General features: G+C 56.3%; 1 protein-coding gene and 1 non-coding gene across 5 annotated transcripts; both read left to right on the forward strand.

Annotated features, from left to right (window-relative positions):
- Window positions 1-7382: 7382 nt before the first annotated feature.
- TRNAS-AGA (transfer RNA serine (anticodon AGA)) lies at window positions 7383-7464 on the forward strand. The gene has a single exon. It is a non-coding gene; the product is annotated as a tRNA-Ser (tRNA).
- Window positions 7465-7963: 499 nt separating this feature from the next.
- Window positions 7964-27276, forward strand: CFAP418 (cilia and flagella associated protein 418). 4 transcript variants are annotated; one of them, XR_013366885.1, is made up of 7 exons: window positions 7970-8153; window positions 13669-13756; window positions 16511-16575; window positions 17109-17174; window positions 21793-21888; window positions 25667-25905; window positions 26051-27276. XR_013366885.1 is itself a non-coding variant. In XM_077876189.1 (6 exons), exons 1-6 carry the CDS (start codon window positions 7999-8001, stop codon window positions 22348-22350), a joined length of 621 nt encoding a protein of 206 aa, XP_077732315.1. In that variant the 5' UTR covers window positions 7964-7998; the 3' UTR covers window positions 22351-22430. The 4 variants fall into 4 exon arrangements, 3 of the variants coding, with proteins under 3 accessions (XP_077732315.1, XP_077732316.1, XP_077732314.1); XM_077876189.1 differs by lacking the exons at window positions 25667-25905; window positions 26051-27276 and adding an exon at window positions 22200-22430 and having other exon boundaries at window positions 7964-8153; XM_077876190.1 differs by lacking the exons at window positions 25667-25905; window positions 26051-27276 and adding an exon at window positions 22437-23156 and having other exon boundaries at window positions 7965-8153.
- The last annotated feature ends 42189 nt before the right edge of the window (window positions 27277-69465 follow it).

Genomic DNA, 69465 nt, shown 5'->3' on the forward strand with positions numbered 1-69465 from the left:
TCAGCCAAGTCCTTATAAATAATTAGAAAATCAAATTAAAGCAAATCCCTCCCCTTGCCTCAGTTGTTTTGTTTTTTTGTTTTTGTTTTTGTTTTTTTGTTTTGTTTTTTCTTTGTTTTTTGTTTTTTTTAGTGGGGAGGGATAACCTTAAGATAAATAATGAAAACATGTAAACCCTAGGATGACACGGTAAGATGAACATGAGTTCTTCCGTTAGACCCAATTTCAAAACCCATGCTGTATGACTGTGGACAAGTGCCTCTCTGTCCCGAGCTCATCAGCTGTGACAATCTAAAAATAAAAATAATAAAAATAATAATAGATTATATAAAGAGCTCCGAATATGGTAGGTGTGTGATAAGCTATATTATCAATATGAGACTACTACCCCCAGCGTGATCATTGCCCTGAGGCACGCTGACACCTCCAGGCCTGGCTGACAAGAGGACACACACCAGTGCAGTGTGGCCCAGCCTCAGAGATCTGACCTGACCGGGGGCTTATTTATAGGAAAAGAGTCCACCAGGCAAAAATCACAGCATTCAAAGGCAAGCTTGGATCTGATCCAGCCTGACACTTATACCCAAGGGGTTGGACGTGGAGGCCTGGAAAGGCAGTAAGAATGCGTGAGCCGTGGAGATACTCATAGTCAAGTGGTGACAGACTTTGATTCCAGAAAGACTCACTCATGTTGAAGCATAACCTTAGCCGTAACCAAAAAAAAAAAAAAAAAAAAACAAGGGGCCCGCATGGGCCAAGAGTTTGTCAGGGTCCTTGTGGTAAGCTAAGAAAGGACCCTTAAAAAAAAAAAAAAAAAAAGATGATCATGTCAAGTCCCTGGAAGCTATGAATGTTACCTTATTTGGAAAAGGGGTCTTTGCAGATGTAACGCAGTTAAGGATCTTGAAATGAGGAGCTCATCCTGGATTAACTGGGAGGGCCCTAGAGGCAATCACATGTCCCTGGAAGCTATGAATGTTACCTTGTTTGGAAAAGGGGTCTTTGCCGATGTAACGCAGTTAAGGATCTTGAAAGGAGGAGCCCTGCGAGGGCCCTAGAGGCGATCACATGTCTCCTTTAATGTCGACACGCAAGAGGAGCACCTGGGTGGCTCAGTCAGTTAGGCAGCGGACTCTTGATCTCAGCTCAGGTCATCATCTCAGGGTCTTTAGATCCAGCCCCACACTGGGTTCCTCACCAGATGTGGAGCCTGTTTAAGATTCTCTACCTCTCCATCGGCCCCCTCCCCTGCCCCCTCTCTTAAAAAAAAATGATGCACAAGAGAAGACACACAGAGGAGAAGGCGACATGAAGACGGAGACAGATTAGCATGATGAGGCCGCAAGCCAGGGAGAGCTAATGGCCACAACAAGTGCAAAGAGGCAAGGAACAGATTATTCCTCGGAACCTTCAGAAGGAGTATGATCTGCCCACAACTAGACTGCAGGCTTCTGGCCTCCATAACTGAGAGTGTTTGTGGTTTTAAGCCACCGAGTTAGTGGCAACTTATGATCAGCAGCCCCAGCAAACTACTGCAGCCCTGGGCAAGGGTCTGGGGTTCGGACGAAGTGTCAGCTCAATCTCAAGGTAGAGGAGAGGTCCATCGCACGAGGCTTCAGGGGCCATCCAGACCCATTCCAGAGCGAACTGTGTTGGAGAACAGGGAACAGGTTCTGGCTTGGCTCAGAGGCTGGTGGGATCCACGATGCAGGTGAGCACTGGGTGTTATGCTATATATTGGCAAATTGAACTCCAATAAAATAAAAAAAATTAAACACTACAAGTGAAAAGAGAGAAAAAAAAAGATATTTTAGTGCCCACGGCCGAGCAGGCAAAAGGAAACCAACGGAGCCATCACCACGGCTCTGCCGATAACGATCAGTATCTAACGGACCCTGCTCACGTGGAGTCTGAGCTCGTTTCAGGGGGGAAAAAACATAAGCCAGAAAATATGCTCCTCCTACTATGGAAGGAATCTGTCCCTTCACTCACATGCCTGGCACGTGCCAGCCCTCAGGGTGCAGAGGCGAGGCCAGGCCTTGCCCCCCCCAGAGCTCATGCTCGGGTATGACCCTCCTCACCGCCCCCCCCCAGCTCAGAGACCTCCCTGCAAGCTCACCAAGACTCATTCTCTGTCAGCCGAGAGCTTCCACGGCTTGAAATGACCACTCTGTGCCCCCGTTAGTAAGAAAGGAGAATCAGGGAAGGAAAGAGCTTACCATTTCTACAGGCTTCAAGTCACAGGTCAGAGAATCAGCCTTAACCATTAGACCCCGGCGAGTATTCCCTGACCCCCCAAAGTACTGTGATAACAGGATTTCGGCTTAGATGTCCTCAGAAGCCACTCTTCTCCATCCCTTCCGAGGCCCTGCAGCAGAAACAGGCACGTGTCGGTTGCAGTCCCCGTCCTTCAAAGAGCCCGGGCCTCATGCGTAACAGGAGGTCTAGACGTAAGCACCGAACTATAGGGGGGTGAGGACGGTACAGCGGCACAATCACAGATAAAGAACGTGAGGGATAAGCGGTTTTTAAAATTTTTTATTGGTATGTCAATGCAGGCATGAACGGGCTCCAAAATGTGGCGATTTCATATTAAACTCGTATCATCGATGTCAAGGCCACCAGAAAGAGGCTTACCCAGAAGAACCGGGATGATAATGAAATGAGACGGTATAACGGTCGCAGTGAAAATCTCTCAATACTCCTAGAGTTTCCATATTGCTCCGATTCTCTTGCCTCGATTGCTCCTTCTGTAGAATGGAAGAGTTTTATACACAATCACTAGAGTCCTTTGCAGCCTGCAAGTATTCCTCCAGCAGCTCACGGCGAGGGAGAGAGCTCCGTTGGCTTTATCCTCAGGGCCTCCCACGAGTTTGTTTTTTGTGGAGGTGGAGAGCTTCTGGATTTTCAGAAATCCAAAAGCATCTTTTTGTAAAGCCACGGGCTGGCTGACATGTGGCGGGGTGACCGAGAAGACCGAGTGGGCTGGTCTGCTTACAACCCCGGCTCCCCCCAAACAGGCAATAGGGCTGCGGGGCCGGGGAGCGGCGGCGGACGGAAGGCTGCTGGGCGAGAACCCCATGGCCAGGCCACGATGCACCTCGGCCCGCCCTCGGGCCTCCCTGTTGCCTTCCGGCCGCCTGCTGTGATCCCTGCTCCCCATCCCACGCAGTTCTCCGACCGAGCCTTCCTTCTTCGTCTCAAGTGAGGATTGAGTTTCCGAAGGTCGAAGACCATGAGGCAAAGATTGATATGAGACAAGGAGGAGGGGGAGAGAGCTGCGCTCACGATGCCTGACGGTCAAGAGGCGCCTCCTGATGCTCAGGCCTCCAAGAGATGCCGGACGACCGGGCCACAGAGGGCTGATGGGCTGGAGCCACTCGCGGTAGCATTTGCCCCCACAGGCCCACCTGTCCGGGGGTTGCTACGCCAAGGCTCAGCAAACACCTATGGGAGGCGAGGCTCAGCAAACTCCTATGCGGGGGCCGAGGCTCAGCAAGCAGCTATGGGGCAAGGCTCAGCAAACACCTATGGGGGCAAAAGCTGGGCCACACACCCGGGGTGTACCTGTGAAGACAGCCTGTGGAGCAAGGGAGTGCAGTTCACCAGGCCCTCAGAGGCCACTCCCCCAACACCCACTTCGAACCCCGCTCCGCCCCACAGACACGTGGGGCCAAATGAAAAATAGCATCCGGGGCCCCGCAGCAGGAGAAGGTCTGGCCGAAGGCGGCAGCTTTCACCCAGGCCGCTGAGGAGAGATGCAGTGAGGCCGGGAGGGCCGAGGAGGGGGCGCCGCCGAACGTGTCTGGGGGTCGGGACACACCCCAGCAGGGTCCCCAGGGTCCCCAGGGCCCCGCGGCTGCCGCGCTATCACCAGGACGCCGTGCTCATTTCTGGCACCTACCAGCGGACACGTTGACAGCAACGGGGCTGATGGAGGAGGAAAGAATCTGTTTTGCAGTAAAAAAAAAAAAAAAAAAAAAAGGCCGCTCCCCGATCTCTCGGGCCATTTGAAATCAGGCCAGAGGAAGACTTGATTTCGGCATTCTTAAGCGCTCTGCGATGATGCTGCAAGTGGGGTCCCCCACGTGCGATGATGTATTTCGGGGCCAGTGTTTTCTCAAGACGTTCCAAGCCTGCAGGCTCCTGATCCTTTTTCAAATTACGAAGATGATAGTGTCCCAGGGAGGGTTGTGATTAGTCTAAACTCTCCGCAGCTGTGAGAGATGAATGCACAAATTCCAATAAAGATTCTGCGTGTTCTGGACTGAATTTACCTACACGACATCGAGGCCTAACTGAGGGGCCACTTAAAAGGCCCGGAGCGGTCTGGGCCTCTTGTGTTTCTTCCACAGCGTGGGCTGCTGGGGGGCCGGCGATTGCTCTGGGAGGGCGCCTCCTCTCCCAGCAGCGGCCCTGCCCGCGGTCTGGGGTGTGTGGGAGGAAAGCAGGGCTGGGAAAGCTAAACCCAAGTACACGGGAATTTAAAGAGGCCTTGCGATTCATTCTGGGAACAGCGGGAGGATCATAAAACACCTTGTAACCCCAGGGGTTGGCCGGAGCCGCGGTCGCAGACCCAGCTGGAGCGCGCCCCCAGCTCCCTGAGAACGGTGCGAGCACGAACCCGGCTCAGAGCTTTCCTCAGCTCCTCGGAAAAGCCAACAGGGCCCTGTTTTCTTATTCCGGACACCTTTTCCCTAAAACACTTCCGTAGAATGCTAAGCGATGCAATAACGCACGGCGTGCTCCTTTTCCCACGTCTGATCATTGTATCACCTGCACACTCTTGGCTCTTCTCCTTTATGAAACACCTGACCCCAGGCACGCCTTCCAAAACCGTGAAAGACTTAGGAGGACAAGGAATTTACGTCACTGTCTACACACATTAACAACTACAGAGACAATAAGTTAGGTTCCTCACTTTGGAAAACAGAAAGGAAATTCCAAAAAAAAAAAAAAAAGGAAATTAATTCCAAAGGAATATATGATGGCTTTTTTTTTTTTGCTTTTTTTTTTTGATCCTCTAATACGATTTGCATTAATGCAGTTGACAGTCCACTGAAGCCCACCTGGCATCGCTCCTGACACCCAGAGGTTCTTAATAGTCCACTATCTATCATTTTACAGCTTATCACACAGCCACACACATACGTGACATGGGACATTTCGCCTCGTAGACACTGAATTTGTTTTCTCTCCCTAAGGCAAACCGGAAAGACACCACCACTCACGTCAAGAGACCCAACCAAGCGTTGAGTGCGCTGCAAGCGAGATTCTCTAAGCCCCGACCCCTGGGTGATCTATCTCTACGTGGGATTTTGTTAAAATGAGGATGGGAGTAGAAGAAGAAGGAAAGAAGCCCCAATACCTTCTAATAGTCACGCAAACAAACCAGAGCTACAAGCATTTCCACTTTTAAGTTTTCAGTCCTTCATGCAAATCCTCTACCACGGGCTGAAAAAGTGTCTCAACTACTAGCCACACCACCTAAGATGTCCTCATTTCTAGAGAAGAATCAAAGCATTCGTTCAGGCCTCTTAGACTGGATGGCAAGTACGCGCTCCTCCCCCTGGAGCCCGCCCCAAGGGCTTATTCCTGTCTCTGCCACAGGCCGGTTCCAAGTACAATCACCTCGCAAGGCACCTTGGAGGGGGGAAAATAAACTTTTGAAAAGTTAAGGAGAAAATCAGATAGGATTCTTACGGCTAAGACAAAGCTGCTGGGAGCATAAAATAACCAGAGCCGCCCTACAGGTCAGAGGAGCGTGGCCTTGCGGGGAACAGTCAAGGTGGGCCCGACAGCGGCACCACGAGCGGCTGCTGAGAGATGCCCAACGGCCTGCCCCAGTGGGGAAGAAGCCAGGTTCCGGAGCATTCGCAGTCTCCCGGCGTAAGATCACCCGGGCCAGCGGATCCCAACGTACCCAAGTGACATCCATGAGTGGGAAGTTAAGAAGACGTTCACCTAACAAGCCCTGGTACATATAGTGTCCCAGACACAACAGCTTGAACTGACCTCGACCCCATACATTATAATAAAATGCGGCCAGGTAGCTAGACCAGGGTGAATTTTGAGTGTTCCTTTTGCTTTTTTTTTTTTTTTTTTTGAATTTTAAAAGAGTTTATTTATTCATGAGAGACACAGAGAGAGGCAGTCCTTTTGCTTTTTAAGGTCATTAGTTCAGTGGTGAGTGTTTGTAACTTAATTCGAGGTCGCCTTTAACAAGGGGCTCCCAAAATCCATAAAAATGTAACCGGTGGGCTGCAGCGGGTGCCCTGGGCCCCGGAGAGACCTTGCGAACACACCGCAGGCCGGGTCAGGGAAGCGGCTGCATTGCTTGGCCTAACTACTGCTGGGGTTTCCGAGGGTGCCGGCCGCTTTGGGGTCTACAGCTCGGAGGCCGGGGCGCAGCATCCCAGGTGGCTAGGGGCATCCCAGGGGAGCATCCCAGGGGGGCATCCCAGGGGGCACCCCAGGGGGCATCTCAGGGGGCCATCCCAGGGGGGCATCTCGGGGGGGGGCATCCCAGGAGGCATCCCAGTGGGCCATCTCGGTGGGGGGGGGCATCCCAGGGGGCCATCCCAGGGGGGGCAACCCCGGGGGGGGGTGACATCCCAGGAGGCACCCCAGGGAGCCATCCCAGGTGGGCATCTCAGGGGGGTACCCCAGGGGGGCATCCCGAGGGGGGCATCCCAAGGGGGGCATCCCAGGGGGAACATCCCAGGACGCACCCCAGGGGGGCACCCCAGGGGAGCATCTCAGGGGGGCATCCCAGGGGGGCACCCCAGGTGGCCATCGCAGGGGGGCATCATCTCAGGGGGCACCTCAGGGGGCACCCCAGGGGCATCCCAGGGGGGCATCTCAGGGGGGGCATCCCAGGAGGCACCCCAGGGGGCCATCCCAGGCGGGCGTCTCAGGGGCCACCCCAGGGGGCTTCCCAGGGGGGCAGCGCGCGCATCCCGCCGCACGCCGCCGGGACTGGGGCCTCGGGAGCTGTGACCCGGGTCGCGGGAGCGTCCGAGCGCCGCGTCCACGGAACGGGGGGTCCCGCGCGCCGCGGCAGGTGCACGGCGGGGCGGGGCTGGCGGCTCGGGGACCTCGGCGACCTCGGGGACCTGGGGGACCCGGGGGACCGCGAGCGCGCTGTGCCCCCGCGCCGGCCCCGCCGAGCAAGCCCGACTGCACCAACCCCGAGTCTTCCGGATGGAGGCGGAGAAGGGCTCGGGCGCTCTCCGGGGCGCTCTCCGGGGCGGCGGGCGGCGGGCGGCGGGCGGCGGGGCCGGGGCTCGGAGCGCGCTCGGGGCTCGGGAGCCTCCCGCCGCCCCGCCCGGACACGTGCCCGCGCCGCTACATAGGCCTCGGCGCCGCAGCCCGCAGCAGCAGTAGTCGTGGCCGAGTGGTTAAGGCGATGGACTAGAAATCCATTGGGGTCTCCCCGCGCAGGTTCGAATCCTGCCGACTACGGGGCGCCGGCGCTCCCCGCGCCTCCCTTCGTTTTCTTGCGGCCGACACTGGCCTCCGCTCGGAGGACTTCGCCGCCGCCCCTCCCGCTCCTTCTTTAAGGGACTCGTGCGCGGCGGGGACGCAGCCCGGGAACCCCCGCGGGGCCGCAGGAGCAGCGCGCCAGGGAGGCCCGGAGCCCGGGACTGCGGTTACGACCTGGGTCCGGGAGGGGGAGACCGGGCGCAGCTCGGCGGCCTGCAGCGCGGGGAAGCACAGCGCCGCGGGCTCCCGCAGCAGCGGACAGCTCGGGCCCCGCGCCCCGGGGACGCCCCGCGCGCCCCCCGCGCCCCCCGCGCCCCGCGCCCCCCGCCGCGCGAGCTCCCCGACACCTCGCACGCCCGGGCCGCCCTGGCACCGAGAGCGCATGCGCGGGCGCGGAGCGGGGGGGGGGGGGGGGGGGGGGAGGGGCGGGGTGCGCTCGGCGTAGCCTCGCGTTGCCCCTGGAAACCGCCCGGCGTCGCCGCGACGCGAAGGGGGAAGACGTCACGGTCCAAGATGGCGGAGGGCCTGGACGAGCTCCTGGACGAGGTCGAGTCCAAGTTTTGCCGACCAGGCCCCCTGAGGCGGGGCGCGGCCGGGCGGCCCCGAGGCTGCGGCGGCGGCGTCCTCGGCACCGAGCGGGACCGGGCCGCGGCGGAGGAGACCCTCAGGTTAACAGGCGGGAGGGGGCGGCCGGCCTCGTAGCGCCCGCTCCACGCCCCGGCCCACTGCCCGCCCGCCCGCGCTCGGGCCCGGTCCCAGCCCCGGTCCCAGCCCCCGGTCCCAGCCCCGGTCCCAGCCCCCGGTCCTAGTCCTGATCCCAGCCCCGGTCCCAGCCCCGGTCCCGGCCCCGGTCCCAACCCCGGGCCCGGGCCCGGTCCTCAGCCCCGGTCCCAGCCCCGGTCCCAGCCCCCGGTCCCTAGTCCTGATCCCAGCCCCGATCCCAGCCCCGGTCCCAGCCCCGATCCCAGCCCCAGATCCTCAGCCCCGATCCCAGCCCCGATCCCCAGCCCCGATCCCAACCCCGGTCCCAGCCTCGATCCCCAGCCTCGATCCCCAGCCCCGGTCCCAGCCCCGATCCCCAGCCCCGATCCCAGCCCCGGTCCCAGCCTCGATCCCCAGCCTCGATCCCCAGCCCCGGTCCCAGCCCCGGTCCCAGCCCCGATCCCAGCCCCGGATCCCAGCCCCGATCCCAGCCCCAGATCCCAGCCCCGGTCCCAGCCTCGATCCCCAGCCTCGATCCCCAGCCCCGGTCCAGCCCCGATCCAGGCCCCGATCCCAGCCCCGGATCCCAGCCCCGGTCCCAGCCTCGATCCCCGGTCCCGGGCCCGGTCCCCAGCCCCGGTCCCAGCCTCGATCTCCAGCCCCGATCCCCAGCCCCGATCCCCAGCCCCGATCCCCAGCCCCGATCCCAGCCCCGGTCCCAGCCCCAATCCCAGCCCCAGATCCTCAGCCCCGATCCCAGCCCCGATCCCCAGCCCCGATCCCAGCCCCGGTCCCAGCCTCGATCCCCAGCCTCGATCCCCAGCCCCGGTCCCAGCCCCGATCCCAGCCCCGATCCCAGCCCGATCCAGGCCCCAATCCCAGCCCCGGATCCCAGCCCCGGATCCCAGCCCCGGTCCCAGCCCCGATCCCAGCCCCGATCCCAGCCCGATCCAGGCCCCAATCCCAGCCCGGATCCCCAGCCCCGATCCCAGCCCCGGTCCCAGCCTCGATCCCCAGCCTCGATCCCCAGCCCCGGTCCCAGCCCCGATCCCAGCCCCAATCCCAGCCCCGGATCCCAGCCCCGGATCCCAGCCCCGATCCCAGCCCCGGATCCCAGCCTCGATCCCCAGCCTCGATCCCCAGCCCCGGTCCAGCCCCGATCCCAGCCCCGATCCAGGCCCCGATCCCAGCCCCGGATCCCAGCCCCGGTCCCAGCCTCGATCCCCAGCTCCGATCCCAGCCCCGGATGCCAGCCCCGATCCAGGCTCCGATCCCAGCCCCCGATCTTCAGCCCCGATCCCAGCCCCCGGTCCCAGCCCCGGTCCCAGCCTCGATCCCCAGCCCCGATCCCAACCCCGATCCCAGCCCCGGATCCCAGCCCCGGATCCCAGCCCCGGTCCCAGCCCCGATCACCAGCCCCGATCACCAGCCCTGATCCCAGCCCGGATCCCAGCCCCGATCACCAGCCCTGATCCCAGCCCGGATCCCAGCCCGATCCCAGCCCCGCCCCCGGGACGTGGAGCCCTATGCGCCCCAACAGGAGGCCGGGGCATCGCCTCCCCCTGCGGCAGCCCTGGCCCAGGAGCTCGCCCGTGTCACCCCGGGGACCCCGAGGTGGTGGGGGCAGAGGTGCGGCCTCGCCCTCCCCGGGCCCCCAGGAGCTCGCCCCGCCCCCACCCCGGGGCACCCCGGGGACCTCGCTCTGACCCGCACTGTCGGCCTCTAGCCTCGTTGGGTTCCCCCCTGCCCCCCAGGCTGAATGATCCTTGGGCCTGTTAGTGGAGAAAACGTTTCCCTTCTATTGGGTCGTTAGCTGTGTTGTTGGCTTTTTTTTAACTCAGAGAATTCAATGAGATTCAGTTGATGATAAATAGCTAATTATTATGCACACCATATTAATCCAACCACCTACCTTCTCCCCGTGACCCCCAGGTAAGGTCCCAGGAGCCCTCAGGCATCCAAATTGAAATTTGAGGAGATTTCCTAAGTATTCTGGGTTTTGACCCAAAAAACTACCTAGCACATCTGTCCATCTCTTTGATAAAATCATAAAGTAATAAGGCTTCCTTTTCCCTCTCATTTTCTCCTCCATCCCAAAAGGTCAGAATTCTTGGCGTCAGAATAAATATTGTCCTTCAAAGTGATGAGTTGGGAGCCTCGGCCGTAACCGTGTTGGAAATGTTTGAAATCACACAGAGGCAGCTTTGGAACAGCCCAAGAAAGCCCTCCCTGTCAATATGTGCGTGCATCTGTGGTTTGGTGTGGTCTAGGTGGTGTGTGCATGGTTGCCCGCACGTATTTACCCGGCAGCGATGGTGCGGGCTTTATCACACGTGGCCTCTCATGGCATTTGTTTATAAAAATTGACCCCTGGAAGATAAAAACATTGAGAAGGTGCTAAAGTTCAGGAACAGGTTCTAAAAATGAGTTGTGTACTGGGCAGCGTTGTAAAAATCAAGTGTAGACCCAACTAAAGGGACTGACTTTGAAGGGTCAGAGGCTTCCTGGACTGAACGTTTATGCAAATATCACCCTCCTTAATTTGTCCGTGACTGTCCCTGTGCTGGAGGTCTCTGTACTCACTCCTGGTACATATGCCATCGTCATCCCACCACCGTGTTACTCTGCGATTTCTTTTCTTTTTATTCATTCCTTAGGCGGATGGAGAGAATTTATCAAAGAGCCTTCATCTTAGGAGAACTGGGGTGCCCAGGGATGGGATGTCTCAGAGCAGGAGGCCCAAAATGGGAAGGGCTGCCAAGGTGGATGCTTTTCAAGAGCAGGCCCCTTTATGCCTCTCCGTAGCCCGTTACTGCACTGCTAACATCCATCCACAATGTTTCTAGCCTCCTGTCCCACCTCACCACATCAGATTGCTCAGTAACACCAGTAACACGTTTATAAATGTTGTAGCAGACCAGTACTGTTGTTGTTCATTTGGTAATGTAGTTATAAAGGTAAATCATGCAAAAAACAGCAGCAAAAGCCCTAAATCTAATACCGGAATACAGTCCCTATCGGGTATGTAATCTCAAACATAAAAATTTTATCCTGAACTAAAATTGGTATTTAAAAATTAGAAACCGATTTATATTATGAATTTATTATAATAACAAGAGACTACCTGCCAATTGTATGGCGAGGTAGCCAGTATCTCTTCCCTCCCTGTTAGGAAGTAAAATACTGAAGTTTCCTCTTAAAATTATAGGCCTGCAAATAATAAAATAAATGAGCATGCTGCATCTGGATAGCAAGAACAACTGCTAGTGCAAGTGGTCCGAAACATTCACGAGTTGTTGAAGTGCTCACAGTGATCAAGAGGGGTGCATGATTAGTTAAAAAAAAAAAAAAAACTGCTATAGGTTGAACTGCAATAGGACTAAAGTGTTTCAGGATGATACAGATGGGAATATTTGTAGATAATATAGCCTCCTAGATAATAGCTACAAATAATAGCCAACATTTATTGAGTCCTTTCTATATGCTAACTGCTTTGTATGTGTTGTTTCATTTACTCTCCCCAACCCTATGAGGTGAATAATACTATTATCCACCTTTCACTGACCAAACTAAGACTTAGTAGAAGAGTTACTTGCCCAAGGTCATATTTCCAAGTCTGCCAGAATATTGTAAATCTAGATTTAAGCTCTTATATATACCTTTCATATTTAATTGTGACTTTCAACTGTTTGTACCTTTTTACATAGAGTATACCTTTTATTTTTGATAAAAACCATATCTTTAATCAAGATTATAATGTAAGAATAAAGTTGGGGGGAACTAATAAATGTTTATTAACCTTTGATTAAGATTATTGTATTATAAGGACACCTGGCGGGCTTAGTTGGAAAAGCATGTGACTCTTGGTCTCAAGGTCGTGAGTTTGAGCCCCACAGTAGGTGACGAGATTACTAAAAAATAAACAAACTTTAAAAAAGAAAAAGATTATTGTGTTATAGCATCAACAGACAAGAGTATTATACAGTCCTTTAAAATTTGTTGTATGAGTTCTCACTGAAATGATGGCATTCTTCTTTTTTTTTTTATTCACTTCTACCTTAAAGCATAGGCAGTTGTATGCATCATGAGATTGTATAACAGACCAGAATATTATGTAAGTTTGGATCTCTAATAGTGTTCATAGGTTTGATAAAGTTTGAGTGTATCTGATTCTCGAAATCGTGAAACTGCGTGAGGGAGGAGAGCCCAAAGAGTATGTTGTGCAAACTAAAGGAGGAGAGAATTTCAAGAGGACAACTTAGCAGCCTGCTCTCCTAGAAGGAATTGAAGGAATTGGTACCCAACAGGTCAGGTGTTTCTGGAAGATTAAAAGAGGATTGGAACTGAAAAGGGCCATTGAATTCAGTGATGTGGGCAGTATTGACCTTTGAGGGAAGAATTTCACTATCGTTGAGGAATATCGAGTCCGGAGACAGGCTATTACACCTGGAAGAAGTTTTAAATAGTTCTCTAGACCTCCTTTTTACAGATAAGAAACCTGAGGTTCAGAGAGGTTAAATAGTTTAAAGAGGCAACACCTAGAGACAGAGGGAACCAACGTAGGGCACGGGCAGCACCGCCCGGTTAGACTCTAAGCAGTAACTACAGCCTATGATCCTGAGGTTAAGGATTTTCAGAGTGAATACGTTTCTAAAGTTAGAGTCTGGCTAAAAAGCTTGTCTTCTAAAACAAGAATCTTTATGGTCTAATGAAGTTATAAAGCTGATGTGAAGCATCTGTGACATACAAGCTCTGAAAAGAGTTGACCTTGTTTAGTGTTAGGTGCCAGGCTGCCCTAGATTCAATTCCAAGCCTCTCCTCCCACTGGGCGTATGACCTTGAGTGAGTTTCTGAAACTCTCAGTCCCTGCTTCTTCATCTATATTGTGAGTATTCAGTAAATGTTAGCTGTTAAATAGAGGTTTTGTGCAGTAACAGTTGGTACCAGTAATCCCGCGCTGGCTTTCCCTGCGCAAGGTGGAAAGGTAGTGGAGATGCTCTGTCAAGCGAATAGTGCTCTTTTATATATATATAGTGATCGTTTTGATTATATAACCTTCAGCTCCTGTAGCGAAGGGATATGGTTATTTAACTTACAATGGAACTTTTAGGGAAAAAATTAGACTCATTAAAATTATCTTTGTTTATAATTCTCAGGCTCTACTTATAATTGTATATATTTTATATTCCTTAAATAAGTGGTTGGTGTAATTTAGAAAAGTGCATGCTCAGCTTTCTCTTAAATATAATGCGGAGCTTTAAATGTCTTAAGTGTGAAGATAGTAAAGTACGAATGTGAATTTTTTTACCTGATAAACTACATCTTTGTCTCAACAATCTTCAACTACGTCCATAGAGGGAAAAAAAATAATTAGCATCACATTTATCCTTCTGTTATCAACTGTAGAAATAAACTATTTAAACAAAAATTCTTCTGATACTGACTTTATCTGTACTTAAACTTCATCTGTTTTCTTTTCAGATCAGCAGAAACATTTGAGAAAGAAGATGATCTTGACAGTCTTATTAATGAAATATTTGAAGAACCCAACTTGGACAAAAAACCCGTTGTAAGTTAAGTATTATAAATGTGCAGTAATTCTTTCATTATTTCAAGACATGTTTAGAATAGTCTGAAAATGTTTAGCATGCACAAGTATCTGTAGTCCTTTGAGTTCTGAAAAATACAATTATTTTAAGGCAATTATTCCACTTAAGAGTTGTAGAAGAAATAAAATATTAAAAACTCTCATTAATATGTTTTGCTGTTCATTTCTCAGCAAGAATGAAAAATTTAAAAAGCTATTTAGAGGAGACAGCTCACGGGTAAAGTTGGTTACTTTAATTCTATATTCTAAGAACATTTTTTAAAAGACCAAAAACAGCTTTTATTATAGAAATGTGTTTAGTATCTCAAATGCAGCGTCATTGCTGTTATCCCATGACCCAGTGGGTAAATTGTTAACATTTTCATGTCTTTAAGTGCTTTTGTACATATCAGCTGTATAAAAAGCTCATAAAACAGTATAATAGCCAGCTGTATATTTACCACCCATAGTGAACATACCTCAATGTCTTGTCATATTTGGATTTTTCTTCTAAAGAAATAAAAATTATAGATCTAGTTTAAGTACTCTCCATTAAAAAATAATAATATAAAAATTGTAAAAATTAAAAAGTACTCTCCAAATCCTACTCTGCTGCCTTCCTTCCCAGAGGTAATCTGTCCTTTCCATCGATACCTTAATATTTTAATTGTACTTATATAATCGTAAACCATTTGAAATGATGTCTGCCGCAGTTTGTTTATCCACTTCCCTGGTGATAGACATCTAGATTGTTTCCAGTTGTTGCTTTTAAAAACTGGTGTTGCATCGGATATCTCCACCTTTTCCCCACATACAGGAGTTTCTCTAGGATGTACAAACCTAAGGAAGGAATTGCTAGGTCATAAGGTGTGCTTACCCTTCAACTTTTCTACCCTTTGCCAAAATGTTTTCCAAAATGATTATATCATTTCTATCCTTCTCACCAGCAGTGGATGAGAAGCTGTATACTTTAATTTTTACCAGTGTGGTGGGTATAAAATATACTTGTGAGATTTTCACCGGACACCAAATGGAAGTTGAAGTTACAGAGACCACAAAGAAAAAAGAAAATCTAAGAAATAAATAGAATATCAAAGAGGTTCTTTTAAAGGGGGCAGATTAAAGCACGATAGACTAAAAATCCCTAGTCGGTGGTGGTGGTAAGTACACGGGTGTGAGCCACTTTTATTTTTGTCAGCCAGACTAAAAATCAGATGACTAATAGCTTAAGATCTTTATTTCTCTAAATTTAGCATTTTCAGTTCATAAGCAGGTGGTAAATTAATAAGCTGAATGATGACCTAGGTGATTAACGTGTCAACACAGTAGTAAGGCTGTTGAATACTCTGCAAACAAGCATGCATCATAAATGCTCTTGAATAGCAACGCTGATTTCATAGTAGAAAAGACCAGAGGCGTTCTTGTTATTCATGGATCATCTGAACAATTCGGTGTGTATGTCTGTATGTGAGGAGAAGGAAGAAGAGGAATACTTTGAGGAGAGGGAAGAATTTCTCTGCCTTGACTTTAAGATACACTAATTTGAAATAATAATTCGTACAGTCACGAAGAGGTAAACTTCCATGCGCTTGTTCTGAGCGCTCCCTTCTTTTAGTTATTATATCCCGTTCTCCAGACTGCAAGGGGGTAAACAACCCAAATAAACTTCTGGAGGAGAGCGGGTCTGTGGGAAACACAGACGGGGTGAGGAAAAGAGGGGTCCGTCCCACCATCCAGACGGGATCGTGCCTCTGGGAGTACCGCTTCCTCCCCCCGCCTCACCCCTTCTGTTGAGTGTCTGAAAGCCCCAGAACAACTGCCACCACGTGTGAGCCTGGATGGTACATGGAACGTGTCTCCCCAAATAAAAAGACTCACGCACGTTATTATTTCTCAGACATACACCAAAAATTTTTCCAGGTCTGTTTAACATCAAATAAAAAGGTTAAGCGAAATAGTAAAATGAAATATTTTTGCCTCCATTAAATTTCTTCACCTACTAGGTAAAATGAAGGCATGTCTCTGCATAGTTTAAATTGCCTTTTCTCCAACTTCCTTCCTTTCCTTGGCGGTGGTCCTAGTATGCGGTTGGTTTATGTTGTTTGGTACCATATACCAGTTAACACTTAATAAATGCTTCCTGATGATGATGGTGTTATGTAACCATATAGGAACTACTGTATGCTTGCGCCTAGGTAGTTCTCCAATTTCCCTTGAATGTCTATTGCTTGATACCATTCCATTTGATCAAAATTAATATTCCTGAAGTTACCCAGGAGTTTGGTTAGTTTATTTTTAGTTCAGGTGAGTACCCTTCACAGCCTTTAAAAATGAGTCTGAGTTAGGTTGTTTTTTTTTTTCCCCCTCCTCAATTGAATTTTTCCAGGATGAAGTTTTAAATAGCAGATCCTTCATATTAAATCACTGGACTTAGTATTAACTGAAGAGTTATAAAGTGACTCTAAATCTTTGCATGCTAATAACGGCAATATATCAGTTTCCTAGACTAAAAGCTAGTGGAGTAATTTATAAATTCCTCGGGGAGGTCTACTTCCCTTTTGCCTTTAAAAGGTCTTGATCATTGTTTCTTTTATTTCAGAAACTTTAAAATCATACAAAATCTTTATTGAAGCCATTTGCAAAGTATTCTCGTTATAAAATAAAGAATATTTTCATGTTAGAATTCTCCATAAGTTACCCTTGGCCTTTTATTGTTTTGTTTTGTTTTTTTAACAGAAATTAAAATCTAAATCTTCAGGTAACCCATCTGTCAGAGCTTCCACTCAAAGCCTTGGTAAGAGGTAAGTTGAGATTGCTTTAGTGAATCACACACGCTAGTGAGCAAACGCTAAGCAAAGTCTAGTAAATTTACCGTTTGAACAACAGTGACGTTGAACAACAAAGCACTGGCTGGCTTTCAGGAGAAAGACCGATAGCAGTATCTTCCCTGTCCTTACGGCCTGTGATCCCTTGGTGTAGAACTTGAATGGAAGATTATTGCTATTGTAAATAATTTTCTGCCATGAAAAAAAAAACTGTGAACAGTTTCTTAAAATTAACGTTCTGTTATATTCTTCAGTGTTTACTTTGTCCCTTGTATTATTTGGCAAACACATTTTTCTGTGACTCATGTTAACTTCTTGAGTGTTCTGAATGTACAGGTTATATCCAATAATGCAGTGATCCTGGAGTAAATGGCCCTCCTTTGAAATAATTGGCCTGCTTGGAAAAATATACAGTTTGATTATAAGAATATAGAGTCAATGAGGTCAAATTAACTTCTCATATTTTTTTTTTGTCGTAATTTTTTTCTTCCGTCTGCTGAACTGTCTAGTTGCAGCCCAGTGTACCTTGGTGGGAGCACTGCCCCGTGTGGCATTGGAACAAATACTTCACAGAGGTAGGATGTCAGAAATTGATTCTGTCTCTCTCGGGGCGCCTGGGTGGCTCCGTCCATTAAGCGTCCGACTCTTGGTTTGGCTCAGGTCATGATCTCAGGGTCAGTGAGACCGATCAAGACCGATCGAGGCCTGCGTTGGGCATCCTTGCCCAGCATGGAGCCTGCTTAAGAGCTCTCCTCCCTCTGCCCCGCCCCACACACAGGCACACACTCTCTCTCAGTCCCTCTCTCAAAAATTAAAAAGATAAAAAATGGCCTCTAAGATGGTCCATTCTGGTTGACTTTCAAAGAGCAAATATTTCATGAAGATTTTCTTTTATGTAGTACTTTCTTACATGTACTTTGAATGGGTTCTAGCATAGAAGCGTCTCACTCCAGATGGAAATTAAGTAGACAACATAATGGCCTATTTTACATGATCCTAGCACGTAATACTGATCCATGAGCATTTGCCAATTTGATCCATCAAACCCCTTCCTACTTTGTGCACAGCTACAGGACGAAAAAACACGTACTGTTTGCACATGTATACATAGGTAAATGTATATATTCATGGGTCTCTTCTCCGTCACCATTACAAAGATACCCTCATCATCCAACCTCTTCCTAACACTGATCTGCACCCACAGAAAGAGAAGCATATACCAGTTCACGTGCACATAAAACATTTTATGTGTGAAATACTTTCTGCTGTCTGGAGCACATTTTTATATATGCTTATTAATTCAGCTCCACGGGGGGGGGGGGAAGCAAGAAGCAAATAGAGCAAGACTTTTTAACCCCATTTTAGAAATGAGGAAATCGAGACACTGGTGTTAAATTCATTGAACACATATTAATTAACCACCTGCTTGCTGGGTCCTACATCATACATAACGTGAAGGGAAAGTGCAGGGTATGATAAGCGTAGATAATTACCACCCCCCCCCAAATATGAAGGGTTAGGGAATGCTTTCCCAAGCAAAGAACATTTCATCAGAGTGCAGGATGAAAAATGAATTAGCAAAGAGGGGAAATCATGAGAGCCAGGGGGCACGCAGTGTTAGATGATCCCTGAGCTGGAGTAGCGGAGGGCAGCCAGGTGAACTGGAGCACAGCCGGTGGGGGGAAGAATGGCTCTTGATGGGGCTGCAGAGGTAGTCGAGGGACGTTTCGTTTGGGGTCCTGTAGTCCTCTGGAGGACCTCAGAAAACGTATGTCATATGCAGAGGAAGCCGTTGGTCGTTTGGGGGGGGTTGTTTTTGGCAGTTGGGATGGCAATCCTGTATGTGTTTCTGAGAAAAGTCATTTTGGCTGCTGAATGGAAAATGGATTGGAATTTGGAGGGGCAAGACAGGAGAGGAGTCAGCAGGCAGTAGTTAGAGAGCTCCAGCAAAGAGACCACGACGGTAGCTGTGACCTGAGTAGTGACAGTGGCTGTAGGGAAAAGGTGTCATGTTTGCACCATTTAGAACATAGAATGGCTTTAAATGGGTTTAAATGGCTACGGGAAGTAAAAGAGAATGTTGTCAAGAACGACTTCCAAGTAATGTGCCTTCCCGAGGTCGCGTAAATTATCTCAAACCTAGGTCTCAAATAGGCAACTTGTTCCTGGTCCCCCGACCTTCCCAGTATACCAGTTAACATGGCCGCGTGGTGTTTGCAAGAGGGGAGAAGCTCAGCTGTTTCTGCTGTTGTGGCTGCTGTTTTTCCCAGCTGTCCAGACGGCGAGGCTTCTTAGACCACTGTGTAGACCGGACAGGAGGGGACGGACACCCCAGACTATTGGGGGCATTCCCATCATGAACACCTTAAAAATGGTAAAGATTGTGTGTATTAACTGGACAAAAGGACAACGCTGTTGGTGCCACCTTCGTATTTGCTCTCCCTCCACATTTTGGAAGAATCCTGACAACTTCCCTTTCACTAGAATCGTGCCCTTTTTTAGATATCCTCTTGTTAGGTAGGTACGGGAGAGAAATATATTTAAGCCCTGAATATGAGCACTGACTTCCATGCCCAGGGCATAAAGGAAATGGAGTCTGTTCTGCCTATTTTCTATGTGTTTTATTTGTTTGATTTCTAGGTAAAGCTCTGGTTTGGGAGTGCTGCTGAATGATTTTAGGGTGTGAGGCCTTGAGTCCTTTACGCAGTTGGGGGGAAGGAGAAAGGGTAGTAGGTAGTAGCAGGAAGCGTGGTGGCATTAATAAGGTATAGATAAAATCAAGGTGTTACTTTCAAGCCATATCGAATTTTACTCTGCTGTTTTGAACTACTTGTAAGACTGGATTATTCCACGCACTGCTACTAATTATGATCTAATAGAGTGAATCGTAGCAGCAGAATGATTTCTTAGCTGCAAGTTAGTTTTATTTTTCTCACAGGGCAGTGTTTGTAGGAAAATGTAGTAGTGTGACTAGATTTGAATAAACTACTAAATTTTAAATTAAATTAAAAAGCTGTATTTAACATTATGGTTGAGATTTTACACATACAAAACATCAGGAAATTCGAAATTATAGTTCCCACACCAGCAGTAATTTAGCCAAATTGCACATATGTATTAAGGCATTAAAGTTAACACTCTGTGCAATCATGTAATAAACTACATATGCATAAGAAAGCAAGTTACGGCAGCTTTGGGAACCATCATTTTGCATTTCCTGAGTCGTGCATTCAAAATCCAAGTTCAAATGTGTACAAATGTAATTGTGTTGGATTTCCATATGTACAAATACAACTCTATAAATTGCTGAGTCTGAGATAAAATATGGAGTTGTTTATGAAATTTGTATAGATTTTGAGTGTTTAGTTATTTTTAATAATGATTTTTAAAATAAAAAGCATCTGTTTTCAAAGAACTCTTCAGGCCAAAAAATAATTGCAATTTTGAAGTTAACCATATCTGAATGTTAGAGGGAAATAAGTGAAAAAAGTTCTCATGATGGGGTGTTTTAGTTATGTTTTTATTGAAGAATTGAATGCTTATTTCTTAAAAATTAAATTTGAGAATGAATAAAGAGAAAGATAATAATGTTTTCTCTTCTCCTTTCCCACTACCCCTGAGGTAGCCAGTGTTGGCTGCATAGTATATAACCTTCCACATTTGCCTCCATGTTCTCACAAACTTACAAACACCTGTACAGGAAATTTTTTTGGTTGTTTTTATAAAAATAGGCTTATGCTATATATGCTGGCTGGGTACCTTGCTTCGGACATCCCTCTAAGTCACTAGATGAATCTAATTCTCTTTACCAGCTGTCTAATAATCCGTAGCATAAACAGACTGCATATTATTCAGTCTTTTCCCTTTTTAATAGGTATCCAAGTGACATCCTGGTTTTTTGCCACTTCAGCAATTCTGCAGTGCAGTAAAAATTCTTGAGATAAAGGCTTCTAGACTGATGTTTTTCTTTATATGTAATAGGTTCCAAAAAAAATGGGGTTGCTGGAGCAACAGCTAGGGATTATTTTAATTTCAAAATAGTGCTAACCTAAGGTTTTTCCCAAAAGGTTATAGGAATTCACATAGCCACCAGGAATGTCTGAGAGTGCTAATTTTTGTTGACTTAATTGGTTAAAACATTTATTTTATGGTTGCTTTAAATTTTCATTATATTTTGACCATTTAATAACCAGTGTGGCAGGCACGGTTATAAGCACCTTACCAGTGTCAACTCATTAGATCCTCAGAAGAATTCTATGAGGCATATAATTTTACAGATGGGGAAACTGAGTCACAAAGAAGTTACCTGACTATAGTTACACAGCTAGTAAATAGTGGAATCACATCTGAACCTAGGCAGTCGGTCTGCACAGTCTGTGCTCTTAACGGCTATTCCGTGATGCCTGTATTAGAGCAATTGAATATATTTTAAGTTTTGTTCTCATTTGTAAGCACTCTTGGTGTATAGTATGAGTATTTGACTGTGTGTTGAAAACATTTTCTCCCACTCTGTCACTGGTCTTTTCGCTTTGTTTTTGGTACGTTCAAACCTCTTATCGAAGGGCCTGAGTTGCTCCGTCGGTTCAGCATCTGACTCTTGGTTTCAGCTCAGGTCAAGATCTCATGGGTTGTGCAGCAGAGCCCCACATCAGGCTCGGTGCTCAGTGGGGAGTCTGCTGGAAGATTTTTCTGCCCCCCTCCCCGTCTACGTGTGCATATGTGCAGGCGCATGCTCACTCACTCACGCACCCACTTTCTCTCTCTCTGTGTGTGATAGAGGCACCCCTGAAAATTTCCGTGGGAAGGGAAGCAATTTAAGTGCCTTAAGTGGAGATCTCCCTCAGACCCAATTTGAAAACCACTGAACTAAAAGATGTGCACATCCCTTTTGTTCTGTATCTGTACAATATGCAGGTGCGCACATGCATGTATAGAAAATGTACATAAAATATATATAACAAATATATCGGTGCATGAGAGCTTAGAGCTTAGTAAAATAGCTTTGCACAGAAATTTAACCTGAGGACTTTTACCTGAAAGATGCATAATCCGTCCTTTCATAAAACATTAATGTTTACTGCTCTGTTGTTTACTCGGTAACCTGTAGTATGTGGTGTATCCTATGAATAATTTCATATTTTCATATTTAGACAGCTGCTAATCTTTAACATACTGTTCTTTTCCTCTGAGCAGAGCCTGTGACCGCCTGCGTTGTGTAGCGTGTGATTTCAGGGTAGTCAGCTACAACGACTATATGTGGGACCAGTCGTGCGATTATCTGTTTTTCAGGTATGTGTACAAAGAACTTCACCCCGTGGAAAAAATGTACCGCGTATACTTTGTATTTTGCTATACCGTCTCTCGACGGGCTTGGCAGGACGATGGCCCCCACCTGCATACCTCCCTCATCTCCTCCGCTCCATCTGTCTGCTGTCAGCCTCGGTGGGTGGGGGGGGTGACTTCCAGACGGGAGTATTGTGACAGCCTTCTCACAGCTCTTCTGCCTACAGTCACTTCTTTCAGGCCACCCTTCTCTTGCTGAGCACAAATGCATAACCCTGAGCGTGCCATGCTCCCGCCCTAAATTCTTCCCCTTACAGAATCGTGTCCGGGTTCCTTAGGACAGCACCCAGGACCCTTCACTGTCCAGCCCCCATCTGTCTGTCACCCAGCTTGCCCTTGCACAGTTTACTTTTTGCCTTCACAAGAGTCCAGCTGCGTCAGAGTACCCAGTACTGCCACTCCCTGTGACAGTGCAAGCTCTTCCCTTGCACTGGGAAAGGACACCTTCCCACCACCCCACCCTTTAGTAACCTAAGACCTGGCCTGTCCCTCAGGGCGTACAGTTCACTGCACATCTTCCATGATCCCCTCACCACTCTGTCAACTTGGGAGTGAATTCATCACATGTGTCCAGGGCACTCTGTACCGCTTCTAGCACTCACTGGAATACAAGATTGAAAATCTCGGGTTGGTACGTGTCTGCCTCCCTCCTTGTGGTCAGTATAGTGTCTTTTTTTTTTTTTAAGATTTATTTTTATTTATTTATGATAGACATAGAGAGAGAGAGGCAGAGACACAGGCAGAGGGAGAAGCAGGCTCCATGCAGGGAGCCTGATGTGGGACTCGATCCCGGGTCTCCAGGATCATGCCCTGGGCCAAAGGCAGGCGCTAAACCGCTGGGCCACCCAGGGATCCCCAGGATAGTGTCTTACTGGTATTTTTGCAGTTTATACATTCTTATACACTTACTCCATACCCAATTTTAAGATGTTGTAAGTTTTAAAAATGAATCTGAATTGTACATCATATATGGGGCACCCGGATGGCTCAGTCAATTAAGCATCCGACTCTTAATTTCAGCTCAGGTCTTGATCTCGAGGTCATGAGTTCAAGCCCTGCGTTGGGCTCTGTGCTGGGCGTGGAGCCTGCTTAACAAACAAACAAATACATAAGTAAATAAACAAGTAAAAATAGGCTATAAATTATGCTTCACATTTTCAAAAAAAAAAAGAAGAGCTAAAAATTAATGAAGTGTATAAATCATGCATTTTAAACCCCCCCCCCCATTGCCCAGACCTAGGCCTAAACAAGAATTATATTTTCTAATACAAGCAATCAGAATATATTGCATCTCTTTCTAGAAGCATAAAGAAAAAGGTGAGAGTCTGTGTTCCACACCTCGTCTGGGAGCCGTTCTCTTGTAAATCCACAGGAGTCTCCACGAATCGTTTTTTAAAACTCTTTCACATCAAACCACTTTGAAAAATCCCGTGAAAACTTTGAGACCTCTCCCACACATACAGAAAAATTCAAATATACAAATTCATGGAAAAATTACAGCTTGCAAGGTTTCACATTTCCCAGCCCAAATGAAGCCTAATGCAGTCCCAAACACCCAGGTCAGGTTAGCCCACATTTAATCCCAGAGTTGGAAAGGTTAGCTTTTGATTTCAGGTCTGTTTTGCCATTTCTGACTCCTCTCCATCGTCTTTCTGTCCTAACTTCTGGTTACTGTAATGAGTGGTCAGTAATCCCCCCGTGTCACCAGTGGGAACCATCAATTTTTATACGACGAGCATAGAATAATAGGATGCATATCACATCAGTGCTGTGCTGAGCCCTCGGTGCCTGGGCGGAGGGAGGGAAAAGAGTGAGGTGTTTGGGGGGAAAGCTAGGAAGTGGAAGATTTTCACATCCAGTGGCCCGGCTGTGTGAATGAGGATGCGATGGGCTAAAAGGAAGGCGCGGAGAGAAGATGAAGCACTTGAGGAGGGTGGGGGGTGGTGCTAGCTAAGGAAAGCACAAGTGGGTGGTCACCAAAGAAGGCAAGATAAAAGGCAGACGGGGGTGGGGGGCATTTATTTTTAGTGTTGTCAGTCTGCACATTGGCTTGTCCTTATAAACGACAGAAGTGCGTATCCTAGCTTTGGTAAGTTCTGCAATTTTCAAAAAGTAGTATAAGCTGTAACTTGATCATCCTGCAAAAATAGCTAAATGAAATGCTTTTATTTTTCCTACTAAATCATTTCCTACTAAATCATTCTCTTAATGGGAAATTAGTTTTCTAAGCTTTTAAGATACGTGCTTCCTAAAAAACATTTGAAGTGCATTAATCGGTTTTCTGGCTATCCATGACTCCCCGACTCATAAAATCTCTAATTAAGGATTCAGTCAGCTGTTAAACTTGCCACCATATATTGCAGATTGAATAAAGAAGGTTTAGTTTTCATTTGTGGAGTGTTTTTCTTTCCGATAAAGCTTAGCTTATCCATTTCTCCCCCCAGATTACTGTAATGCTGAGGTGGTCAGAGTCTCAGTTTCCTGAAATCAAACAGTTGCCCTGGAAAATCTCTTAGGTTTTGTTAGGTTCAAAACCTAAATCATGCCTGGATTCTGTACAGCACGGAGTGTGGTGCCCAGTGGCCACCAGAGGGCACCTTGTAGCCTGCCTCCTGTCGCAGTGACCTCAAAAGTAACAGCACTTTGGGTCTCTTTTTAATATGCATACTTTATTTCATCATTTCGCTTTGTGTTTTTTCAGCATTTCACTTTGAATTTTCCCCTTTTCTTCTGTCCTAGAACAGTTACGTAAATTCAGTACATGGATTATCGTGAAAATTATGAATTTCAGTTCGTGAAACTTGAATGAACCCCTGTAGTCTCATTTATAGTAGCATCAGGTCTGATGGTTCTCGTTTTTTGTGATGATGGTCCTGCCCACTCATTTAATTATCTTCACATTATTGACGTTTAAGGCAGGATAGACATTTATTCTGTGGCTAATAGTATATCTGGCTGATAAATAAGTCTATCATTGAAACGAGTGAAAGGTACAATATCAGTTCAACAAATAGAAGCAACAGGTACTTTTTGTCTAGAAGTGAAGAATTGCTATAGGTAACGCACCAGAAGCCTGTTGTCTTTATTCTCTCTCTTTTTTTAAAGATTTTATTTATTTACCCATGAGAGACACAGAGTGGGGGGTGGGGGGGAGAGGCGGAGACCCAGGCAGAGGGAGAAGCAGGCTCCATGCAGGGAGCCCGACGCGGGACTTGATCCCGGGTCACCGGGGTCACACCCTGGGCCGAGGGCAGATGCTCAACCGCTGAGCCCCCCGGGGTGCCCTATCTTTATGCTCTCATCTGCCCCTCACTGGCCATATTGCAGGCTTTTAGAATAAGGTGTAGGTGAGGATCTGAGGTGGGAGATGAACCAGCATCCCTCCCAGTCCTCTCGTATCATCTCTGTAGGACCACCCCATAGTTCTTCACGCAGCCTCTTAGTTCGTTGTGCTGTGGCGGCAGCTTTAGTAAACAGGCCTAGAGGACGGCCACGCAGAAGTACTGGACCCCGAGGAAACAGCATCGGGAAGAACACAGAAGCCCGTCCCCTGGTGTCGGGTGCGAGGACGAGGTTGTGTAGTGCTCAGCTGTTGTCAACATAGGAAAACAAAGCAGTGAGAACTTTTTTTTTTTAAGTCCTTCAGCTCTGAGCAAAGCCAGAACTAAATGAGCAAAGCCAGAGCCAGAGCAAATGTGCTAAAGTCTCCATTCTTTATCACTAGGAACAACATGCCGGAGTTCCAGAAATTAAGAACGAAGCTGGTAAAGAAGCCGGGAGCCCGGGCCTATGCCTGCCAGTGTAGCTGGAGGACTGCCGAAGCCCTGACTGCCCTGCAGGCCGATCCTCAGCTCCGCTGGGTGTGCGGCAGGCACTGAGGGCGCGGAGCCGGGCGCCCGGCTGTCCTCCTCCCGGCTGTCCTGCTCCCGGCTGTCCTGCTCCCGGCTGTTCTGCTCCCGGCTGTCCTCCCGGCTGTCCTCCTCCCGGCTGTCCTCCTCCCGGCTGTCCTGCTCCCGGCTGTCCTCCTCCCGCTGTCCTCCTCCTGCTGTCCTCCCGGCTGTCCTCCTCCTGGCTGTCCTGCTCCCAGCTGTCCTGCTCCCGGCTGTCCTCCTCCCGGCTGTCCTCCCGGCTGTCCTCCTCCTGCTGTCCTCCCGGCTGTCCTGCTCCCGGCTGTCCTCCTCCCGGCTGTCCTCCCGGCTGTCCTCCTCCTGCTGTCCTCCCGGCTGTCCTGCTCCCGGCTGTCCTCCTCCCGGCTGTCCTCCTCCTGCTGTCCTCCCGGCTGTCCTGCTCCCGGCTGTTCTGCTCCTGGCTGTCCTCCTCCTGCTGTCCTCCCAGCTGTCCTGCTCCCGGCTGTCCTCCTCCTGCTGTCCTCCCGGCTGTCCTGCTCCCGGCTGTTCTGCTCCTGGCTGTCCTGCTCCCGCTGTCCTCCCGGCTGTCCTCTTCCCTCTGTCCTCCCGGCTGTCCTGCTCCCGGCTGTCCTGCTCCCAGCTGTCCTGCTCCCGGCTGTCCTCCTCCCGCTGTCCTCTTCCTGCTGTCCTCCCGGCTGTCCTCCTCCTGGCTGTCCTGCTCCCGGCTGTCCTCCTCCCGCTGTCCTCCTCCTGCTGTCCTCCCGGCTGTCCCCCTCCCGGCTGTCCTGCTCCCGCGGGGGCGAGGTGCAGGGCAGTAGCGCGCCCCTGGAGACGGCCGGAAATCCCCCTAATGACTCCACACGATGGATTCCCAAAGACCAGGAGGACGGGGAGACCGCGTGCTTTCACGCTTTGAATTCCTTGTTTCTGCCGCGGGGCCATTTCACTTAGGAAGGAAGGGAGCAAGGCGTCACATGCCCGGCCGGCCCGTCTCCTCGTACGTGGGACACTCCTTCCGCGCTTCACACCGATACGTAGCGGCCACCGGTCAGCAGGTGCAGGAGCAGCGGCCGCTGACACCCTCGGCCGCGTCCTTCCCCTACAGCCCTCGGAGAGGGTAGAGCCCGGAGCCGGGCAGCGAGACCCGTGAGGGGCTGCGGACATCGTCTCCTCCAGCCAGAGACCGAATCTCAGGCGGGCGTCACCGCGATGAGCGGCCACGGGGGGTGTGGGCGGGTCGTGTGCGGTGAAGGGGGCCGCTGCCCGCATCTGGGCCCGCCTCGCTAACCCCGAGTGACACTATGCACAAGTGATGAGCGTGTACTCTAGTTTTAGCTTCTGTCTTCTCCTTGGGTTCATTCCGATATCAATAGTCTGCTATTTTAGTAAATATTCACTTACATGTAAAAAACTTTTTTCGATGTCCCTAAAACCACAAGGAAAAAAATCTGAATATGAATAAACCCTTACTGGATTTTTCCCCCAAGTGCTTTTCTCGCCTTTGGCGCCCACCATTCCACCAAGCAAACAGCGAGTAACCTCTCTCCGCAGGCGGCCTGTTGCCCGACGCACTGGTAGAGGAGCGGTGAGGAGACCGAGCGGAGGGCGACGGGCAGGGAGCGTGTCGTGCTGCTCCTCGACGGCGCTGAGCCTGGAGGGGCACGACGGCAGTCAGTTACCGGGATGTCACCAGGTCCCTGGCAACTCGGGGCTTCCCAGCCCTCCGAGCCTCCCTCCTGCCCGCGTCCTGCCCGCGTGCGAGGGGAAGCCCTAACGTGGGGCCCACGGCGTGGCCCAGGGGGTGCCCAGAGCCAGGGCGGGATTGCTTAGTCCTGTGCCCACCCCGCCCAGTCCCCCCACCGGCACGACGAGGCTGAGCCCCTAAACCCGTCTCCTGACCGAGGCGCACCTGCTCACCTGCGCGCCGGCTCTCGGCAGCCCAGCCCGGCAGCGGCGCGGTGGCCCCTGGCTGGCACAGGCCTAGGTTTCTGTACTGACACCAGGTACACATTTTTACCTTTGAATAAAAATGTTTTCCTCTCCAAGATTTTACCTCCGTGTAATTCTATGAGAAGCGAAGTGATTTGATGGAGGAGCCATTCGTCACAACGATGTTTTCCTTTTATCCGAATGAGCGAATTTACCAAACCGTCGATTTGACGATGCCCTCTTCTCCTTTACCGTTGCATGACCACCCTACACGTCGCCTACATTGCTCACGTTTGGCGTCCCGCGACCCAGTTCCCCAAGGCCAGAAGTGTACACGTGGGCTCACGTCTTTGTCGGCAATTTATAGGCTTTTCCATTTCGCTGTACACTTTCCAGCCTAGAATGTAGAAAGAATAGTATGTCTCTATGCAAATGGGTAAATTATTACCGGTTGTGATTTAAGCCAAAATGCAGCTGTCTTAGGAAGAGAGCAGAAGGTTACGGTCTCTGATGAACTAGAATTCCCAAATGCAGAGTCTATAAAACTTTCGAGAGGTTTTGCGTGTTTGTCCTCAGTATCTGTGATCATTTTCTCCCTTAGCAACGACCTGTTCTTCGTCAAGCGAGGAAGCTGCTTTCTCTGAACTGCTTTATACTCGGAGACGCTTGTCCTGCCTGGAAGTGAGCAAACAATGAGTAGCTTTCTTCTGTATCCACTTTTTTTCACTTGATGGTAAAATATTCAAGTGGGGATTCATTTGGGCTAATTTTGGTAATTTCTTCTAAAAATGTCAATAGAAGAGTTTCAGACCATCGGTTAAGCAGAGAGGGTATTTACTCCCGTCGGGGAGGAGAGCCTGCCAGGAGTCTGCGTGTGCGTACACGCGTGTGTAAGAGGGCTCTGGCGTTGTTCCTCTGGCCGACGGTTTTCCTCCACAGGACCAGTTTCCTTCTGTCCCTTGTCCCGTAGCCTGCGGCCCTGGGTGCCCACCGCCGCCACCACCGCCACTGCTCTCCCGAGCACCGTGGCGACACGTACAGTAGTGTGCCCTGTCACCTTGGTATGCAGCCGTCCCTGCGTCAGCCGACAACGCACCGTAGACCAACCCAGGAGCCGAGGGGAGCTTGGGCTTGGCCTTTTTCTCCACCCGACCCTGAGTGCGCCCCTGCCTCCCCTCGGCGCTCCCGTCACCCTCACAGCACCCGGGGGAGCCGGTCGCCCCACCGTCCCCGTCCTCGTCCTCAGATCGTCGGTGCACAGCACGGTCAGCGGGGAGTCCGGCGACCAGGACCGCGGGCAGCACCCAGTGGCCGCGGCGCTCTTCTGGCCTGTGCTCCCGGCGAAGGCTGCTGCCGGCCTGGCCTGCGGGGTCTTCCGAGGAGTAGCATCCCCGAGCCTCCCCCCAGCAGCCTCCTCCCTGGAAGCCTCCTCCCCCAGCAGCCTCCTCCCCCAGCAGCCTCCTCCCCCAGCAGCCTCCTCCCCCAGGAGCCTCCTCCCCCAGCAGCCTCCTCCCCCAGGAGCCTCCTCCCCCAGCAGCCTCCTCCCCCAGCAGCCTCCTCCCCGGGAGCCTCCTCCCCCAGAAGCCTCCTCCCCGGGAGCCTCCTCCCCCAGCAGCCTCCTCCCCCAGGAGCCTCCTCCCCCAGGAGCCTCCTCCCCCAGCAGCCTCCTCCCCAGGAGCCTCCTCCCCCAGGAGCCTCCTCCCCCAGCAGCCTCCTCCCCCAGGAGCCTCCTCCCCCAGCAGCCTCCTCCCCGGGAGCCTCCTCCCCCAGAAGCCTCCTCCCCGGGAGCCTCCTCCCCCAGCAGCCTCCTCCCCCAGGAGCCTCCTCCCCCAGGAGCCTCCTCCCCCAGCAGCCTCCTCCCCAGGAGCCTCCTCCCCCGGGAGCCTCCTCCCCCAGCAGCCTCTTCCCTGGGAGCCTCCTCCCCCAGAAGCCTCCTCCCCCAGCAGCCTCCTCCCCAGGAGCCTCCTCCCCCAGCAGCCTCCTCCCCCAGCAGCCTCCTCCCCCAGCAGCCTCCTCCCCCAGGCGCCTCCTCCCCCAGGAGCCTCCTCCCCAGGAGCCTCCCCCCCAGCAGCCTCCTCCCCCAGCAGCCTCCTCCCCAGGAGCCTCCTCCCCCAGCAGCCTCCTCCCCCAGCAGCCTCCTCCCTCAGCAGCCTCCTCCCCAGGAGCCTCTTCCCTGGGAGCCTCCTCCCCCAGCAGCCTCCTCCCCAGCAGCCTCCTCCCCAGGAGCCTTCTCCCCAGCAGCCTCCTCCCCCAGCAGCCTCCTCCCCAGGCCCAATGGCCCAGAGCCAGGGGAGCTGGGCTCCTCTCTGTGCTTCCTCCAGGCCTCCTCCTCCTCCTCCTCTTCGTGTCCGTGCTTTCCTTCCTCCTCATCCTCTGGCTCTGGTTCTTGCTCTCCCCGTCCTTGTCCACATGGCTCGGCCTCTTGCTCCAGGCCCCGGAGCTGCGCGTCCACGTCTGCATCCACGAGGCGCTCCCCGGCCTCCTGTAGCTCGTCCCCTTCTCCTCGGTCTTTCAGTCGTGAGCTCCTTTGGCCATTTCTCTTCTTTCTTCCCTTCGAGCCCCCCTCTTTACTCCCAGGCTTCCTTCCGGTCTCTGTGTTCCCAGTTCCCTGCTCTTGGGAAGAAGCTCCCTTCTTTCAGAGTCTTTGTTCACATTTTCTTCGATCATCTGCATCTTCTTCATCGTCCTTCAGCCCTGCTCCTGGCCGCCCCCCCCTCCCCCCCGCGGTTCCTCTCACCATCTCTGCTCTTCGCCCTCCATCCACTGCCGTCCTTATTCCGACCTGAGCTCAGTCGCAGGCCCGGGCCCGTTGCCCTTCCCGCTCCCGTTCACATCCCTTCCCTCTTCCTCTCTGTCCTTTATCGACTTCCTTTTCCACTTCCTCCCTGCCTGTCCCCCAGTTTCTTGTGTGTGTCTCTGAATGCGCTGATTTCTTGGGATATCAGGTCTCTCTGGTTTTCTCCCATTCCTACCACTTCTATCGTCCTCTGTGGTAAATGGGTACTTGGTCAGTGAGGCCTGGAGAAGTGTCTGGAAACTTCCTCCTTCTCTTTCCTCCTCCCGGGATGAGAGTCAGACTCTTGTGAGCGGGCACCGAGCTCCCCAGAGATGCGTGTATTCAAACGTCAAAGGCCCTTTGACCATCTGATCTTTCAGTCTCCCCACGGGAGGTGCCTGTCGTTGCTGACAGTGTGGCCCAGCCTTCGCTCCAGAAGCTGCTTTGCTTCCCATTCACCAGTGCGCCTTCGTCCTGGCATCAGCTCTAACAAGCAGCTTCTACGCTCCATAACCTGGATGCAAAGGGGGCAGTTCCGGCTCCGTGAGCTCCCAAATCTGAAGGCTGAAGCTGCCCGGATGCCCCTGTACCCCCAGCTCAAGGCCAAGGCGCACTTAGCAGCCAGTTGTCTTACGAGCATGTCTGGAGCTTTCTCAGACGTGTCACCAACAAAAGTCCTATTAGCAGGACCACAATTTTCATCATTCTCCTTCATCTTGAAGCCTTGGTGATCCTTTCTTGTTCCCAAATGCCTTCCAACCACCGACACGCGGGCCCTGAGCAGCCGTGATGTCCACTGGCACAGGATCCCTTGAGGCCCCCGGACGTGCAGGGGGAGGAGAGTCCGGCGTCCGTGGGGGTCAGACCCCTGACGGGAGCGCGGGGATCCCAGGAGGGAGGGCAGCGGTCTGCCAGCGGGGGGTTGGCCCCGGCCTCACGGCCTCTGGGCCCCGGGTCACGCGAGGGCTCTGCCGCTGCCCCCAGGTGTGTGCACATTGCTGGCCTCACGTGGGTCACGCGGGCCAAGGCCACACTGCGGGCAGCCGCTGGGCCGGCGGGGGTGGACGGAGCCGCTCCACGTGCAGAAGGGCGAGCCCTGCGGGTGTGGAGGCGCCCACGCGGGCCCTGGACGGGATTCGGGACGCCTCGCACCCCTTCTTTTCTCTCGGACCAAAGAAGTTGGCATCAGACTCTGCTTCCGGATTGCCTTCCCTCCTTTTCTCCATGATCTGATATTTTAAAATACGGAGTAAAAAAGGGGTTTGTATCCAATAAGGACCGTGACGAGCTTAGCAGTGACTTTCAAGTGCTGACTTTTCTCCATTGTTACGTTTTGTTTTGTTTGTTTGTTTTTTAAGATTTTATCTTTAAGGAACTTCTGTGCCCGACATGGGGCTCCGCAGCCGCACGGCCTACCAACCCAGGCAGCCGGGCGCCCCGCAGGTGCATTCTTAAAACTTAAAAAAAATACCTGCCAGCCAATGTTCCGTTAGTAATCAGCTTTCCATATTATTTAAAATAGTTCTTGAAGGGAACAAAAAATCCCAAATATGCAGTCTCTCTCTCTCTAGAGCTCTAATATATTTATTTGGGTTTGTGACCATGTTCCGTGCCGTATTTTAGAAGTTGTGTGGTCATATGGGTATATATGGGGTTGTGGTTGTTAATTTTGTTTTCAGACTTTCCCCAGACGCCTTGAGATAATAGGTGATGATGTGAAATGTTACCGAATCAGAGTTGAGTCACGTCCCTTGGAAAGTTACTTAACCTTTTGGGCCTCATTCGCCCCATTTATACGAATGGTGAAACCTCTTTTATCAGCCTATTGTAAGGATTACATTATATGAAAAGTGACTGGCATGGCATTCAGGTCACAATAAATGCCTAATAAACGTTTGTTCTTTTTCCTTCTGAAAATAATACCGTCTAAATCAAATAGTGCCACAGGTTCGGTACAGCAAAGCGCTTCATTCCCTAAGCATTACTCATGAGAAAAGCAGCTACGTGCTCGTCTTTATTTCACAATGAGTTAAGTATAAACCCAGCCAGCTTTATTTTCATATAACCTGACGCTAAAGCGCCCAAAAACAAAACGAAAAGCCCGTCCCGGTAGCCTCCTCTCCCTGTTTAACCCTAACTGCTGGTCCCGCGGCATCTGGGCCTCCTCGGCTCCCTCCGCTTCCAAGCAGAGGAGCACTGCCCGCTCTCGGGGTCCCCGCAGGAGGGCCCGCGTGCTCACACCTGTTTTCGTAAACCAAGGACATCAACCTCCTTTTCCACCATGCGGGTGTTGGGACCGATGGTGCAACGTGGGTCAGCGGGCTGGCCCCCCACCCGGCGGCTCCAGTGTAACGGCACAGGCACTTGGCAGGAGACAAGGCCAGTTCCACTTCAGAATGTCCCTGAAGACAGTGAAAACTACTGACTTCATTAATCCGGGCCTCCAAGAACGTCTCTTTCTCCTACACCGTCTAAGTGGGGAGGACACAGAAAGCACCCGTGCAATTGAGTTGTGAGCTGAACAAACCACTTTTTTTGTGAATTCATTCTCGTGTGAAACAACAACAGCTGTACAGGGGGGACCCGGGTGGCTCAGCGGTTTAGCACCTGCCTTCGGCTCAGGGCGTGACCCCAGGGCCCCCCGGGATTGAGTCCAACATCGGGCTCCCCGCATGGAGCCTGCTTCTCCCTCTGCCTGTGTCTCTGCCTCTCTCTCTCTCTCTGTGTCTCTCATGAATAAATAAATAAAACCTTCAAAAACAGAAAAAGAACAACAGTTGTACGCATTCAGACTTGAATACCTGACATACATTTTCTCAAAAAATTAACTAAGTGAGTCACCTCCAGGAAAAAAAAAAAAAAAAAAAAAACAACCGCCAGGGCTTGTTGCCAATGATAAAAATCAAATCTTCAAGCAAAAATAAGGATTCTGGAAAACATATCGACCACTGTGAGTGTGACGTCTTCCCCGATACGTAAAGACTTTGCTGACAAACCCAGTGATAGGAACAAGTGGTTTTTATTTTTCCATCCAAATAATGCAATGCGACAACACTTAGAAGATCTGCACAATTCACATTGCTAAATGACCAATGCATGATATTACAAAACTCTGCATTTAAAATAGAAGGCCGATGATCTTTATGCGACACAGAACTACACGTTCACTGATGTGATTTTGGCTTCCACGGCACAAGTAACTTTAAAAAACTCGCACCAGTCAAGTCCTGAAGAGCCACAGCCACCTGGGCAGACGATGAAAATACTCTTCCCTCTTCAACTACGCGTCCGCATCAGGCTGTATTTTCTCCTAAGGCTTCAACCAAAACAAGATCCCAAGAGCAAAGGCAGCAGGAGCTATGAGAATCCCGATGTCTTCCATCCAGTGAGAGATTGAAGCGATATGTTTGTGGTGGAAAATGCTCATTTTCATAGAAACGTAACTGCATGTAATGGGTTTATTATTTTCAAAATTGCCTTCAATAATGTTCTCAGCTGTAATTTTGTAATATGATAAATAACCCGGATAGAACTGCACGAACCAAGCTCTTCAGGCTTCACATAATCTTTTTTTTTTTTTTTAAAGATTTTTATTTATTTATTCATGATAGTCACACAGAGAGAGAGACAGAGAGGCAGAGACATAGGCAGAGGGAGAAGCAGGCTCCATGCAGGGAGCCCGACGTGGGATTCGATCCCGGGTCTGCAGGATCGCGCCCCGGGCCAAAGGCAGGCGCCAAACTGCTGCGCCACCCAGGGATCCCGGCTTCACATAATCTTTAAGAGAGTAAAAGGGTCTTGAGACCAAAAAGGGTCGAGCACGTAATACAAATCCTGTGAACCTTCCCTACCCACCTGCCACCCGGGCCTAAAGATGTGCTTTCTCCCCACTTTCATCTGCTCTCAAATTTCCTGCTTCTCATATATACCTTGTATTATAATTATTTGTGTGCGTAGTGTTTTCATCTTGAATATTCGATCTCGGGCCCTAACGTCTTGAATGATCGCTCAGCGGTTCCGCTAACGTCCTGGGCCCTGTGGGTGAGACACTGTGTCCTTGGGCCCACGCATACAATGACAGTCGGACTTAAGAACGTGTTTCCTCCTAACTAGGAAAGGGTACCGAATACCATTCCTCGTCGGAGGACGTGTGGGCCCCGTGCCGTGGCTCCCGTACACCGGGAGGTGGGGCCCTTGTAGGGGGGCAGCGCCCAGACTGGCGGGTCAGGCAGATGTTAGGTTTCAAAAAGGCAACATCTGCGTCCCCTTGGGGCTTTCAGGCAGCGGAGGAGAGTGGTGAACCCCTTCACCACTGAGATGGCGAGTGTGCCCACAAGTAAGTGGGGTCCCGATGGGGGACAGGCGTCTAAAGCCCGTTGGGTTGGGAGAGAAGGAAGTTCTTCCTCCTTGTAGACGATTCCTAGGTTGTCTCAATGTTTTAGAAGAGTCACAAGTAAATTGCCTTGGCTCCTTTTCCACAGTGAACGTGGGGGAATGAATGGAGTGGAGAGACCTAAGGCTGCCCCGGGCAAGCGGGATTGAATTAGGAAACGCGTCCCGTGTATCCCTGAGGATAGAATCGGGCCGCCGGGAAGCAGCCCAGAGAGAAAGCAGACAGACGCTTCCTCCGCGTGACGTGAGTGGGCGCAGGCCTACCGTTGACAATCAGCCTCCTCCTCCAGGAGGACCGCAGGTCCTCACCTGCTGACATCCCCCACTCTGAGGATGGAAGGCCCTCAAGGAGGCCACGTTCAGTGAAGGCAGAGGTATTCCAGAAGGCACGGTGAAGAGCTGGCCGAGAGAGAGGACGGGGAGCAGGGGTGGGGAGAAACGGGAAGAAGAATAAGGTGGTGCTGAGATGAGAGCCCGGGAGGCACTTGGGATTCCAACCAAACAGCAGGGATCAGAGCTCTAGGGGAATGGATCCACCTGAAAGTCAGGATCACACTAGAAATAAGGCGGTTTCCGTGCACGACGTCGTCTCACGGCCCGGCGCAGTCACCCTGACCGTTGGACCGCCTCTTCCCACATCGGGGTCAGCAGTCTACACCCCGGCTCTCAGTTTCGAATAGAATTGATGCTACTAACATCCAGGTTGTTAAGAAACCCCACAGCGCATCTCTGGCTAGAGAAGCACAAAGTACCCAAGGGGGGAAAACCGTGTTTGAATTGTCTTCTGAAGGCCGTCGAAGCCCTCTGGACGCTGCTGCGCGCGGCCCACGGACCAACCCCCTGTCGATCACGAGTGTGTTGAGTTTGTGGGTAGCACAGGTTGTTATCAGGGAGCCGGGGGGCTTCGGACAGACACAGAAGCCTCGGTTTGCCAGAGATCAGATCCAGAGGAAAGGCGAGAGGGATGAACCCCCGAGACGGTTTCAGCACCGTTCTTACCTACAGTTGAGGAAACTGAGGCACAGAGAACTTGCCCAAAGTCGCATGGGCTGTCCCTAGCAGAGTAGGATTCAAACCCAGATCAACCCAAGTGCATCTGCGTGTGCAGGGAAGGAGGAGCTGCGCCGAGGGGTGCAGGGCTGCTACCCCGGGCTCCCCAGTGCGGCCGCTGGCCAAGGACAGAAACCCCTCGGGTCCCAGGACGGAGGGCCCCACTTTGGCCGGCATCGACCTCCAGGTGTCTTCTACAGTGTGGTGCAGGGGAAGCAGGCGCGGTGAGTGGCCAGGTGCAGCCAGGTGGGCGGCGGGGACTCTGGGAGCTGCAGCGAGAGGCCACTGGTCGGGGCGGGGAACCCAGGCCCCGTGGAGCAGGTGGCCGGAGCTCCTGGCCTCACGGGCGGTCACCTGCGGGCTCGGCCCGATCCTGGCTGCAGTCAGTCCACGGCGTGGCCCGAGCAGGGTACTTAAGAAACAGAGGCCTCAGGTGTGCGGGCGTGCCGTCGGGTCGGGAGCACGTCCCCCACAGCAGTAGCATCGTGGGCGCAGCGCCTTGGGCTATTGTCCTCATCTGTTTAAAAAAGAAAAGGTGTTTGTTAACAGCTTGCACCGGCGGTTCCCAAATAGGAGCTCGGGCAGGGACTTTCTAATGTCCCCTCTAGGACTGACCGCCTCTCGGGAGGCTGCTTGCCCGACGTCATCATTCTAAGATCGTCACTTCGGGCTCAGCGGGTGTGACCGCTTGTGCTCCTCGCAGTCCCGGAAACGGCGTGGTGTCACGGCCGCGGCCCAGGTCGGAGCCCCACGCGGACTGACCCCTGCCGTGGGGAAGAGCTGCAGCCGCCGACCGGAAGGGACGCCCAGGCCTGGCGGTGGGACCCGCGCCTCAGAGCTCCGTGGGCCCGCCTCCGAGAACCCCGAGTCCGGGTCAGGACTCCCGAAGGTCCGCTGGACACCACTGGAGGCCGAAGCAGAAACTTTACAAGACGCAGAAGCCCTTGCAAGTTCACGTGTTAAAGATTTTTCTAAAAAAACACTTATTGTCGGGCGCCTCCTGGGTGGCTCAGGGCATGACCCCGGTGGCCCGCAGGCCCCGCTGCCCGGCCAGCCTACTCCCCGGGGGCCGCGATCGTCGGGCCACTGCGCAGCCCACCCCCCTCACCCCCCCCGGGACAGGCACGTGCAGGCAAGTCCCAGTGGCCCAGCCCGCGCGGGGCCAGGGTGAACCTGCCAACCTGGCGCGGCCCCCACTCCCCCTCCAGGGCCTGTGATTCTTGCTGCTGTGGAGTCACCCAGTCATGCCCCGAGATCTTGGGGGTCCAGGGAGGCCCACCGTGGAAAACAGAGAGATAGAGTTCTAAACAGCCCCCGTCCTGAGCCCTACACGACCGGCGGAAAGTCCCCGGGGGACACCGCGGCCCACAGGGGGCAGACGTGCACCGGAGCCGGCAGGCCGGGCCCTTCCCGGGCGCCTGCTGGTGGACGGGCTGCAGTACGGCAGGCTGGGCCCCCGTCGCCCCCCGTCGCCCCCCGTCGCCCCCTGTCGCCCAGGGGTGATGACCCTCTGCACCCTGCGCGCCTCCCCTGTCTGTGCCCCGCCTCTGGGAGAAGACGGGAACAACCCCAGCAACTCACGTAAAAAAATACGACTCCTGGAGCCCGTCCAGGAATCTAAGGGGACCTAAGTGAGCGGGTGAGCGGGGACAATGAAAGGCCTCCTCCCGCCAACAAGGGGTGGGAAATCAGGGCCCGGCCTTGGCATCAGCGACCGGGGAAGCCGCTGGGGGATGGGGGGGTGACTTGTGCTGACAGGCTTCCCACCCCCCAGGAAACCGTATCTCCGTGACCCTAGAGCGTGACCAGTCAGCACGAATATTCCCAGAAGACAGTGATTGGGTTTTATTTTTAATCTTGGGTATTTACATGTACACAGGAACACAAAAGAAAAAACATCATTTCATACCTCTCACTTTTTGTGTGCACTCAACTACTACAATACACAAAAAGTGCAGCAATCCCTCCACTCTCCCACGACGTGGCTACTGTTCATTTGGCACCCGTCCTTCTGGATGGATGGGTGGGTGGATGGGTGGTGGACGGACAGGTGGCCAGGTGGGTGGGTGGATGGGTGGATGGGTGGATGGGTGGATGGATGTGTGGGTGGGTGGATGGATGGGGGTGGATGGCTGGGTGGATGGCTGGGAAGATGGGTGTGTGGATGGATGGGTGTGTGGGTGGATGGGTGGATGGATGGATGGGTGGTGGATGGCTGGGTAGATGAGTGGATTGGTGGATGGGTATGTGGATTGATAGGTGGACGGGTGGATGGATGTGTGGGTGGGTGGATGGGTGGGTGGATGGATGGACGGGTGGCCAGGTGAGTGGGTGGATGGGTAGATGGGGGGTAGATGGGTGTGTGGATGGATGGGTGGATGGATGGATGGATGGATGATAGAGATACTGACTGAATTTTTTGTTTGTTTGTTTTCTTAACAAAGAAAAAGATAGAGTCCTATTGGCTGCCTGGGCAACCTCAAGCCCAGCACCTGCAGACGAGGGCTCGGTGGGGCCAGCCATCCCCCACAGGGCCCACTCACGGACAAGAGCCGGGTCCGCCTCCCGCCCCCCCCCCCGCCCTGTCTGTCAGAACATGAATGCTCGAAACAGGACCACAAAAATTCTATTATTTAAATGATTCCATTGAGCAAATCATCATATTAACACCAAAGTATGAGCCACACAAGATTATTACAGAAATTAGTCACAAATATATGTAATATGTAAATTCTATGCATATATACAAATATTTTTACAGTACATCTTAAGCACTATAGGTTCTATAAATTGTACATATATATATATATATATATATATATATATATATATTTTTTTTTTTTACGGTGCACTATACTCAGTAGTTCTATGGGGCCTGAACAGCTCTTCACCTCGGCGCTGTTCCCCCACCTATGGCAGCTGCTCTTGCTCTTGACCCAGCGCCACAGCTGGAGGCCAGGAGCTGCCAATTTTACACGACAGGGCACCTTTCAGTCCCGTCCCGGAATCTCTATGCCTATATTTATTGCCGTAATATCAAAATCTAAACGTGAGCCCTTGGTAAGTGTTCCCACTGGACTTCCTGTCTTCCCACGTCCGTAACAGGCCGCGGCCAAGCGTCCAGGGCCGTCCTCCAGCCCCACAAAGGAGCCGGGGCTCTCCCCGGGCCGCCCCTTCAGGTCTGTGTTCTCCCAGCCGCCCCCAGAGGCTACCTCCACCCCCTCTGCTGCCCGCCGGCCGCTGCCAACCACAGCCACCACCCTGCCTGCCCGTCAAGGTGAGGGCCTGGCCTGTTCCCCCAGAGGTGAGGGACGGGCGCAGCCCTTCTAGGGTCACGGTCACCAGCACAGGTTCTCAGCCCTGCAGAGGTCCCCGGGCTGGGGAGGAGCAGTTAGCTACATCGTCACGCGCCCGCCCGCCCACTTAACCTCCATGAGCAACGTTTACCGAGAGGAAGGCACCGAGGATGTCCTTGCCACACACTCTGAATCCCAGGTGTGTCCGGAAGGTGCATGTATCCTTCCCCGATTGTAGCCTGTGTCTCCTCTGGACCGGGCGCGGCCTTAGCGCAGGTTGCAGGGAGAGAGGACAGCATCTCAGAACGAGAGCATCAGAACTGGGAAGAACACCGCCCTAGACCATTAATCCAGCGCCTTGGTCTCAGAGGTAAGTCAACGGGCTCGGGAAGTTGAGGGGACGTGCCTACAGATCCACAGATAACTGGGTCAGGAAACTTTTTTTTTTGGATCGGAGGAGTCTTGGAAATTATCAAGTCTAGCCAGGCAGGTGGGCCCCTGGGAAAGAGTATCTTCAATGCCACCCCCCCCCCAACCTTCAGCCTAATTCTCTTAACTCTCACCTTGTCAGGTGTGTGGCCTGCCCGGGGCCAGACCTCTCCGGGTGGTCCCCTTTTTCTACCTCCCCCTACCCCCGTAAACAAGACAAACCACTCCTGCCCAGACTATCACAGCCTCCCCGCTGAAGCCAGCTCCCCAGGTTGAGAAACAAGCTGATACACAAATGCCTCCCACTCCAGCCGTTACAAGCTGATAATGGCTCCGAGGGGTTCTATACTCATGGATTTTCTTCGACTCAGTTTTTGAAAAGACTCAATTCATGTGGCTCAAAATTCAAACAAAATAAAAATCCTCACTCCTCCACCTGCCTGTCACAGAGCCAATTCCACTCAAATCCTCAGGTAACCATTCTTATTAATTTCTTGTATATCTTTTCAGAGTTTCTTTGTACTCCTCTAAGCAGAAATAGATGATAGATAGATAGATGATAGATGATAGAATTTATTGATTTTCACAGAGAATCCTTAAGAGTTCTCAGACCTGTAAGCCAAAGAAATCTTGACAGAACTGTCAGGCACTCTAAAAATCTCATTGAGCAATAGGTTTTTCCCAGAGCCCCTCTAGGCATGGCTTGTAAGTGGCTGCTTTTAATTTTCTAATGAAAATTAGTTCCAACGGGTCGTAACAAAACCGTCACCCAGAAAGAACCACAACCCACTGCCTCATTGTCAAGTCCGAAAGGAAGAAGGGGTGGGATTGGAGCAGCGCTGAGGCCCCTTTCGTCATGTCTTCATCCGTTTGGTGAACATTCCTACGGGCCAGACACTGAACCGGGGCCTGGGGACGCAGAAGTCGTCCCCGCACTCCTAGCAAAAGTAAAGTAACACAGACCAAGGTTATCACTTAGATTATTCCAACTGCAACCAACAGCAAATCCAACCCAAACAGGCCAATGTTTAAAAAGAAAATCGAGGGCAGCCCAGGTGGCTCAGCGGTTTAGCGCCGCCTTCAGCCTGGAGCATGATCCTGGAGATCCGGGATCAAGTCTCACGTCGGGCTCCCTGCATGGAGCCTGCTTCTCTCTTTCTCTCTCTCTGTATCTCTCATAAATAAATAAATAAATAAATAAATAAATAAATAAATAAATAATAAATATCGATCGCCTCCTATAACCGAAGCCTGCAAGGACAGAGTTGGCTTGGGGAACAGCTTGATTCCAAGCTTCAATGCAGGGGCATCTGGGGGGCTCAGTTGTGGAGCCGCTGCCCTTGCTCAGGTCGTGACCTCGGGGTCCCCGGATCCAGCCCCACGTCGGAGCTCCCGCAGGGAGCCTGCTTCTCCCTCTGCCTGTGTCTCTGTCTCTCTCATGAATAAATAAATAAAATCTTTTAAAAAAATAGAAATAAAGCTTAACTGCTGTCACTAGAACCCATCTCTTGGCTTTGCTCCCTCTTGGTTCATTCAATTCTCAGGCTAGTAACAGCGGCCCAGGCAACCTGCAGGTCACACCGTTACCACCTCAGGCCATTAGAAGTGAGTCAAGGGTCCCAAAGACCCAAACCAGCGGGGACTGGCTTCTATGGAGCACCTGCTGACTGGAGCCAATCGCTGAAGCCAAGGGATGGGCTCCACTGATTGGCCTAGACTGGGTCACATGCTCAATTGCACCCAATTTCACTGAAGGAAGGGTGGTACCCCAAAACAAAACAGGCACAGTCGCTATACATACAAACTAGGCCACTAGGCCTCACCAACGGGGACTATGCACCCCGTCCGGGTCACTGCAAGGGAGAGGAATATTTCAAAGGGGAGCTACAAGGTGCCGTAGGTCACCTGCCCCAGGGTGAGGCAGCAGCGACGCCTTCCCTAAGGAGCAGCCCCGGCCAAGTGAGGGCTGTGGGTTCACGCTCCGGGGAGGGCACAGTCGCGGGAAGGCCCAGGACGGGAGGGAGCAAGCCTTTGGGAGGAACGTAAGGCTCTGCAGGTCGCCTGCAGCCCCGAGAGCAGGCCTGGGGGAGGACAGAGGCCCAGGGAGACCCAGGGAGCCGTGGGGCACCCCGGGGCCCCCGAGCTGGGGTCAACTCTGACCGCCTTCCCTTCCCTGCTCAAAGCTGCAGGCCTGGGCACCTGGGGGCTCTGGCTGTCAGCGTCTGCCTTGGGCTCCGGTCATGATCCCGGCTCCTGCATCGAACCCCCACCGGGCCCCCTGCTCCGGGGAGCCTGCCTCTCCCCTGCCGCCCCCCCCTGCTTGTGCGCTCCCTCTCTGTGCAATAACTGAACACAATCTTTAAAAAAAATCAATGAAGCTCAGAGCCTGGTGTTCAGCGCGGCCTGGAGGGCCCTGCCCGCCGCCGGCCTCCTGTCTGCCCCCTCGGCTCCTCCCTGGGGGGCTGACACCACCCGGCCCAGAGGAGCCTGCAGGGGGCCTGAGCCCCGTGGCCTCCCCGAGGCGGCCAAGGCTGCGTCTCCAGCGGGCGCCGAGGCCGGGCCGGGCCGTCGTGGGGTCCGGGCGCGGGGGGCGAGGGGCGGCGACCTTCCAGGGCAGCAGGGGCCGCGGGGCCAGGGGGCGGCTCCATCCCCGGGCTCGGAAAGCTGCCGAGAGCTGAGAGCTGAGCCAGGGGCGGGCTCCAACCCGTGGGGGCTCCCGACTGCCCGGGGGGGGGGGGGGGACCCCGGCTTCTCCGCGGCGGTGGGCGGGGAAGTCGAGGCACGGCGGGCGCGGCCCTCGGGAGCCCAGCGCCTGCGGCCCCGCCGCCTCCTCCCGGCCGCCCTCCCGGCCCTGGGCTGAGCCGCCCGCACCCCCGAAGGCGCTGCGAGCCCCCAGGCCGCCCCGCGGAACCCGCGGCCCCACGAGCTCGGCCCGGCCTCCCGGTCCGTCAGGCCTGCGCCCTGGGGCAGGAGGAGGAGCCGGGGCGGCAGGGGCGGGGCGGGGCAGGGGGCGGGGCGGGGCAGGGGCGGGGCATGGGTGGGGCGGGGCAGGGGCGCGGGGGAGGCGGCAGGGGCGGGGCAGGGGCAGGTGCGGTGGCAGGTGCGGGGCAGGGGCGGGGCGGGGGCGGGGCGGGGGGGAGGTGGCAGGGGCGGGGCAGGAGCGGGGGCGGGGCAGGGGGCGGGGCAGGGGGCGGGGCAGGTGCGGGTCAGGAGCGGGGCAGGGGCGGTGGCAGGTGCGGGGCAGGTGCGGGGCAGGTGCGGGGCATGGGCGGGGCAGGGGCGGGAGCGGGGCAGGTGCGGTGGCAGGTGCGGGGCAGGTGCGGGGCATGGGCGGGGCAGGGGCGGGAGCGGGGCAGGTGCGGTGGCAGGTGCGGGGCAGGTGCGGGGCAGGGGCGGGGCAGGGGCGGGAGCGGGGCAGGTGCGGTGGCAGGTGCGCCACAGGTGCGGGGCAGGTGCGGTGGCAGGGGCGGGGCAGGAGCGGGGCAGGGGCGGGGCGGGGCGGGGCCGGCAGGTGCGGGCACCCCGTGAGCATCCAGGTGCAGCCGGCCTCGCGCCAGCCCCGGCTGGGGGTGCAGGGCGCGTGCTGGGGGCGCGGTGTGCGGGGTGAGGCCTGCGCGGGGTGGAGTTAGCCCGCGTGCACCCCCAGCCGCAGGAGGCTCCCGCCCGGGGGTGGGCCAGGGCGGCCGAGGCCGGGCGCGGGTCCAGGCGGAGCCCCGGAGCCCAGCTGCGTCCCGAGGTCCCGAGCCCGGGCAGACAGAGGCGCCCCCGCCCCCCCCCCCCCCCCCCCGCGGCCCCGAGGCCCGCCCGGCCCGTCCCCGGTCCCCGCAGGGTGCGAGGGGCCCCGGGAGGAGGCCCAGGTGCGCCAGTGCCGCTCCTCGCGTGTGCCAAGGGCCTGGCCCGCCCCCCCCCCCAGCCCACCGCCAGGCCCGGGAGCGCTGCCTGGGGCCTCGCCTGCTGCCCCCCCTCCCTCCCTCCCTCCGGGCGCAGGTGCTGCCCCCGCCCCGCCTGGCCCCCAGGCCTCTGCGCCGCCTCCTCCCGGGGGGAGCCTCACAGCGACCCCCCGCGGGACACAGGCCCCCTCACAGCCCCGAAGGCCTCCGTGGGAAGCCGCCAGGCGCTTCCCGTCCCACCGCCCGAGCCTCTTGCTGGGAGACATCCAAGGTGCCCTCCTGGCCCTTCGCCCCCGGAGCCCCGGCTGGGGGGGAGCTGGCTGGTGGGGACACCAGCCCGGGGGTTGCCAGCAAGGCAGGTGACCGCCCCCGGCCCCCAGGGCTGCGGGGTCACAGACAGTCCTGCCCCCCCTTCCAGGGACAGAGGCCGCTCCAGGCCTGCGGAGTCACAGGGCTCCGGCCCATTCCTTCCCCTCCCAGGACCCGGGAGGAGCACACGGGGGAGGACGGTGGCGGAGGAAGGTGGCCGTGCAAAGTGGAATCACACTTAACTCCGCCAGTGGGGGACGGCGCTGATGACCCTCCACTGGAGACTCGGGCCTGGGCTTCGGGAGGAGAGGCCGCTGGCTCGAAGTACAGACGCAGGGAGCGAGGACGTCCCCCCAGGGAACCCTTGGCTTGGGGCTGCACCTGAAACAAAGCCCCAAGCAGAAAACATGCCCTGTGCTAACCGAGGCTGGAGCCCAGTTAGGGATCTGGGCTGAGGCTCCTGGGGGGCCTGCCTGCAGGGGGGCACTCGGGAGGTGCCCGGCAGGGCAGGGCTTTGGGCTGCTCCCAGGAAATAGCTGGGCACCAAGTCTCAGCACCCAGGCCCTGCCTGGGCCTGTCCCTCAGCCTCAAGCTCGCCAGGAACAAAACACAGCCTTTGGGCCTGGCCTGACGCAGCAGATTCTTTTTTTTTTTTTTAATTTATTCATGAGAGACATAGAGAGAGAGGCAGAGACCTAGGCAGAGGGAGAAGCAGGCTCCACACAGGGATCCCGACGTAGGACTTGATCCCAGGACACCGGGGTCATGACCTGGGCCAAAGGCGGCGCTAAACCACTGATTCCCCCGGGGATCCCTGACGCAGCAGCTTCAGAGGCCACAGGGGACACGGTCACCCAGGCCTCCCCATGGCTCCCAGGAGCTCACTTCTCCCCGGAGCTGCCCCACCTGAGGCCTCACAGGGTCGCAGGCCCCCCCCCCACCCACACACACACACACTGACTTCTCTGCAGAAATTCAGGTTAGAGCCCCCACCTCTGAATGCAGTGCCAGCGCCACTGGCCCCTGTCATCTGCCCCCACCCCCGGGCCCCCAGCCCCAGCAAAAGCCAGCTGTGACGGGCATAGATTACGCGCCCCAGAGCCTATGGAGATGGGCCCCGTCAGTGCCCTCATGCAGTGGGATGACAAGGCCGGGCAGCTCGGCTCCAACTCCGGCTCCTGACCCCGCACCCGGGACAACCACGGCAGAGCCGCACCCCTCGCAGACTTAGTGTTAGAATTTAGCTCATTATTTGATGATTATTAAACTGCAAGCAGGTGCGCCTTTTCCACGAGGCCGTACGCTTCCAGGGGTCCCCGCCTCACCCTTGTGGCCCAGGGCTTAGGGCGCCCGGCACTAGTCCAGGCCGGACGCGTCATGCACACGGTCACCGGGCAAAGTACTATGTGCCAGGCCCGGTGCTGAGAACTCTTGTTGCCACAAAGGTGAAGAGAAACACGTTCAAAAACAAAAACAAAACCCTACGTTAAAGCCACAGACCTTGCAGTAGACTAGATCCTTGCGAGGACGGAGGATTAACACAGCACGCTGGAGCCGCCAGGAGGGGCCCGGGGTGACCTGGAGGACGCAGCGGGGGGCGGCGCAGCTCCTGCACGGCCTGCCTGACACTGGACGCGAGAAAGAAATTCAGGGCAAGGGAGAGGGCCGCTCGGGGAAGGAGCAGCGGCCGAAGCACGAGGGTTTGGCCCCGGCTGGGGGTTGTAGGGAAGCCATGCGTAGCAGCCTGGACGGGGCGGGCCTTCACAGGGGCCCCCATCAGCTGGGTTCCCCCCACCCCAAACCACCGACCTCCCCCTTCCTGAAGTGAAGCTCAGTCCCCCCAACAAACCTCGGAAAACAAGCCCACGTGGCTCTCTGTGCAAGACTGGGCGAGGGCTGGCCTTTGCCCGCATCCCCCAGCGGCCGGGCCCCAGGACAGCAGAGGGCCGGGGCTCCTTCTTCCAGCCTATTCCCTCCGGGAGGTCCGAAATTCCTTCCAGGCTCCAGAAACAGAAGACCTTGGGAAAAACTGCCTCCCCCACCCCAGGAGGGTGGGTGCTGGGGGCTGAACAAGGGCACGGGCAGCCTGGGGCCACCCCAGCCACACACAAGGTCCCGGTGCTGTGCACTGGGGGGGGGGGGGGGGGGTACTCCTGAGGGTGACAGGGAGCCGCTGAAGAATGATGAGCAGGGTGCTGGCAGCACCAGGAAGGTCGCTGTGGGAACGGTGGAGGGGGGGCGGCCTGCAAGGGGTCACCCCAGAACACTGCCTGGGGCAGCAAGGATGGGGGAAAGGAGAGGGGATCCACGGGTGTCTGGGGTGGCCCATGGGGCCAGATGACACACAGAGAGGAGAGGGAGGCAGGTGTCGCTCCCAGGTGTGGCCAGCTGCTGGCTGGGTGACGGTGCTGCTCTGGACACTGAGGGGACGCAGAGAGGCCTGGAGCATCAGAGGACGCCCAGGAGGCTCGGGTGCCGGGAGAGAAGGAAGGGTGCTGCGAGGGGGACCCAGGCGCCCGCCAGCTAGGGGGAGGCGCCCTTCCCCGACAGCAGGGGCCTGGTGTGGAAAGCAGCGTGCCTGGGGGTCGCCCGGACTCCCTGCCTGGATCCCTGCCTGGATCGCCTCCTGCTCCTGGGAGACTGCAGCGCCTCTCACGCTCGCGCCGGGAAACCGGGGGAACCCTGGTGTGCGTGGGGGGCTTCCATGGACGCACTTCACGGACGGGGCCCCCGTGCCTCGGGCTCCCTGCAGGCCGCCGGGCCGTGGCCACCCCGCAGCCGTGACACGGGCCCCGCCCCACCGTCCAGGGCACCCATGTCTGCACTGAAAAGAGCAAATGTGCACCAAGCGGGTGACATGTGAGCACGCGAGCCGGGGCTTCTCTGGACACCAACACAGGCCGCCTGTAGCCTGGGCGCTCGCCAGGACAAGGCCTGCCCGGGCCGGGCCGCCCCACGGAGCCCACCCTGCCGCCGCCAAGCCCACCTCCGCGTTGCTCGGGGCGTGTCTCCGTCTGACGTCTGGCTGCAGCCCAAGCCTCCCTGCCTGCCCGGGACGAGCGCGATGACTGATGCTGGACCCGTCGATGCACCTGGCCCCCCACGGCCTTGGGCCGCGTAGGCCGTAACCCGGACCCAGAGTCCGGGTGGCCCGTGGCCCGTTCTCCAACACGACCATCTAGGGGCCCACGGGGCGCAAAGGCCGGCGGCGGCGCCACCATCCAGGCCGACCCCAGCACCTCCTACAGGTCTTCCCGGCTTCGGCCGTCAGCAGCATGGGGCGGCCTGCACGTCCCGGGATGGCTGAACCCCCATGTCCACAGCCAGAGGGGAGGAGCTGGCGGGGGAGACAGTGCAGCGGTGAGGGGGGCGGAGCAGGGGTGAGGGGAGGCAGAGCAGGGGTGAGAGGGGACAGAGCAGGGGTGAGAGTGGACAGAGCAGGGGTGAGGGGAGAGGGCAGAGGGAGCACCAAAAGGGTGTCCTGCCTGGGGAAGCACGGAGGAGGGATGGGGACCCCCAGTGTGGGGACCGTGGCCTGGTGGAGGACACTGGCGGGGGGGGGGGGCGCGTGTCCACACTGGGCGCAGGCAGTGCAGGGGTGCAGCAAGGGCCCTGCGGTCCAGAGGGACCTCGGGGTGGAGGAGCCATGGAGATGGAGCAGCAGGGAGGAGCGCAGGCCGGGGCTGCTCAGAGGGGGCTCAGGCGGAAGCGCCCCCTTCCTGGACATGGTGGGGGGGGATTGAGGAAGTGAGAGGGGCCCTAAAACACAGGAGGCAGGACGGCGCTGGGGGCCGAGGCGGGTCAGGTCAGCGTGCGCTGGGGTCACGGTGTCAGGGCGGCGGGTGCTGGTTGGCTTCAGACCCCCCTCCCCTTCCCCTTCCCCTCCCGCTGCCCCCCTCCCCCTCTCAGAGGCACAAACTTTTAGAAGAACAACAGACCAGCGAGGCCAGTACTGGGGGCAGGGGGGGGTGGGGGGGGCCGGAGGGGCTTAGGGAGGAGGGGCCTGGAGGGTAGGACGGAGCCTGTGGCCCCGGGCGCTGCAGCCTTCCCCAGGGGCCCCCCAAGCTCCAGGCCCTGAGTCGGGCGGCGGGGGGAGGTGGCAGGGTGGGCCTGGGGTGCTCAGGCCTCCCCAGAGATGCCGGCACAGAGGCCCGCGGAGGTGTGGAGGGCCCCCCAAGGAGGCCGGGGGAGCAGCGGGTGCAAGCCCCCACGCTGCCCTCCCTCAGCCACCCCGAGGCCCACCTGCAGCAGGGACCTCCGTCACCCTGTCACTCAGACATTTTACAAACACGTGGCCCAGCCCTGCTGGCAGCCGGGACAGCCACCTGCCTGTCCCCGGTACTTGGGTGGCCTCCCGCCCGCGTCGCTCTGTGGCCCGGGGAGGCCCATGGAGTCACCAAGCTTCCGGGCGACCAGGGCTGGCAGGTCCGAGTCCGACCCCTCGATGGCACAGCCGGGAGCGGGAGGAGGCCCGGCGCCCCGGACCCCCCAGAGCCAGCTCACTGGGCCACCCCGAGACCTCCTGAGCTTAGGAAGTGAAGGTCCGCACCACGTCCGCGGTGGCTTCTGGGCACAAACTGGGGGTGCAGGACCCACGGACCTGGGCACCCGGGCTCTGGGCGACTGCTCTGCAGCTGAGGGAGGGGAGGAGGAGCACAGAGGCTCTGCAAACGAGGCTCTGCAAACAGCTAGGAGCCACGGGCAGCGGGCAGGCTGTCAGTACCAGGACTGTTTCTAGAACCTCAGCCTGAAAGCCCCGCGCTGGGGGAGCTGGGCACGGAGACGAGGGTCCCTGCCCGGGACAGAGGCTCACAGTGGGACCAGGAGCCTCCTGGTGTCAGTGGAGTTCGGCCAACGTCCCGCACTTGTCGGCCTGGGGGAGACTGAGGCTGCCCGCAGAGGTGGCTCCCAGTGGTCCAGGAGAGCAAGGGGCCGGCCCAGGTTTGGGCAGCAGGGGTGGGGCGCTGCACCCAGGGCCAGCCCGGCACCGGAGCCCCCCCCGTCCCCTGCAGACAGGTCCTGAAGGGGCCATCCTGGGCTCAGGCCCGCTTCCCACGTCGTCTTCTCCAGGACTGCGGCTGCGTGTTTCCAGCCTAATTCCCACGGCAGCCCCAGGAGGCCTCGCAGCTCCAGGGTTGGGGGGCGCCCCCCGAAACAACCGCAGGCGTAAACGCCGGCCAAGCGCCTGAGACTCCAGGAGGACCGACTCCAGGCCCCCACGGAAGCCGGCGCCAAACTCGGGACGCCAGGGGGGCTGGGGACCAGGGCTGTGGTGGGAAAGGGGCAGCTATGGGGTCGGAGGAGACCCCGCCCAGGGAACGCAGGGCCGCACCTGTACCCGGTGGCAGCTCTGCAAGTCCCCTCGGTGGGTCACCAGGGCAGCCCCGGGGCAGACAGGACCTCAGCACTGGCTCCGCGGGTGACAGCCCGGCCTCTTCTGCTGACTCACGCTCCTGGATGAAGAGGGCGCGGAGCCCCACCCGGCCCCACCCGGCCCCACCCGGGCGAGACGCGGCTCCGAGTGGGGCGGGCTGGGCAGTGAGATCATGGGGAGGCAGCGGGCCAACAGGTCAGGGGCCGACAAGGCCTGACATCACGCAGAGGCCTGCCGCCCTGGTCCCGAGCCTATTGTCTCCCCGCCCGTGCTGACCCCACACCGAGGAATTTAGCCGCCCTGGCAGTGACGGCGTCGCGTCCCGGGCGTGGGGCCGGCCAGGCAGGGACAGCCCTGGTCCTGTGGACCTTGGCCTCCGGACTTCCCTTCCCAGGAGAAGCCTGATGACCCAGCCACACCCCAAATCAATAAAATTAGAATCTCTAGGGGCAGGAACCAGGGACAAGTGGATTATAAAACCCTCCAGAAGTTTCCAAGGTGCAACCAAAGTTAGAACCTGGGGTTGAACGGTGGCCAGCCCCGCAGCAGCTGAGTGACTTTGGCGATTTCCGGAAACCGGGCTTGGGTCTTCTCAGGCGTGAGAGCAGATCCTGCCAGCACTGCCTTATAGGGTCGGCTGCCTGGGGTGCAGGCACGCTTCACTGGGCGCTGGCTGGGAGTAGCAGGGGGTCAGGGCCCCGTGGGACGGGGCAGGGCTCACAGAAATCCCCAAAATGCGGAGGGTAAGGAGGCCAGAGGTAAGGGAGCGAGCCAGACCACCTGCCCCGGGCGTGGGCGGGGAGGTGTCTTTGTAGGACGGTCATCTGTGACCAACGGAGAATAACCAGACCCCAAAGAAGGAAGGCCTTGGAGATGTTATCACCAGTCCCTACTCCACGGTGACGTGGCTGGAGATGTCGAAAGGATTGAGGTTCCCTGATTAGGCTCCTGATAAGGGACTGACCCCACAAGCGCTCAGGGGCAGCCCTGTCGGGTCCCTTCTGGCCCCTGAGAGCTCCCTCTGCATCTTTACGTAATAAACGTCCGTCCCTCTCCTCCGTGTCCTGTGTCCCCAAGGCCCGAGCCCAGTGTCCTGTGTCTGCAGCCGTCGGGATTCCGTTGGCAAAACCAAACCTGAAAGTGCCCAGGAGCCTCTGGCTGCTTCGGGATGTGCGGGCTCCCAGCAGGGAGCTGGAGGCGGGGTGAGGGGTGTGGGGTGTGGGGGGGTGCAGGGTGCAGGGGGGAGGGTGTGGGGGGTGTGCGGTGCAGGGGGAGGGTGGGGGTGGGAGGTGCGGGGTGCAGGGGGAGGGTGCAGGGTGCAGGGGGTGCGGGGGGAAGGTGTGGGGTGAGGGGTGCAGGGGGTGTGGGGTGCAGGGGGTGCGGGGTGCAGGGGGAGAGTGCAGGGAGGAGGGTGCAGGGGAGAGGGTGCAGGGTGGGGGGAGGGTGTGGGGTGCAGGGGGGAGGGGCAGGGGGGAGAGTGCGGGGTGCAGAGGGGAGGACACCGCTGGTGCGTGTGCACCTGCCATAGCGGGCCGGCGTCTAGGTGTCCAGGGTTCTCTGGGGGTCCCTGAGGTGTAGCCCCCGCCTCCCGGGTCACCCTTGGCCGGCGCACAGCCGGGTGGTCCATCCTTCCGTCCTTCCGTCCTTCCCTCGCCGACAGGCATGTCCTGGGGTGTTGCTCCTTGGTGGTCCGGCACCGGCACAACCTCGAGGCCCTGGCGGCCGCGGGCCCTCAGAGTGGGGCTCCCCCGCGGGATCCCTCCAGAACACTAGTGCGAGTCCCGGTTGGAGAGGTGCATGGAGAAGCCAGGCCCCGGGGGACCTTGGCCGCAGCCCCACGGAGGAGACCCGCAGGGGGGCCTTGACCTCACGGGAGGGGTGGGGGGGCTGTGGGGGGAGCAGGGAACGAGGGAGAGGCCAGGAGGGTAGGGGAGAGAGGGAGGGGGGGAGGGAGGCTTACTGAGTACCCAGCCGTGTGCCCCAGGTGTGTGGAGGGGCCGTGGGGACAGGGCAGAGGGAGGGGCAGGGGGGGCACTGCCTGTTTTCCGGCGGCGGCAGGAGGAGCAGCTCCTGGGCCGTGGGAGCCCGAGGTCCCGAAGCCTGTTAGCGTCCGGCCGCCTCTGCTTTCTCCTGCTCCGGGCTGTCGCTGTCGTCTGGACGCGGCCTTCCTCCCCGGCCTCTGCCCCACCCCCACGTCCACCGAGGTTGGCTGAGAGGGCCTCCCCCAGGTCTGCCAAGGGGAGGACAGAGGTTCTGGCATTTTCTAGGAATAAAGCGCCCGGTGTGAGCGCTCCCGGGATTGCCGCGCGGAAACGGTCAGTGCAGGTGCAGCCCCCTGGGAGGTGACGAAGCCGAGACCATTGGGTTCTGGGGACAAGAGCTGCCATCCGGGACTGAGACCCCAAGTCTCCCCCCGGGACTGTCCGTGGGATATTCCCCTCCCTCCCTCCCTCCCTTCCTCCTCCTTTCAGCATCCCAGTGAAGCATTATTCCATCAAAATCACCGGCTATATTTATTAAAATGCAGATTCCTGGGCTGTGGGCAGAGTCCGGGTGGGCCCGAGCAGCGGTTCGGACACAGACGGGAGCTGTTAAGGCTGCAGCGGCGACACCCCCAGGCGCCGTCTCCCCGTCACCCCGTCACCCCCTGAGCCTCACGGGCAGGGCTCTGAGCCCCTGCACTGCGGTGGCCCTGCCGGACCCTCCCCTGGACGGCACTAGGTCAGGGACGTCAGTGGGTCTCGTGGGGCTTGCCACCAGTCGTGGGGCGGGCTGGGTGGCGGCAGTCGCCTTCCTGGTCCTGCTTGCGGCCCCCGCACAGCTCGGCTCCCTGCACCTCGCCCCGCCCTCTCCTGGGCACTAGGCCCCCCTGCCCTGCCCAGTGAGCACACCGGCTCAAGAGTTAGTGCCCACCCTGGACCCAGGATGATCCCGTCTCAAGTACGTCTGCAAAGACCCCTTTTCCAAAACGGACACGTCCACAGGTGCGGGGGTCAGGACGCGGACGTCTCTGCGGGGCGGGGGGTGGGGGGGACACAGTCCAACCCACTCAACGGCAGCCTTGTACTCACTACATGTCCGAGCGTCAGGATCCCCTCCCGCTTTGCTCCCCGCCCCCACCCCCTTGCACAAACCCTTTCAAATCCAGGGCTAGCGAAGTTCCCCTGGGAGCAGAGACAGGCCTGCCCTGGCACAGGAGGACGCGGGGCGCGAGGGCTGGGGGGCAGGGAGCCTCCTACTCCAAGGACCGCGGGCTCCCTTCCCCGAGGGACGAGGGACAGTCTGTGCTGGGACCTCGCAGGCTGCGCTAGACCCAGAACCAGCACAGGGGCCTGAGGCAGGGCCCTGCTCAGGTTGCCGTCGCCCCACCGAGGCGTGCACCCCCAGTGCAAGCACCTCGCGCTCCAAGCTCCCCCACCCCAAGGGCAGTCGTGCTAAGGACCAGGCCGCCGCGGGCCTGCTCCAGATCACCGCCCGCTCCCTGTGCCCCCGACCCGGAGCCGCTCATGCACTTGCCGCCCGTCAAGCCCCCGCAGACGCAGGGCCTTTGTCCTGCTGGGCCACACGGGCGGCTCGAGGGGTAACCGCCAAGGTCGCAGGCCCCTTTCCTTCGTGGGCTCTTCCTCGCCCGGTTCGCGTTGCCGAGGCTGGTGTTTCCGAGACGCGGATCTAGTCCCGTGCGGGGCTGCACAGGGCGTTTGGGCCCGAGCCCCACCTCACCGTGGCTGCAAGGCCCACGTGGACGGCCCCAGCTCCTTGCCAGCCCAATGCCCCTGGTCCCCTAAGCCCAAGCAGGCAAGCACCGTGGAGCTGCTTGCAGTTCCCCAACCTCCGCCAACCCCCGCAGCCCTTCCCTCTCTCCGTTCTCCACGCTTCTGCATCAGCTGCTCCCTCCCTCCACGGGCAACATTCTTTTATTCATTCTTCACATTATTAACCTAGTCAACCTTCAGACTCAGCCCCTCAGAGGCCTCTTCGGCCTTCCGTCTCGGGCTCCCGTACCGTCTTGTCCTGTGTCTCTTGCAACACTTACAGATTTTATCATAAATACCTATTATTTAACCAGGCCCCGCACCCTGCCCCAGAGCGTGAGCTCCCCGAAACTGGGGACTGTCTCTTCTCCGTATTTCCCGCACCTGCCAACGGTGCCTTCATAGACATTTGTTGAAGTGTCGAATGCCAAGGACAGAAGAGCATGATACTCAGGGAGGTGTCTGGTTGATTATTTTTTTCATGATTTTTGTTTGTTTGTTTTTGGCGTTTCACATTGCAAGGAGGGATATCTATGCATGGAAAAAAAAATTCCTTTGTTTAGTAAACCACATGAAAATCCAGAAATCATGAAAACTCTGAAAGACAACATGGCCATTTTGGAAAAGTGAGACCAAAAAAAAAAAAAAAAAAAACCATGGTGTGAGCTAAAACACTAACATTATTGAAATACATGTATTCCGATGCCAAAAACCAAGACGTGAACTCAGCCAAAAAAAAAAAAAAAAATCCCAATATGGTCTGTATGTACATAGTGTCTCTACAAATACATTTAAGTTTATGTTTTTCCAGTTCTGTTGAGCTATGATTGACATATAACTGGTTGATTCTCATACAAAAAAAAAATACCGTATTATACAACGAACAAAATGGGCAACATCCTTCATGTTTTATTGAAATACACCCAAAGGTCCTTCACGTGGCCGTTTCTCCCAAGGGCTTAACACAAAATCCAGCACAGTAAAGGTCTGTGCTAGGCAACCGGGCTAATGCAGTTCTTCGTAGAACTTGTATTACACGGGATCAGCATCTAATACAATAATCGCTGTTGAACGTAGCACACCCTTAGGCAGCCAAGATTTTTTATTTTTTTAAGATTTACTAATTTATTTAATAGAGAGAGAGAGAGAGCGCACGTGGGTGGGCCAGGCGGAGAGTCTTAGGCAGACTCCGTGCTAAGCGGGGAGCCCCACCCCCCGGGGCTCCATCTCAGTCCTGAGATCATGACCTGAGCCAAAGACCAAGAGTTAGACACAACCCCTGAGCCGCCCAGGTGCCCCGTCGATAGGATCTAGATCACAATCGGTTCGAGATTAAATTTCCTGAATCAGGCCAAAAGCGCATCACACATCCTGTGTGGTTGATCAAAGAAGATTCATTTTTGGATAGCGGGTGACAAGGGTTACCTTCTATGGGAAGACTGAAGAGCCCGTTAAAAGGATGAAGCCTGCCCCAGTTCCACCCACGGGTGGGTCACAACCACTTCTACGTAAAACCTACGCCCCCGTTACGCTCGCTACTCACTGGCCCCAAATCCGTCCTGCACCTTCCCATACCTCCGCCACCTTCTCTGTCTGGAATATGCTCCCCCTCTAACTTCCACCCACCATGTCCTGTCTATACGCCAAGGCCCACATCGCTGGGATAGAGGCTATCTATCCCCCTATCTGTCCCTTTCATCCATCCCTATCTGTGTCTACCTGGCTATTGACCACACTTCCCAGCATCCTTTGTCACTAGATGTGACCAAATGACCACATTGCAGCCACCAGGATGTGTGAGCCACTTCTGGGGCCGCCCCTCAAAGCATCCGTGGCGTGTTCCTCCCTCCTCTCTCCGCTCCTCCCGCAAGCTGGACCACCCTTGAGGCAACCACCAAGCTTTAACCATATGGATGAAGACAATACCCTATAGGACAGGGGAGCAAAGCAATGGGACACAGAGCAGAACTGGATCCCTGAATGACCTCGTGGAGCTGAGCTGCCCCACCTACATCTGCACTGTTGTAGGAGAGAGAAATAAAACCGTGTCTGAAGAATGACCTCAGATAAGTGACGGTGGTTGGGAATCCCTGCACCATGACTTACTTACGCCCCGTCTCCTCTGTGGAAGCTCCCCTGAGGGCTCTGTCTGAAGTCCCGTCGTGACTTTGGAGGCAGTGCCCATACAGCACCCATGTGCCACTGTGGGGACGTCTGCGCCTGTTATATTGCAGCTAGTGGACTGTGAGGGTGCCCTCGAGGGCGAAGGCCACACTGACGTCATCTTTGATGTCCCCAGAGCCAACAGCACAGTGTCCCGTACGCAGAATCATGTTTGTTGAAGGAGTAAGTGAGCACACAGTGCCTCCCACACCAGTACTGTTTTTAGAAGAGAAGCAAAGTTAGCAGCAGCAAAGCTGATTCATGACACATTTACACAAAAACCAGAAGGAATGTGGCTGACAAATAGGAGGCCTGGTGGGCCAAGCTGGGAATAGTAATTCTCCAAAAATAAATGTATTGTGGAAACAAAGCCTGAAGAAACCTCGCTGAGCAGCACAGATGGTCACTGAAGCCCTGGAGCAGCCCCTGACTTCCTCCCAGGGATCCCCCTGCATCCCTCAGGAGGCCGAGGTCGAGATGCTCGCATGTGCCCAGGACCTGGGCCACCACTTCTGCAGACTGAGTCACCTCTCCCTGGGCATCTGTCCACAGAGCCAGGCCTGTACATGGAGATTCTCAGGGCCATCGGGACGGGGGCAGCACCACTCTTCTCCGGGCCATTGACGTACGGGGAAGGAAGAGCATTTCCAGGCCGTCAGCACCACGCTCGCCCGACAGGGTGCGAGTCCAGGACCGGACTTCTGGGTTCCAACCCCAGCTCAGCCGCTCGCCAGCTCTGCAACCCTAGACAAGTAGCCTAAGGTCTCTGCACCTCTCTTTTCTCATCCTTGGAGCAGAGGTCGTGCTCATACCTACCCCAAGGTCGCGACTTGACACGTGAAGGCGCCTGTGATAATAAAATACCCGTTTTCTGGATTAAAAGTACTGAGGCTTTCAAGGGATTGTGTGACTTGAGATCCTTAACCACATCTGGATTAAATTTAACTTTATCTCCTCTGTATTATAACAACGTCCCTTTTTGGTTTTGTGCCCCCTAAGGTGACAAGCAGAGGTTCCAGGGATTTAAGAGCGAGAGATATTTGAGCCCTTGTCCCCCTCCTATCTGAGCGGCTTCTCAGGAGTCGAGGTGAGGAGCCAGACCTCTGTGGACACGGCAGGCTGCTGACCTCGCTCGCCTGGGCCCCCACGAGCTGACACATGCCCAAAGGGTTGGGGGTTGGGGGACCCCAGGAAGACGTCGGGCTGTTTGCTGATAAAGATAGATGGAGATACATGACGGGGCCCAGAGAGTCCCAGACGGCATCGTGGGCAAGTATCTACAAAGGAAAGGATGAGTGAGGAAGTATAAAGGAGGGGGGAAAATGTGCTTGGGCAGAGTCGGAGCACAGGTGCTTCCTGTGACGTCCTGGCCCGTTAGCCGAAGTGGCGCGAGTAAAGCCAGGGTGCGGGTGGGTGGGGGCCTGGGTGTGTGTGTGTCGCAGGCACGGACCTGGTGAGGACAGAGCAGAGCCAGGAGGAGTCAGGGCGACATACAGAGACGGAAGGAGGGAGGGAGGGAGGGAGGGAGGGAGGGAGGGAGGGAGGGAGGGAAGAGCCCGGAGAGGAGATGGGGAGGGAGGACAGAGGATGCTGAGAGGAGAGGCGGCCATGGGCACGGCACGCAGAGGCGGCCGACTTCACCGGGTCACATCCGCAAAGTGCCCCCCTCGAAGAAATGAACAGCACACCGACTTCTCCCTCTGAAGGCTCCTCTTTTTGGAGAGCGCTGGAATGTTCTGGGTGCTGGGCGCCCACCAGCATCCCCAGCTCCCACCCCTGGCTAACTTCCCTGGTCTTTCTCTCCCTGCTTCCACAGGACCTCTTCCCTGGGCGCCGTGTCTTCCATAACGTTGAAGGAAAGGCACCACGGCCCGTGTCAGTGAGCTCGGTGAGTCGGGCGGCCCACGCTCTGTGGCTCTGCGCGCCCGGGGATGGCCTCACGTCCCTCCCCATCGCCAGGCTGGAGTGTCACCCGAAAACCAAGGTCAGGGGACCCTGAGGCCCAAGGTCAGGGGCGCCCAGGGGTGCACCAGTGGCCGAGAGGCCCCTCCGTCCTCCAGGGAACGCCATCCCTTCCTGCGGGCCAAGCAGGTGCACGCGTGCAGGCGCAGGTGCAGCCGGCCTCTGTCCCCGCGAGCACGGTGGGCTCCCAGGGCTGCATCCTTCCGCACTGCCCTTCCCAGCCTCCCGGCTCCCACCTGGGCCGCGGCCTCCCAGGCCCCCGGGGCTTGGCAGCACCACACGTCACCCCATGACCCTCCTTGCAGGTCAGGCAGGCCTCCCGCCCCTGCCCCGACTCCCAGAGAAACCCGAGCCCAACATGCGTCCTTGGGCCCAGCACCCTCCTCGCATCTGCTTCAGGGTGGAGGACAGCGCAGGTTCCAGTCCTTTCCGGCCCAGGCGCCCGACTGCTCGTCGAGGCCCCAGGATGGGCCTGGAAGGCCGTGGACCCTGCAGCTCCAGCCCACGGCCCAGCCTCAGGACGGCCACGTGCAAGCCTCACAGTCCCCGCACTGCCGGCAGGCCTGCCACGGAGCAGGTGCACGAGGATTCCAGCCGCTGCCCCGTGTCTGCCGGGGGCACAGGGGACCCTTGTCAACCCCCCCCGAAGGGAAGTCAGGGGACCGCAGGCTGAGCTCTTCCCCGTGTATCAGTTTCCTGCGGCTGCTGTGACAAATCATCATAAACTGGCTCAGCACCAGCAACAAAAATGTACCTTCCCACAGTTCTAGAAGCCAGAAGTCTGGAGTCAGTAGCTCTGGGCTGAAATTAGGAACGAGGAGGGCTACGCACACCCTCCAGAGGCTCTCAAGAGGCAAGGAATCCATCCCTTGCCTCTCCCAACTTCTGCTGGCCCCGGGCATTCCTCAGCTTGGGGCCCCTCACTCTAATCTGTGTATCTGTGGTCATGTCACTTTCTCCTCATCTGTTTTTTTTCATTAATTTATTTTATTTTTTAATTATTATTATTTTTAAAGATTTTATTTATTTATTCATGAGAGGCAGAGACACAGGCAGAGGGAGGAGCAGGGTCCGTGCGGGGAGCCCGGTGCAGGACTCGATCCTGGGACCCCGGGGTCACGGCCTGAGCCGAAGGCAGACGCTCACCCGCGGAGCCACCCAGGCGGCCCTAATTAAATTTTTTTTTTTTTTTTTTTTTTTTACGAAGGCTCCACACCCAGCGTGGGCCTTGACCTCATGACCCGAGATCAAGCGTTGCATGCTCTATCAACAGAACCAGCCAGACGCGCCCTCTTTTCTGTGTATCAGATCTTTCTCCGCCTCTCTCCTGCAAGAATATGTGTGATTGCATCTCGGACCCAGATGGGTCATCCAGGGCGGCCTTTCTATTCTGAGATCCTTAACCACATCTGGATTAAGTTGAACTTCATCTCCTCTGCATTATAGCAACGTCCTTTTTGTTTTTGTGCCACGTAAGGTGACAACCAGAGGTTCCAGGGATTTAAGAGCGAGAGATAATTGAGGGCCCAGCCTGCGGCCAGTCTGGCCGACGGACCCAGAGCCCAAGTGCCCAGTGTCACGCCGCGGGGACCCGGCTCTGGCAGAGAGCTCAGACCCTCAGGCGGCCCAAAGGCGATTCCCGCTCCTTGGTGTTCCGTAGCCCGCGAGTCCCTGCGCGGGTGTGCTCGAGGCGCCCCTGACCCTTGTCCGAATCAGCAGCGTGGGGAGCACCCTCCCTGACTCCCCCTCGAGAACCCGGCCCCCCTCTGAAGCTGGAGCTGGGGGGGGCCACGGAAACGGGTGGTGGGAAGGAGGTTTGCGGGGCTGATTCAGGACCCTGAGACGGGCAGATGGGCCGAGGCTCCCCGCAGACCCAGCCGCCGTCCCCCGCGGGAGTGACAGGGGCGTCTGGCACGCAGAGGAGAAGGCCGCGTGACCACAGACGAGGGGGGTATCGAATGTCGGGATGTCGCAGCCACAAGCCGGGGCCTGCAGCCGCCACCCTATGCCGCGAGAAACGAAGAACAAAGTCTCCCCAGGGTCCCGGAGTCTCCCCAGGGCCCCGTGACCTCGCATGACCTCGGCCCACGAGCCTGACTTGGGGGGACGCGGTTGTGCTGTGCAAAGCCACCCGGTGCCTGCCGATTCGTCATGCGGGAAGCACGGGGGACGAGTACAGTGGGTGACCTGGCGGGGTTGACTTCTAGTGTTCCCTCAACACCTACCAGGCGCCTACTGTATGCCGAGCGCCGCGGCAGGTGCGAGGGGCAGCCGGGAACGGGACCGCTGCGTGGGGGCGCCCCAAAGTGACCGCCGTGACGAGCCAGCTCCAGGGTCCCGGGGGCTCAGTGGTGCGGCATCTGCCTCGGACCCAGGGCGACCCCGGGGTCCCGGGATCGAGTCCCGCAGTGAATTCGGGAAGTCCTTGGTGATTCATCAGAAGCGGGGGTGGGCTTGGGGACCCTCCCTGGGAAGTGAGGGGGGTCTTGGGAGCTGCCCCTGCATTCCCAGTTCCCGCCCGTTTTTGTGCCGTGGACCGACTCCCCCACAGCCTGGTGAGGCCGACAGACCGTTCCCGGGGTAATGTTCTTAAACGCGTAAGGTGAAATATAAAGTATTCAAAGAAAACCAGTCCCATCGAAACCCAAGTATGGAGGCAGGTGCTTCTTTATGGCCGCGGTAAACGACAAGGCCTAGTAGCAGATTTAACACCTGGCTTCGAGGGAGCCACGAGCACCGCCGATCTTCCCGGTTATCGGCGACAACTGTCAAGAAACGTGGCCTTGTCTTGGGGTCAAAGTCACAGGTATTGTTCCCACTGCTGTGTTTTGTTGCCCACATTCATAATTGGAGGAGACTCCACATTTTAGTTAGAGGTGAGTGGAAAATAGGTCAAAATGTTTTCCTAGCCAAGGTCACCGACCCCATGATTTCTATCCACAGACCATCAAGGGGTCCATAGGTTCCACATCAAGAAGCCTGGTCGGGGGCGCCCCTGGGGGCTCAGTGGGTGAGCACCTGCCTTTGGCTCAGGGCGTGACCCCGGGGTCCTGGGTTCGAGGACCCTGCATGGAGCCTGCATCTCCCTCTGCCTGTGTCTCTGCCTCTCTCTCTCTCTCTGTCTCTCATGAATAAATAAATAAAATCTTAAAAAAAAAAAAAAGAAGCCTGGTCAAGGGCTTGGATGATAAGCTTTCCCTTCATTGCTGCTGAGCTAGGACTGCTGCCGTCGAGCATAATCATATCGAGTATTCATCGAGCATTTGCTCCGTGCTCGGCGTGATAAATGTGAAAGCGTCCTACAAACTGACATTATAAGGTATTGTCATAGTTTCATATTATTTCCCTTAACGCAGATGAGCTATCGGGTTGAGAAAAAGGATGGCTACTGCGTTGGGCACGCTTACCCCGGGCAAGGCCCAGGCCGAGCGCCTCTAATACGTGGTTCACTCAGGCCTCGGCACAAGTTGCTCAGGTGGGTCTGTTACGCCCGTTTTATGGGCAAGGATAGTGGGTCTTAGAGAATCTAAGCAACTTATTCAGATTGTAATGCTAGAAAGTGGCAGAGAAGGGAATTCAAACCCAGATCTCTTTGGCTTAAGACAGAGAACAGCTCATAAAAAATGACAGAAAGGCACGTTTGCAAACAGAGGTGCCAAGGGAGATGCACCGGGTGACCTCACCCCCATGGACGCAGACATAACTCGGCACGAGGTCCCGCAGATCCCACCGCTCCCTATTCCCGCCCCCACCGGGGCAGACCCTGCTCATGGGACACGGATCGCTCCCCCCCGCCTTGCTGGGACCCCAAGCAGCCTCAGAACCCTTCTCAACACAGCCGTCCAGGGAGCCGCGACCAAGCGATTACATCCGACGCGCAGTTGGAAACCTCTGGTCCATCAGAGCCAGGCGTGCTCCCCCCAGAAAAGGGGGGAAACGTGCTACGCTCGAGATAATGACATGAAGCAAGAGCAGCCCAACTTCCTGCGTCTTTATCTCGAACCGGCAGTCTCCCTGTTGGAAGCATGTCACTCGTCTCCATTCATTCTCCTCCTCCACGTCGATCCCGGGGGCTGATGCTGTCCTAGGCCGCCATCGGCCCCAGGAGAAAACTGAGGCTCGGAGAGGCTACGGGACTTGCCCGAGGCCGCCCAGCGAGTGAGGGGTAAGGTCATGTGTGAACCCAGGCCACCCCGGATGGGGTCACGCCGCCCACGTTCTAGGGGTGCTGGCCGCGGCAGCCGTGGCAGCGACACAGAGAACAGGTGCACGTCTCCGCGTGTCAGACGCCGGCGGAGGTGCGCGTCCCTCCTAGGCGCCTGTCTGAGGTCCGTAGAGGCGATTGGGTCCGTCCACGCACCTTGCTCTGGGCCCCTCCTCGACGCCTCTGCCTCCCCCATTCGCCGACCGCCCCTGAACAGCTGGGCCGCAGCGGGGGCCGCAGCAGAGCCCGGCAGGAAGGGTCGCGGAGGCTGCTGGCTGAGCCCGGGCCTCCCTGCCTCTGCCCCGCCCTGCGGCCTCCAGGGCCCCGGGACTCCCTGCCCGCCCTGCCGGCCTGGCCCCACGGGCCGTTTGCAGTCCAGGCACCCTGCCAACACCTGGGGCCCAGAGGCAGAGGAGGCGGTTCCACCGCGGCCTGAGGGGCCCGCGGGCACCAGCAGAGTCCCAGCCCCTGACCCAGCTACCGCGTCCCCTTGAACAGGGAGCCCGGGGGGCCCGAGGGGGTCGGGGGCGGCGGGGGCTTTGGGAGAGAGGCCAGAGCACCCGCCCTGGGTGCAGGGAAGGCTCACAGGGGCCTGGCAGGAGGCGGCTCTCAGCAGGAGCCAGCGCGGCATCCGGGCCCTCGGTCCCCTCACGGGGACTGCCGAGCAGCCAGCAGGTGGCTGGGTGGCCGGGTGGCCAGGCAGAGTGAGCGGGTGCCCTCTGCCCCACCACACCCGTGGGCACACACGTGGCCCTGGGGACCTCCTCTGGGCGGCCGGCAGCTCCCAGGGTCCTGGGGCGGCTCCAGCCCTGGCCCACGGTGAAGGGGGACCTGCGGGCCAGCCCCCAGCATGATGGGGCAGGGGGTCGGCAAGGTGGCCCTAGGCTGCCTCAGTTGGCCCAAAGCGGCTAGCACCGCCGTCACCAGGAAGCAGGCGCGTCCCCCTGTCCCCGTGAAGGGCACGTCCCTGGAAGCCCACGCGAGGCCCCCTCAGGGGCTCTGGGCCCGCTCTCCGGGACGCCCGGCAGCCCCCGCCACGGCCCAGGCAGTGCCCACTCTCCCTTCCCCTCCCTTCGGGCGTGGATCCAGGAAACGGGGTCTGGAAGTCAGGGTAAGATCCAAAGGCCAAGTCCACACCCTCCCCGCCAGCGGCCGCCTGCTGTGTGGATACCTGGGGGGAGGGTGGGGCGTCCTCACGCAATCCTGGGGAGCCACAAGGTGGAGGCCGTCTCTGATGACCCCCGGGGACCCCCCTGCAGCCTCCGATGACCCCCCAGGACCCCTGTAGCCTCTAGATGACTCACCCTGGGGTCCCCGCAGCCTCTGATGACCCCCCGGGACCTCTGCAGCCTGCAGATGACTCCCCGGGACCCTGGCAGCCTCCACATGACTCCCCGCCAGGATCCCGCAGCCTCCAATGACCCCCAGGGACCCCCGCAGCCTCCAGATGACTCCCTCCCTGGGGGTCCCCCCACAGCCTCCAATGACCCCCCCAGGACCCCACAGCCTCCGGTGACCCCCCGGAGTTCCTACAGCCCCCGATGCTCCCAGGGCCCCCAGCCTGCCGCTCCAGCACCCGCCGTGCCCCCCGCGGCCCCCCGCTCGCCTCACCTGCCTGCCTGGTAATCAGCACGTCGCTCCGGCCGCCAGGCCCTCCCCGCACGCGGCCACACTCACCGCCACGGGGACGGGGAGCTGCTAAAATGCGAGGGTCAGACAGTTGCGTCTACACTGGGGTCATACACGTGCGATTCTCTGCCCTTACCTCCAGCTTTTTGTGAAGAAGCGTCTGGAAAATAGGTGAAGCCCAGGGTGAGTCGCAGAGGCCGCTGACGTGCACCCAGGCCTGGCAACCCGGGGCGCAGAGGGACGTGCCCCGCAGCCCTGCAGCCAGGGCCTTCGTCCTCACCTACAGTTCCGGCGGGAACCCCACTTTGGGAAATATTCGCAGGACCTGCGCAGAAATCTGGAGGCGGGGAGTCGCCTCCCCAGCACACGCTGCTTCCCCGTGTGGCACCTGGGACGGCTCGTTGAGGTCCCTGGGGGCCTCGGGCCCCGTCCTCCCTGCCGGCACAGGAGGGGAAGCCATCGGGTCGGACTGCAGCCGGGTAGGGTGCGCGTGTCCCCCTGCGGGAAGTGAGAAGCCGCGTGGGCCAAGAGCGCGGCCGGCGGCACAGGGGTCACAGCCGGGCTGTTGACGCCCAACTCGCGGAGCAGGTGGGCATCGCCTTCCCTCCTCCCCACCCCTCGACTTCCAAATCTGGGCTGCTGGTCGCCCCGACCCCATCCAGGACCGTATCTTGGGAAGATCCCAAGGCACGGTGGTCACCTCCCGGTGTTGACCGATGGTCTTTGTTCTCAGATGTTAGACGCGCCGGGCGGGCCCACCTCGGGCGACTGGGGGCCTCAGCCAGTCTGGCCTCCCCTTCTCCTCCCCGTCTCGCCGCCCGCGCCTGACCCAGACGCACAAACCCGCCTCGAGGAAGGTCACCGGCTCCTCCGTGTCTCTTGCTCCGAGCCCTTCGACTCCTCCATCCCTGCACGCCCCCGGCCTCGGGCTCTCTGGGTTTGGGGCAGGGAGGAGAAATGAGAATCCCGCAAACGGGCAAAATTGCGTCTTCGTCTGCTAAGGGGTTTCCTACTCTGTGGCCAGAACCAGCAAAAAAAAAAAAAAAAAAAAAACCAGGATGCTCAGTTAGATGGAAAATCCGATAGACAAGGAAGAATTCTTCAGGATGAGCCAGCGGCCGTGCCGTACTTGGGCTCCCTGCGTTTCCTTTGGAGACTCTACCCTGACGGCCGAAGGCCGCGGGCGGTGGAGGATGCATTGGCGCCGTGTTGCTGCTGTAACGGGTCACCGCATGCTCGAGGCTGACGCGACACACGTTTATCTTCCCACGGCTCTGCAGCCCGGTGAGCTGCGTCCCCAGTGAAGGCTCCAGGGGAGAACGCGGCTCCTTGGCTGCCGCGGCGTCCAGAGGCCACTGCGTTCCCTGCACGGAAGCCTTGCCCCTCCCAACCTGTCCTGGGAGCCAGAGGTGGGGCACCCTCTCTCCTCCCTGACTTCTCCCCTTCCCACGTCTTCTCTTCTAGAACAACCCTCAGGATTGCATTGGGCCTACCTGGATAACCCAGGATGATTTCTCCACCTCAAGACCCTTCATCACTTCTTTTTTTTTTTTTTTTTTTTATTTTTTTATTTATTTATGATAGTTACAGAGAGAGAGAGAGGCAGAGACACAGGCAGAGGGAGAAGCAGGCTCCATGCACCGGGAGCCCGATGTGGGATTCGATCCCGGGTCTCCAGGATCGCGCCCTGGGCCAAAGGCAGGCGCCAAACCGCTGCGCCACCCAGGGATCCCCCCTTCATCACTTCTGCAACGTTCCTGGAGGTTTGGGATGTACGCGTCTTTGGGGGTCGGTTACTTAGTCGTCCTCTACAGGCAGACCCTTTCTCTATCCCTCAAGGAGGCCTTTGGTGGATTCTTTTATTTATTTATTTATTTTTTACTTCTTAAAAATCGTTTTTTAACACCATGGACTCATTAGTAAATTTTCAAAGAATAAAGAAAATGAGCAAAACCCACCTTAGACCTTCCCACCCCAAAACAACCAGCTAACGCGAGACCTTTGTTACTTCCGCCCACGGTGATCGCACACGGAGGCGACGGAGCTCAGGAACAGGGACAGGAGCTGGACCCTCCGTCAGTGAGCTCAGGAGCACATCCTCACGTCAGCTCCTGCTCCAATAGTAGCCAAGTCCCTTGGCCTCCTTGTGCCTCAGTGTCCCCGTTGCGTCCTTAAGGAAAAATGTGTCACTGGCAGAGCCCAGTGGTTGGTCATCTCGACGGCCACCGCGGCGTCTCGCCCGCTAGGCGCCCGCACTGTTGTGGGACGAGATGCTGTTGCATCCAGGGAACGCCCTTGACGCCGAGGCCACCCGAGGAGGCAGGCGACGTCGCAGCGGCTTAGGGAGCCCCTGGAGTCTGCTCTCAGGTATTTGGTGCAATTGTAAATGGGATTGTTCCCTCGATTGGTTTTCTGCTGCTTCATTATCGGTGTCGAGGATCGCTGAGCTCACGTCTGTGACTTTCCTGAATTCGTTGGTCAGTTTTAGTAGCTTCCCTGGTGGCGTCTTCGGGGTTTTCTGCACACGGTACCACGTCATTCGCAGGTAGTGAGAGTTTTACTCCCTCCTTCCCAATCTGGATGCTTTCCGGTGTGTGGTCCGGTGGCTGCGGCCACCGTTCCCCATCACTACGCCGAATTAAAGTGCTGACAGCGGACATCCTCGTCTCTTTCCTGACCTCAGGGGAGAGCTTCCTGGTTGTCACCACTGAGGATGCTGTCGGCTGTGGGGTCTTCATATAAGCCCCTTAGGATGTCGGGTATGTTCCCTCCAGAGCCACTCTGTGGAGGGTTTTTATCGCAAATGCATGTTGTACTTTGTCAAATGGGGTTTTTGCATCTATTGAAACGATCATGTGGTCTTTACCCTTTCTCTTATTGAGGTGAGGTATCCCACCGATTGTATGGTGGCTACTGAGCCCCTCTTGCATCCCGGGAATAAATCCCACTTGATTGTGGTGTATGATTTTTTTTTTTTTTTGGATGTACTGTTGGGTTCAGTTTGCTAATAGATCATTGAGGACTCCTGCATGTATATTCCTGAGATATTGGCCTGTCGTCCTCTTTGCTATTTTGTGGCGTCCTTCTCTGGTTTTGGTATCAGGGAATGGATTTGGAAGTTTCCCTTCCCCTTGTACTTCGGCGGGCTCCTTGAAGACCCCCGGCTGGGCTCTCCAGTGCTATGCCGTTCTCGGATCCACACCAGGGCGAGACCCTCTCCAGCTACATTTCTACCCAAAACTCCTCACCTCCTGCCTGAAGGAACAGCTCATGGGGGTGCTTTCTGCTGGGCCTCCTCTCCTGAACTGGCAAAAATCTTCGGTGTGGCGCTTCCAAGACCCTCAAACCTGGCCACGTTCCACGGTGACCCGACACCCGGCCAAGAAAACATCCCAGCCGTGGCCCCAACAAATTCTAGAAGTGCATGCCGCTCCCAAGAAACAATTTAATGACTGTTTGACGCCCCATTGAGCGGCCTGCATTCTTTCTGATTAAAGAAATCCTTAAAAAAAAAAAAGAAAAGAAAAAGAAATCCTTGACTCCCTCGGCCACCTTTAGCCTTTTCTTAGAACTAGGCTGCAGCGGGTGATGTGCCAAGACCAGAAGTTGCAGGACCAGTTTGGACGCTTCTTGGCAAGCTCTTCGCAGACGGCCTGGCTCCTCTCCTAAAAACGTGTGTGTGTTCGTAGAAGTGAAAGTGGGGGTGGGGGTGGGGATCACCTATTATTCTCAGCCTTCGAGTTTAACCAACATCCCAGAGAGCTGGGAAAGTCAAGAGTATCCTTCTGGCAAAGAAAAAAAGGGAGCCAGAGTATAAATTCACAGTAAAGGACAGGTGTCACCTAATCCCAGAGGTACTCACATTTTAGGTTTTGTAATTTTTTATTTATTTATTTGAGAGAGAGAGAGAGAGAGCGTGCACATGAGCAGAGGGAGAGGGAGAAGCAGGCTCCCTGCAGGGAGCCCCACACGGGCTCCATCCCACGGCCCCAGGATCATGACCTGAGCCTAAGGCAGACGCTTAACCGACTGAGCCCCCCCGGGCGCCCCAGGACGCCTGTTTTAACAGGGGAGAGGGCAAGGAAGGACTTGAAGGGTAAACACTGCTAATGAAAACATGCTGCAAGTCAGAGATAAACGGTCACAGTAAGTCTGAGGGCCCCGGTGCCCGATGCGAGCCCAGCACAGCCTCGCGCAGGAGGGGCTGGGCCCCGCGACCCACGCGAGCCGGCACCGAGGGCTTGTGCGGCGCCTGGAAGGCAGCCTGGCTCGCTGCCTTGGTCCGCACGCCCACCTGCGCGCCTGCCCCTGGTCTGGAGGAGCACCGAGCCCCCCGGGATTCGGCGAGGGAGTGGTGTGCATGCGGGCTTCCCACGTCTCGGCCCAACCTCTGGGCGCCCGTTTCTATGAACTGATAAGACCCGGTTATGAGAGAGGGTTCTGATGAGGATGGAACGCAGCGATGTTTGCAGAGCACCGAGCACCCGGTCGCACCCAGTGTTACCTGCCCCCTTCCCCCGGAGGCCCCGGGCCGGCGTCCCAGCACATGTTTCCTCCTGTCTACGGACGGGAGAGCCTAGGAACCGGGAGCAGCACCTGCCACTTAGTGCCTGCGTCACCCAGAGGCAAAGCCACCTGGGACTAAGGACAGGGACAGCATCGCGCTCCCCGCATCCCTTCCCGGGAGCCGATTCCTTCGGCTTTGGCTGCCACGTGTGCCTGGTAATCTCAAGGGACAGCTTTTCAGTTTATAAAGATTAGGTGGGGGCGCCCGGGGGGCTCAGCAGGTGACGTCTGCCCCCGGCCCAGGATGTGACCCTGAGGTCCCGGGATCGAGTTCCGCATCGGGCTCCCTGCATGGGGCCTGCTTCCCCCCCTGCCTGTGTCTCAGGGACCTGGAGGGAAGAGCTGACTCACGACAGGACAGGTGTGAGCGGGCACGGCTCGGGGGTGGGGGGTGCGGCTCTGCGAGCCTGGAGGTGCTAATCCCGGCTTCTCCCCTGACCTGCGGGTGACCGGGTGACCGCGCCCCTCCTCTGCACCCCAGGCTTCCTAGGGAGCAGGGGGCGGTGACAGATGCCACGTTAAGCTCCTGAAAGAGACCACCTGCCATCCTCTCCGAGTCCCCCGTTTAAAAGGAGGCCTGCAAACACAAACACAAACAAAAACCAAAAAAGCCCAGCAAATGGCCCCCAACAGCTCATGTTTGCAGTGCACTTAACCTTTTCTCGTGGCATTTCAGGAAGCCCAAGCCAGAAGCCTGCTGAATCTGTATTCCTCTGCCTTCGTGAACCTTCCGGACGAGCTCAACGGGCTTTTGTTGGCCGAATCCATTCATGGCAACTCAGGAGATCCCCACAGCGGCCGGGAACCTGGCCGGGTTACCACAGAATCCCACTCGCAGATGATGCGAAGGGGAAGGAAGCGACACCGTTAGGGGTCAAGGTGCCACACTTAGCAAATCAAAGCATAGGATTCCCAGTTGAACATGAATTTCCGGTAAAGGGTGAATAATTTTTTCTAGCGTAAGTATGCCCTATCAACATTTGGGATATACTTATACCAAAATAACGTCCTTGTTGTTTGTCTGAAATTCAAATGTAACCGGATGTCCTGTATTTTATCAGTGACCCTAGCTGGAGGTCATCTGTCCCTTGTCTCACTCCCTCCTGATCTCGCCTCGAGAGGGACCATGATTAACCTGCACTGACCTCACCCTACAGATGAGGGAAAGGGTAGCTCAGGAAGGTACCCGAGTTGCCTCCTGTGCCACAGCTGGGAAAGGAGATGGGGCTGGACCCTCGGCCCCGACCACCCCACCTCCCAGCCCAGGACCCGGCAGGTAGGGCTAGACCCCCAGGCCGCAACCACCCTGACCTCCCAGCCTAGGACCTGGCAGGTGGGGCTGCACCCTCAGGCCCTGACCACCCCACCTCCGCCCAGGACCCGGTGGGTGGGGCTGCACCCTCGGGCCCTGACCACCCTGACCTCCCAGCGTAGGCCCCGGCGGGTGGGCTGGCAGGGCACGAAGTGCGGCGGTGGGGTCCATGGGTCCCGTGTCATCAGGGTCCAAGTGGGCAGGTGCCGGCAGGGGTTCAGCTGCAGAGCAGCCGCTCCAGAGCACCATCGCAGGCCCGGGGGAGCACTGCATAGGCCCCGACGCCCCCGCGCACCTGCCTGTGGTCCTGTAGTTGCCACCGTGCACGCAGGTGGTTTGGGATCCCATGTGGAACGGCCACCTGCCACCTGCCACAGCAGGTGCATGCCGGTCCCGTGACCCCCCCTCGGATCCTTACCTCTGTCCACCCCCCCACCCCCAAAATGGGACTCCCAGTGATGGCGCTTGCCGGCCCCAGAGCCGGGTTTGTTGAGTGGCCCTGTGCAGGGCCTGCACCTTCCTTTGTGTTACTGTCTCACTTAACACAAACCGCAGCCCCGTCAGTGAGTATCGCTGTCCTTGTCAGACGGGACCGGAGTTAAGGAAGGGCCCGCAGGGACTCGGGGTCAGGCCGCAAGCCCA

This window comes from Canis aureus, chromosome 28, assembly GCF_053574225.1.
Source record: "Canis aureus isolate CA01 chromosome 28, VMU_Caureus_v.1.0, whole genome shotgun sequence".
NCBI lineage: Eukaryota > Metazoa > Chordata > Mammalia > Carnivora > Canidae > Canis > Canis aureus.

Excerpts from the sequence above, each read along its gene's own strand:
- CFAP418 (XM_077876188.1), top strand. The coding sequence starts at position 7,999 with ATGGCGGAGGGCCTGGACGAGCTCCTGGACGAGGTCGAGTCCAAGTTT. Across the intron at positions 8,154-13,668 it reads GCGGCGGAGGAGACCCTCAG|ATCAGCAGAAACATTTGAGA; the intron begins GTTAACAGGCGG and ends TTTTCTTTTCAG. Across the intron at positions 17,175-21,792 it reads GGAACAAATACTTCACAGAG|AGCCTGTGACCGCCTGCGTT; the intron begins GTAGGATGTCAG and ends TCCTCTGAGCAG.